General features: G+C 44.4%; 1 protein-coding gene and 1 long non-coding RNA gene across 5 annotated transcripts; one reads left to right on the top strand and one right to left on the bottom strand.

Annotated features, from left to right (window-relative positions):
• The first annotated feature begins 26,608 nt into the window (after positions 1–26,608).
• On the top strand, positions 26,609–49,337 carry LOC115172195 (RNA transcription, translation and transport factor protein-like). 4 transcript variants are annotated; one of them, XM_029729359.1, is made up of 9 exons: positions 26,609–26,773; positions 27,337–27,461; positions 28,422–28,521; positions 29,139–29,216; positions 35,693–35,781; positions 36,028–36,096; positions 36,718–36,766; positions 37,006–37,089; positions 48,709–49,337. In XM_029729359.1, the coding sequence occupies exons 1-9, from the start codon at positions 26,713–26,715 to the stop codon at positions 48,861–48,863; spliced, it is 810 nt and encodes a 269-aa protein (XP_029585219.1). In that variant the 5' UTR covers positions 26,609–26,712; the 3' UTR covers positions 48,864–49,337. The 4 variants fall into 4 exon arrangements, with proteins under 4 accessions (XP_029585219.1, XP_029585218.1, XP_029585222.1 ...); XM_029729358.1 differs by having other exon boundaries at positions 29,130–29,216; XM_029729362.1 differs by lacking the exon at positions 37,006–37,089.
• LOC115172196 (uncharacterized) lies at positions 46,284–53,311 on the bottom strand. The gene is made up of 3 exons (XR_003871401.1): positions 53,156–53,311; positions 52,861–52,973; positions 46,284–46,450 (listed from the first exon to the last, which is right to left on the bottom strand). It is a non-coding gene; the product is annotated as an uncharacterized LOC115172196 (long non-coding RNA).
• Between the last annotated feature and the right edge of the window lie 18,778 nt (positions 53,312–72,089).

Raw genomic sequence — 72,089 nt, 5'->3', positions numbered from 1 at the left:
GCAGGTATGTGTATACTCATCTTCTTTATTATAAGGAAAGAAGGCAAACCCAAAATAAACATGTATACAAAAAGAAACACACCGACAATAAACAGTCCTGTAAGGCTTGCCGCTATACACGGAACAATCTCCCACAAATGACAAACAAAAACACACCCTAATATATGGGACTCTCAATCAAAGGCAAATAGACAACACCTGCCTTCAACTGAGAGTCCCAACCCCAATTAACCAAACATAGAAACAGACACACTAGACTAAACATAGAATACATGAAAATCAACCAGTGCCCAAAAACCCCGGAATACTTAAATCAAATGCCCTTCTAGAAAAACACCACCCTGAACCACATAAAACAAATACCCTCTGCCACGTCCTGACCAAACTACAATAACAATTAACCCTTATACTGGCCAGGACGTGACACTTTGGTCTTGTGTGATTGCTTAAATTAATATTTCTTAATAGGCAGCGATCCAAATGCTGTGATTTATTAAATACAGTATATCGTACAAAATCAAGTATTTCCATATCTGGAAGATTTTTCCATTTGACTTATTCGGTCATTTGGAACTTAAGTCAAATGGTTTGATACATTTTTATTCCTGCACATTAATAAACATGGCATTTTGCGTCTCTCTCGGCCCGTGCTGTAAAGGCTGAGAAAGAAAAAGTGTAGAGCCTCGCCATTTTCCAGTCTGCAAGCCAAAAAGAGAGAGTCATTGGAGATCTCCCTATGAATTAATGGAAAGAATAACATCTCACAGCTGTCCATCAACAGACACAGATGTCTAATTTATGATGAACAAAGTACCCTTTTGCCTTTCGTTTCTCCTGCGTCGAGCTGGGATGGGACTTCGTCAAGTTCTGGATGTCTAGACAAAGAGATGGAAGGAGGAACACCTACTGCCTTTCCTCTCACTGACTCCAGGGAATGCAACTTTATCCATGTTTCCCCCCCTTTTCTTTCTTCTTCTTCATTAGATTTCCGCTGTCCTTTATCTGTGTAATGAGCTCAGGTTTTGACCTCAAACCTGCCGTTCCGATGCCGGATTGTCTCCTCCGGTTGGATTGAGAGAACCTGGAAGGGCCTGAGCTGCTGGTCTATATCTGTAAATGAGAATGTGTTCTCAGTCAACTTACCTGGTAAAATAACGGTAAAATAAAAATAAATAAAAAATATCAGGAATCAAGGTAAGACCCAGATGCAGACTGTCGAAGTAACACTGTTTATTGTAGCAACAGGGGCAGGCAAAGACAGGTCAAGGCAGGCAGGGGTCGAAAATCCAGGTTAAGGCAAAGGTACAGGATGGCAGGCGGACTCAGGGACAGGCAGGGTTCAGTAATCCAGAGGTGGAGCAAAGGTACAGGATGGCAGGCGGGCTCAGGGTCAGGCAGAGTGGTCAGGCGGGCAGGTACAGGGTCAGGACCGGCAAAGGTCAAAACCGGGAGGACTAGCAAAGAGAGGCTGGGAAACGATAGGAGCTGACAGGAAAAACGCTGGTAAGCTTGAACGAACAAGACGAACGGGCAACAAAGGGGAAAAATTGGGAAGATGGGTGACACCTGGAGGGCGACACCTGGAGACGAGCACATGGACAGATGAAACAGATCAGGGCGTGACAGTCTGGAAAAGACCCGAGTGGTTTTTCTATTTGACAAGTGAGATAGTTCATGAAAACACAGGATCTGGTGGCAGACGGCAGTGTGATACTCTTGTAAGTGATGCCCTTTGTGATTAATCCCTTTAGTTCTCCTAGCAAGCTTTATCCGTAAGGGATACTGACTGACTGGCTGCAAGAGGGACATCAAAGAACACCTTTTCACATAGTTAATTTCCTACTAGCTCAGTAGTAAGGCAAAGTGAACATATAGGCCTGAAAGCAACACAAGATCCAAAAGCAATTATTTTCATCACAGATCACCTTTACTCATACTGTAGGTTCCAAAAGGACATTTTAAGGGGCACAGGGCAAAGATTGTGTGACCTTACTAACAATGTTACTGGATGTATCATCAACACATCTGTTGAAGTCACGGAAGCACATCAGTAAGCTAGGTGAAGAGGTGGGTGTACAGCAGCTGAAGGAAATCATATACACACAACAGTCAGTCAAATATACTGTACATGCTTGAGATAAGGCTATGACTCCAGGGGTTTATTTCCATAGCATACTGGGTCATTTTCTCAGGACATGTTATCTATATCCAATACACAGTCAATAGATACTATATGAAGGAGAATGTGTGGACTGAGAGGCAGCATTCGTCTCAATAAGTCCAACTGTATTTTGAAGATGTAATCAAGTCTGATATTTGGGCTTAAATTCATTCCAAACATTCCCTTCATCATATAGCTGGACTATACACAAATAATATAAGTGTGATACCAGTGATAACAAAGGAGAAAATATCCTTAGGCTATGGCCACATTCAGACGCATGAACACAGACGTCATTGTCTGTTTTTGTTCTTTCAAAAGTGCAACTCAAGTCAACTACTTTCAGATGGGTTTGTCCGTCAAAAGACGGACCGTTTGTGCATATTTTGTCAGACAATCATCAACGGATGACTCCCACTGAAAAAGCATTGGCTCCATCCAAAATTCTCTGACATTAAATCCCAATATGCCGACAGTCTTAATTATACAGCACAATAGGTTAATGTGGTTTAAATCAAGTACATTCTTAGTACTGTATCTAGCTCATTCCAGCAATAACACATCAAGCTGAATTGGACAACTCCATCCCATAAAGACAACAGCAAATCTCTGTCACGTCCTGACCAGTAGAGGGGGTAGTTGGGTCAGGACGTGGCAGAAGGGAGTGTGTAATAAAAAGATTAGTATTCACATACCTGCTGCGCCTTGGTCTTCTCTCCATGACAACTGTTGTTACAGAACCACCCACCAAACCAGGACCAAGCAGCAGAAGAGGAGGAAGCCACAGGAGAGAAAAAAGGAGGAATGGACCTGGCAAGACGAGAGACAATTCTGGGAGGACAAGTTAAGGGAGCTAAGGGAACCCGAGAGGCAGCCCCAAGATTTTTTTGGGGGGGGGGCACACGGGTAGTTTGGCCAGGCCAGGGAAGAGCCGTAAGCCAGCTACCCGTGACTACAGGGAGGTGCGTATGAGGTGGAGGGCGCCATGTTACGCTGAGGTACGCACCATCTCGCCGATACGGACGCACAGCCCAGTCCGCCCGGTACCAGCCCCACGCATCAGGAGTCTGGTGCGTCGGCCCAGCCTCGCCAGTCAACAGTCACCAGAGCTGCCCGCCAGTCAACAGTCAGAGCTGCCCGCCAGTCAACCATCACCAGAGCTGCCCGCCAGTCAACAGTCGTCAGAGCTGTCCGCCAGTCAACAGTCGTCAGAGCTGCCCGCCAGTCAACAGTCGTCGGAGCTGCCCGCCAGTCAACAGTCGTCGGAGCTGCCCGCCAGTCAACAGTCGTCGGAGCTGCCCGCCAGTCAACAGTCGCCGGAGTGGTCAGACTGCGCTGAACTGCCGGAGTGGCCAGACTGCGCTGAACTGCCGGAGTGGCCAGACTGCGCTGAACTGCCGGAGTGGCCAGACTGCCCTGTACTGCCAGAGTGGCCAGACTGCCCTGTTCTGCCAGAGTGGCCAGACTGCCCTGTTCTGCCAGAGTGGCCAGACTGCCCTGTTCTGCCAGAGTGGCCAGACTGCCCTGTTCTGCCAGAGTGGCCAGACTGCCCTGTTCTGCCAGAGTGGCCAGACTGCCCTGTTCTGCCAGAGTGGCCAGACTGCCCTGTTCTGCCAGAGTGGCCAGACTGCCCTGTTCTGCCAGAGTGGCCAGACTGCCCTGTTCTGCCAGAGGTGCCCGCCTGCCCTGATCGGCCTGTCCGGTCCAGCCCGAGTGGTCCTCCTGCCCTCCGGTCCAGCCCGAGTGGCCCTCCTGCCCTCCGGTCCAGCCCGAGTGGCTTTCCTGCCCTCCGGTCCAGCCCGAGTGGCCCTTCTGCCCTCCGGTCCAGGCCGAGTGGCCCTCCTGCCCTCCGGTCCAGCCCGAGTGGCTTTCCTGCCCTCCGGCCCAGCCCGAGTGGCCGTCCTGCCTTCCGGCCCAGCCCGAGTGGCCGTCCTGCCTTCCGGCCCAGCCCGAGTGGCCCTCCTGCCTTCCGGCCCGGCCCGAGTGGCCCTCCTGCCCTCCGGCCCGGCCCGAGTGGCCCTCCTGCCCTCCGGCCCGGCCCGAGTGGCCCTCCTGCCCTCCGGCCCGGCCCGAGTGGCCCTCCTGCCCTCCGGCCCGGCCCGAGTGGCCCTCCTGCCCTCCGGCCCGGCCCGAGTGGCCCTCCTGCCCGGCCCGAGTGGCCCTCCTGCCCTCCGGCCCGGCCCGAGTGGCCCTCCTGCCTTCCGGCCCGGCCCGAGTGGCCCTCCTGCCTTCCGGCCCGGCCCGAGTGGCCCTCCTGCCTTCCGGCCCGGCCCGAGTGGCCCTCCTGCCTTCCGGCCCAGCCCGAGTGGCCCTCCTGCCTTCCGGCCCAGCCCGAGTGGCCCGCATGCCTTCCGGCCCAGCCCGAGTGGCCCGCATGCCTTCCGGCCCAGCCCGAGTGGCCCGCATGCCTTCCGGCCCAGCCCGAGTGGCCCGCATGCCTTCCGGCCCAGGCCGAGTGGCCCGCATGTCTTCCGACCCAGCCAGAGTAGTCCGTCTGCCAGGGTCAGCCCGAGTGGCCCGTCTGCCCGGCGCAGCTATCGGCGCCAACAAAGTGGGCGACGCCGAAGGTGGAGCGAGGTCCACGTCCTGCACCTGAACCACCTCCAGGATAGGTGGGTTGGGGAGGGAGGGTGTAGCACAGTGCCGTCAGTGACGGCAGCCACCCTCCCTTCCCTCCCTTATTGTTTAGGTGTTAAATTTTGTTGGGGATTTTCTTGTTTTCCTTTTTTTTAGGTGCATCCCGGCGTCTGCACCTTGAGGGGGGGGTACTGTCACGTCCTGACCAGTAGAGGGGGTAGTTGGGTCAGGACGTGGCAGAAGGGAGTGTGTGTTTGTTATTGTTTCATTGATTTTGGCCGTGTGACTTCCAATCAAGCACAGCTGTAGAGGGTTGTGGTTGATTGGGAGTCACACATAAGGTGCCTACTTTGCCTTGTGGGGTTGTGGGTGGTTGTTTTTTGCACTGCTTTTATAGCCTGCAGAACTGTCACTGGTGTCACCCTTTTGTGTTGTTCCTGTGGATGCTCTACTCCTTTTGTTTTGGTAATAAAAAGATGAGTATTCACATACCTGCTGCGCCTTGGTCTTCTCTCCATGACAACTGTTGTTACAATCTCTCCATTTAGGAGGTAAGAGGGCTGTAAAATGAAGTGGAGTCTGTTTCCACAAAGATACAATGTACAGTACTTACTTGTAAGGTACAGTGGTGACTGTAAAACTAAATTATATTATATATATATATTATTATATACTATTTGACCAAGAAGGAGAGTGATGGAGTGCTGCATCAGATAACCTGGCCTCCACAATCACCCGACCTCAACCCAATTGAGATGGTTTGGGATGAGTTGGACCACAGAGTAAAGGAAAAGCAGCCAACAAGCGCTCAGGATATGTGGGAACTCCTTCAAGACTGTTGGAAAAGCATTCCAGGTGAAGCTGGTTGAGAGCATGCCAAGAGTGTGCAAAGCTGTCATCAAGGCAAAGGGTGGCTACTTTGAAGAATCTAAATATATAAAATATATTTAGATTTGTTGAACACTTTTTGGATTACTACATGATTCCATGTGTCATTTCATAGTTTTGAGGTCTTCCCTATTACTCTACACTGTAGAAAATAAACTCAACAAAAAAAGAAATGTCCTCTCACTGTCAACTGCGTTTATTATCAGCAAACTTAACATGTATAAATATTTGTATGAACATAACAAGATTCAACAACAGACATAAACTGAACAAGTTCCACAGACATGTGACGAACAGAAATTTAATAATGTGTCCCTAAACAAAGGGGGGGGGGTCAAAATCAAAAGTAACAGTCAGTATCTGGTGTAGCCACCAGCTGCATTAAGTATTGCAGTGTATCTCCTCCTCATGAATTGCACCAGATTTGCCAGTTCTTGCTGTGAGATGTTACCCCACTCTTCCACCAAGGCACCTGCAAGTTCAAAGACATTTCTGGGGGGAATGACCCTAGCCCTCACCCTCCGATCCAACAGGTCCCAGATGTGCTCAATGGGATTGAGATCCGGGCTCTTCGCTGGCCATGGCAGAACACGGGCATTCCTGTCTTGAAGGAAATCATGCACAGAACGAGCAGTAGGGCTGGTAGCATTGTCATGCTGGAGGGTCATGTCAGGATGAGCCTGCAGGAAGGGTACCACATGAGGGAGGAGGATGTCTTCCCTGTAATGCACAGCATTGAGATTGCCTGCAATGACAACAAGCTCAGTCCGATGATGCTGTGACACACCGCCCCAGACCATGACGGACCCTCCACCTCCAAATTGCTCCAGAGTACAGGCCTCGGTGTAACGCTCATTCCTTCGATGACAAACGCGAATCCGACCATCCCCCTGGTGAGACAAAATCGCGACTCGTCAGTGAAGAGCACTTTTTCCCAGTCCTGACTGGTCCAGCGACAGTGGGTTTGTGCCCATAGGCGGCATTGTTGCCGTCGATGTCTGGTGAGGACCTGTCTTACAACAGGCCTACAAGCCCTCAGTCCAGCCTCTCTCAGGATATTGAGGACAGTCTGAGCACTGATGTTGGGATTGTGCATTCCTGGTGTAACTCGGGCAGTTGTTGTTGCCATGCTGTACCTGTCACTGTACCTGTACCTGTCAGGTGTGATGTTCGGATGTACCAATCCTGTGCAGGTGTTGTTACACGTGGTCTGTCACTGCGAGGACGATCAGCTGTCCATCCTGTCTCCCTGTAGCTCTGTCTTAGGCGTCTCACAGTACGGACATTGCAATTTATTGCCCTGGCCACATCGGCAGTCCTCATGCCTCCTTGCAGCATGCCTAAGGCACGTTCATGCAGATGAGCAGGGACCCTGGGCAACTTTCTTTTGGTGTTTTTCAGAGTCAGTAGAAAGTTTTCATAACTGTGACCTTCATTTCCTACTGTCTGTAAGCTGTTCCACAGGTGCATGTTCATTAATTGTTTATGGTTCATTGAACAAGCATGGGAAACAGTGTTTAAACCCTTCACAATGAAGACCTGTGAAGTTATTTTGATTTTTATGAATTATCTTTGAACAACAGGGTCCTGAAAAATTATTTTGCTGAATTTAGTAAAAGTAAAGAACAACCCTTGAATGATTAGGTGTGTCCAAACTTTTGACTGGTACTGTATATATATTATTTTTTGATGTTGCCTGTTTTGCATGTTATTTGGCGTTAATATGTGTCACATATCAGTTTGCAAACAATGTAAAAAAATATATAAATCTTTGCGTTAATAAAGTCGCAAACAAACATTTTTTGCTTTCTTGAGTAAAGCAGCTGCAAAATGCAGGTGTTTCAGCCTAGCTCAGTGCTTTCTGTGGTGGTGGGGCAGAAACTATGGAGTGTAAGGGATGGTAATGTTCTCTAATTGTGCCGTGATTGGCTCTGTGTTCTGTCAGTCATGGGGTCACCGCAAAATCTATGGGAAGAGCTCGAAAATTCAAGCCCCTTGGGTGCTGCCATAGAGTTAAGTTGGAAGTGCCCATCCATGAAGGCTCAAGGTCATTGGCCACAGAGAAAATGAAGTCAAATCACATTATATCTACAGTAGCTTTGATTGGACTGATCATGTCAACATCATACTTTCAAAATCTTAGCTAGCAAGCTAGCGGTCATCATCATGAATCATGTCGACAATCTAATGGCAAATCATTTTCAATCATTGTCATATGAAGATAAATTATGAAGATAAATTATAGATGAAACATTTCAGTGCCACTGAACATGAACATTACACAACAAGTTGGAAATCGCAAATTCAACAATGAGTGGTTTGGAAGGAATCAATGGCTAACTGCAAGTATTGCAACGCAATCGTCAGCCTGCTCTTCATTGGTGGATGTGTGGTCCAAGTCTGGGTTTAAGGGTCTCTTTTGGGCACCGTTTGACACCGTTATAGTTCAATTAATGTATTGTTTAGTGGCTTTGCTGGCATGCATATAAATATGTGTTTTTTTTGCCCCACCAATATTTACATGCTAAATTCGCCACTGGTAAAGTACCACTGCATTGGACGACTCCATCCCACAAAGATGTAATAGGGCTGTAAAATGAAGCCATTGCTAATGCCATATAGATTCCAGATACTCGAAGGTCAACTACCTGTCTTTACAATTGAGTAATTGTGTAGACCAGTCGTGTAAAGTACTTAAGTAAAAATACTTTTACTTGTACTTTACTATTTTTGACAAGTTTTACTTCACTACATTCCTAAAGAAAATTGTTATTTTTACTCCATACATTTTCCCTGACACCCAAAATGTTGAATACTTAGCAGGATTATCACGTTTTAGGGAAGACCCAGATGCAAACAGTGTCGAAGTAACAAAAGTTTATTACTAGAACAGGTGGCAGGCAAAACGACAGGTCAAGGGGAGGCAGAGGTCAGTAATCCAGATCAGAGTCCAAAAGGTACAGAACGGCAGGCAGTCTCAGGGAAGGCAGAGGTAAATAATCCAGTGTGGTACAGGGTACAGTCGTGGCCAAAAGTATTGAGAATGACACAAATATTAATATTCACAAAGTCTGCTGCCTCAGTTTGTATGATGGCAATTTGCATATACTCCAGAATGTTATGAAGAGTGATCAGATGAATTGCAAAGTCCCTCTTTGCCATGCAAATGAACTGAATCTCCAAAAAACATTTCCACTGCATTTCAGCCCTGCCACAAAAGGACCAGCTGACATCATGTAAGTGATTCTCTCATTAACACAGGTGTGAGTGTTGACGAGGACAAGGCTGGAGATCACTCTGTCATCAAAACATCAATATTTTGAGTCCATGGCCAGGAAACTCCTCAGACCTTAATCCCATTGAGAACTTGTGGTCAATCCTCAAGAGGCGGGTGGACAAACAAAAAAAACACAAATTCTAACAAACTTCAAGCATTGATTATGCAAGAATGGGCTGCTATCAGTCAGGATGTGGCCCAGAAGTTAATTGACAGCATGCCAGGGCAGATTGCAGAGGTCTTTAAAAAGAAGGGTCAACACTGCAAATATTGACTCTTTGCATCAACTTCATGTAATTGTCAATAAAAGCCTTTGACATTTATGAAATGCTTATAAATATACTTCAATATTCCATAGTAACATCTGACAAAAATATCTAAAGACACTGAAGCAGCAACCTTTGTGGAAATTAATATTTGTGTCATTCTCAAAACCTTTGGCCACGACTGTACATGATGGCAGGCAGGCTCAGGGCAGGCAGAAAGGTCAAAACAAGGAAACCTAGAAAACAGGAACTTTAGAAAAGACAGGAGCAAGGGAGCAAAACTACCGGTAGGCTTGACGGACAAAACAAACTGGCAACAGACAAACAGAGAACACAGGTATAAATACACAGGGGATAATGAGGGGAGATGGGAGACACCTGATGGGGGTGGAGACAAGCACAAAGACAGGTGAAACAGATCAGGGTGTGACAAGAACAGGAAAATGGTCACATACTTATCCAGAGAACATCCCTGGTCATTCCTACTGCCTCTGATCTGGCAGACTCACTAAACACATGATTCATTTGTAAATTATGTCTGAGTGTTGGAGCGTGACCCTGGCTATCCGTAAATAAATAAAAACAAGAAAATGGTGCCGTCTGGTTTGCTTAATATAAGGAATTTGAAATGATTCATACTTTTACTTGTATTTTTCATACTTAAGTATACTTTAGCAATTACATTTACTTTTAATACTTAAATATATTTAAAACCAAATACTTTTAGACTTTTACTCAAGTAGGATTTCACTTGGTGAATTTCACTTTTACTTGATTCATTTTCTATTATTAAGGTAGCTTTACTTTTACTCAAGTATGACAATTGGGTACTTTTTCCACAGCTGGTGTAGACATGTAGTACACATACCAAGTAATTGTCCTGTAGTTATTAGGTATGTATGTCAGAGGCGTGTATTCATGGACTCACTTGATACATTTTTTTTGTGTAGTTTAGAGTAATTATCGAGGTTAGCTAGCCAGGTTAGCTAGTGTTAGCTAGCTACATAGTTGCCTTGTAAGGTGTAGCACTGAAACTATTGTCTTTGTCATAGTTTGTCATAGTTTGATAATTGTGTAGTTTAGAGTAATTATCGAGGTTAGCTGGCCAGCTATTTTCGTCCCCCGCGACGCCATTTCCAAACCTAGCCAACTATTACCGATGAGCAGCATTGTAGAAACTAAATACATTACAATGGAACGTCTTGATTAGTGTTATGTTAGCTAGCTACATAGCTGCCTTTGTATCATGATAAGGTGTAGCATTGATACTATCGAGGTTACCTAGCCAGCTACACTTTCAAACAAAGTCAACAACGCAGCCACTGCTAGCTAGCCTACTTCACCAGTCAGCAGTACTGTATCATTTTAATCATTTTAGTCAAAAATATTTTTGCAACGTAAGCTAACTTTCTGAACATCTGAGACGTGTAGTCCACTTGTCATTCCAATCTCCTTTGCATTAGCGTAGCCTCTTCTGTAGCCTGTCAACTATGTGTCTGTCTATCCCCTCTGCACAGGCCATACAAACGCTTCACACCGCGTGGCCAATGCCACTCTAACCTGGTAGTCCCAGCGCGCACGACCCACGTGGAGTTCCAGGTCTCCGGCAGCCTCTGGAACTGCCGGTCTGCGGCCAACAAGGCAGTGTTAATCTCAGCCTATGCTACCCTCCAGTCCCTCGACTTCTTGGCGCTGACGGAAACATGGATTACCACAGCTAACACTGCTACTCCTACTGCTCTCTCCTCGTCTGCCCACGTGTTCTCGCATACCCCAAGAGCATCTGGCCAGCGGGGTGGTGGCACTGGAATCCTCATCTCTCCCAAGTGGACTTTCTCTCTTTCTCCCCTGACCCATCTGTCTATCGCCTCCTTTGAATTCCATGCTGTCACAGTTACCAGCCCTTTCAAGCTTAACATCTTTATCATTTATCGCCCTCCAGGTTCCCTTGGAGAGTTCATCAATGAGCTTGACGCCTTGATAAGTTCCTTTCCTGAGGATGGCTCACCTCTCACAGTTCTGGGTGACTTTAACCTCCCCACGTCTACCTTTGACTCATTCCTCTCTGCCTCCTTCTTTCCACTCCTCTCCTCTTTTGACCTCACCCTCTCACCTTTCCCCACTACTCACAAGGCAGGCAATACGCTTGACCTCATCAACTCCCCTCCAAGTCTCCGACCACTACCTTGTATCCTTTTCCCTCTCGCTCTCATCCAACACTTCTCACTCTGCCCCTACTCGGATGGTATTGCGCCGTCCCAACCTTCGCTCTCTCTCTCCCGCTACTCTCTCCTCTTCCATCCTATCATCTCTTCCCTCTGCTCAAACCTTCTCCAACCTATCTCCTGATTCTGCCTCCTCAACCCTCCTCTCCTCCCTTTCTGCATCCTTTGACTCGCTATGTCCCCTATCCTCCAGGCCGGCTCGGTCCTCCCCTCCTGCTCCGTGGCTCGCCTCCCTGTGGACCTGGCATCCTTTCACTCCCTCCTCTCTACATTTTCCTCTTCTGTCGCTGCTGCTAAAGCCACTTTCTACCACTCTAAATTCCAAGCATCTGCCTCTAACCCTAGGAAGCTCTTTGCCACCTTCTCCCCCCTGAATCCTCCTCCCCCTCCCCCCTCCTCCCTCTCTGCGGATGACTTCGTCAACCATTTTGAAAAGAAGGTCGACGACATCCGATCCTCGTTTGCTAAGTCAAACGACACCGCTGGTCCTGCTCACACTGCCCTACCCTGTGCTTTGACCTCTTTCTCCCCTCTCTCTCCAGATGAAATCTCGCGTCTTGTGACGGCCGGCCGCCCAACAACCTGCCCGCTTGACCCTATCCACTCCTCTCTTCTCCAGACCATTTCCGGAGACCTTCTCCCTTACCTCACCTCGCTCATCAACTCATCCTTGACCGCTGGCTACGTCCCTTCCATCTTCAAGAGAGCAAGAGTTGCACCCCTTCTGAAAAAACCTACACTCGATCCCTCCGATGTCAACAACTACAGACCAGTATCCCTTCTTTCTTTTCTCTCCAAAACTCTTGAACGTGCCGTCCTTGGCCAACTCTCCTGCTATCTCTCTCAGAATGACCTTCTTGATCCAAATCAGTCAGGTTTCAAGACTGGTCATTCAACTGAGACTTCTCTTCTCTGTGTCACGGAGGCTCTCCGCACTGCTAAAGCTAACTCTCTCTCCTCTGCTCTCATCCTTCTAGACCTATCTGCTGCCTTTGATACTGTGAACCATCAGATCCTCCTCTCCACCCTCTCCGAGTTGGGCATCTCCAGCGCGGCCCACGCTTGGATTGCGTCCTACCTGACAGGTCGCTCCTACCAGGTGGCGTGGCGAGAATCTGTCTCCGCACCACGTGCTCTCACCACTGGTGTCCCCCAGGGCTCTGTTCTAGGCCCTCTCCTATTCTCGCTATACACCAAGTCACTTGGCTCTGTCATATCCTCACATGGTCTCTCCTATCATTGCTATGCAGACGACACACAATTAATCTTCTCCTTTCCCCCTTCTGATAACCAGGTGGCGAATCGCATCTCTGCATGTCTGGCAGACATATCAGTGTGGATGACGGATCACCACCTCAAGCTGAACCTCGGCAAGACGGAGCTGCTCTTCCTCCCGGGGAAGGACTGCCTGTTCCATGATCTCGCCATCACGGTTGACAACTCCATTGTGTCCTCCTCCCAGAGTGCTAAGAACCTTGGCATGACCCTGGACAACACCCTGTCGTTCTCCACTAACATCAAGGCGGTGACCCGATCCTGTAGGTTCATGCTCTACAACATTCGCAGAGTACGACCCTGCCTCACACAGGAAGTGGCGCAGGTCCTAATCCAGGCACTTGTCATCTCCCGTCTGGATTACTGCATCTCGCTGTTGGCTGGGCTCCCTGCCTGTGCCATTAAACCCCTACAACTCATCCAGAACGCCGCAGCCCGTCTGGTGGTCAACCTTCCCAAGTTCTCTCACGTCACCCCGCTCCTCCGCTCTCTCCACTGGCTTCCAGTTGAAGCTCGCATCCGCTACAAGACCATGGTGCTTGCCTACGGAGCTGTGAGGGGAACGGCACCTCCGTACTTTCAGGCTCTGATCAGGCCCTACACCCAAACAAGGGCACTGCATTCATCCACCTCTGGCCTGCTCGCCTCCCTACCTCTGAGGAAGCACAGTTCCCGCTCAGCCCAGTCAAAACTGTTCGCTGCTCTGGCACCCCAATGGTGGAACAAGCTCCCTCACGACGCCAGGACAGCGGAGTCAATCACCACCTTCCGGAGACACCTGAACCCCCACCTCTTTAAGGAATACCTAGGATAGCATAAAGTAATCCTTCTAACCCCCCCCCCCCCCTTAAAAGATTCAGATGCACTATTGTAAAATGGTTGTTCCACTGGATATCATAAGGTGAATGCACCAACTTGTAAGTTGCTCTGGATAAGAGCGTCTGCTAAATGACTTAAATGTAAATGTAATTGTAAATAATAATAGCCAATCTTGCACACTCGCACGCACACACACATAGAAATCAGAACCATAAACAGCCACATCATATTTAGCTTACATTGATTGGACTAGATTGTTTTTGGTATCTTTTAGGTGTCAGTGTATTGGACTAAGCATAGGTGATTTGATGAAATGTTGAAGTTAAAATGGTGCTGGAATAGTGGAGACAGATCCTGTTTCTTTGTGACTTGCAGTAACTCTCCATGGTTCAAAATCAATCGTTGTTTAGTTGGAAACATTTAATGTCGGAAACATTAACTTGCTTGACCATGCTGTAGGTGTCAGAACCGTCTCTAACGTGTAGGAGGGGTGAAGTCAGGCGCAGGAGACAAAACTACGTGAAACACACGTTTAATGAATAAGTCCAACAATGCCAAAAAACCAAGGCAGGGTACAAAACTCAAAACGACAGGATGGAATCCTAAATTAGTTGGGACGCAGCTCAGCAGACGCTCATGCCTAAAATACAGCACAGTGGAGCAGAATCAAATCCCCAACCTACGAAGGACGACACAAATTAATCCCGCACAACACCAAACCAAAGACAGACAGACTAAATAACCCCACTAATGACCTAACCCAAAACAGGTCCTAACCTAAAACAGAAAAGGAGATCGGTGGCAGCTAGTAGGCCGGCGACGACGACCGCCGAGCGCCGTCCGAACGGGGAGAGGCGCCACCTTCTGTGGACGTTGTGACAGTACCCCCCCCCCCCCCCCCCCCCCGACGCACTGCTCCCGCAGCGCACTGATGCCGGCCTCAAGGACGACCCGGAGGACGAGGTGCAGGGCGATCCGGATGGAGGCTGTGGAATTCCCGCAACAGTGATGGATCCAAGATGTCCTCTACCGGTACCCAGCACCTCTCCTCCGGACCGTACCCCTCCCAGTCCACGAGGTACTGCAGGCCCCCTACCAGACGCCTGGAGTCCAAGATGGACCGGACTGTGTACGCCGGGGCCCCCCCGATGTCCAGGTGGGGCGGAGGGACCTTCTGCACCTCAGCGTCCTGCAGTGGACCAGCTACCACTGGCCTGAGGAGAGACACATGAAACGAGGGGTTAATGCGGTAATACGAAGGGAGCTGTAACCTATAACAAACCTTGTTTATTTTCCTCAGGACTTTGAACGGCCCCACAAATCGCGGACCCAACTTCCGGCAGGGCAGGCGGAGGGGCAGGTTCCAGGTCGAGAGCCAGACCCTGTCCCCTGGGGCAAACACGGGGGCCTCACTGCGGCGGCGGTCAGCGGTCTCCTTGTGTCGCTCCACAGCCCATTTCAGAGATTCCTGGATGGCTTTCCAGGTCTCCTTAGAGCGCTGTGCCCAGTCCTCCACCGCAGGAGCCTCCGTCTGGCTCTGATGCCATGGCACCAGGACCGGCTGGTAACCCAACACCACCTGAAAGGGCGACAGGTTCGTAGAGGAGTGGCGAAGAGAGTTCTGCGCCATCTCGGCCCATGGCACGAACCTCACCCACTCTCCCGGCCGGTCCTGGCAATAAGACCTCAGAAACCTGCCCACATCCTGGTTAAGTCTCTCCACCTGCCCATTACTCTCGGGTGAAAACCTGAAGTCAAACTGACCGAAACCCCCAGTCGCTCCATAAATGCCCTCCACACCCGGGACGTGAACTGGGGACCTCGATCAGAGACTATGTCCTCAGGCACCCCGTAGCGCCGGAAGACATGGGTAAACAGGGACTCCGCGGTCTGTAGGGCCGTAAGAAGACCGGGCAAAGCGAGTAGATGGCAAAACTGCACTACACACTCCTGCCACCATCATTATGCACACCTGCTTCCCTCGTCACGTGCATCAGCGATTCATTGGACTCACCTGGACTCAATCACCTGTGTTATTATGGTTTTATTACTGTTTTGACGCTGTTCCTGACCTGTTCCTTGTCTGTGCAATTTTAAATGTTCACTCTCCGTACCTGCTTCTCTACTCCAGCGTCGGTTCTTTGAACTCTATTTCAATGAGACCACACGTACTAGTCACACTTGAACTCTCACGCCCAACTAGGCGAGGTAGGCTACTGAAGTAGAAGCAGTGAAGTGACTCTCTGAATGATGCAAAAAATGTGCTTTTAATACAATAGGTTGACTAATGCATATAAAGTGGAAAGAGGACCGTTTCCAAATAATCTGTCGAACCCCCCAAAAAATGTAATCCCAAAGTCATCTGTCTGACCGCCCACTCCCAGCCACAGCATAAAAAAAATCTGACCACGCAGCAAGAATGCAGCCTTCTAGTGCAGTCAGTACACAACACTATGCTCATCATGTCTTAGCCGGATCAAATGGTGACAGGGTTCCCAGCAGGGTCAGACAGCCAGGGAAGGCCAGTCTACGGATCTCAGGTGAATTTTGGTCTCACAAGGGGTCTGAGGATCTCATCTCGGTACCTAATGGCAGTCAGGCTACCTCTGGTGAGCACATGGAGGGCTGTGCGGCCCCCCAAAGAAATGCCACCCTACACCATGACTGACCCACCGCCAAACCGGTCATGCTGGAGGATGTTGCAGGCAGCAGAACGTTCTCCATGGCGTCTCCAGACTCTGTCACATCTGTCACATGTGCTCAGTGTGAACCTGCTATCATCTGTGAAGAGCACAGGGCGCCAGTGGCGAATTTGCCAATCTTGGTGTTCTCTGGCAAATGCCAAACGTCCTGCACGGTGTTGGGCTGTAAGCACAACCCCCACCTGTGGACGTCGGGCCCTCATACCACCCTCACGGAGTCTGTTTCTGACCGTTTGAGCAGACACATGCACATTTGTGGCCTGCTGGAGGTCATTTTGCAGGGCTCTGGCAGTGCTCCTCCTGCTCCTCCTTGCACAAAGGCGGAGGTAGCGGTCCTGCTGCTGGGTTGTTGCCCTCCTACGGCCTCCTCTACGTCTCCTGATGTACTGGCCTGTCTCCTGGTAGCGCCTCCATGCTCTGGACACTACGCTGACAGACACAGCAAACCTTCTTGCCACAGCTCGCATTGATGTGCCATCCTGGATGAGCTGCACTACCTGAGCCACTTGTGTGGGTTGTAGACTCCATCTCATGGGGGGACTCGCGATTGGCGCAGCGGTGTAAGGCACTGCATCTCAGTGCTACAGACACCCTAGTTCAAATCCAGGCTGTATCACAACCGGCCGTGATTGGAAGTCCCATAGGGCAGCGCACATTTAGCCCAGCGTCGTCCGGGTTTGGCCGGTGTAAGCCGTCATTGTAAATAAGAATTTGTTCTTAACTGACTTGCCTAGTTAAATAAAGGATAACATATTTTTTTTAAATAGGTAGTCACCTGGAATGCATTTCAATTAACAGGTGTGACTTAAAAGTATATTTGTGGAATTTCTTTCCTTAATGCATTTGAGCCAATCAGTTGTAGGGATGCTATACAGAAGATAGCCTTATTTGGTAAAAGACCAAGTCCATATTATGGCAAGAACAGCTCAAATAAGCAAAGAAAAACAGCAGTCCATTATTACTTTAAGACATGAAGGTCAGTCCATACAGAACATTTCAATAACTTTGAAAGTTTCTTCAAGTGCGGTAGTGCTATCAAGCGCTATGATGAAACTGGCTCTCATGGGGACCACCACAGGAATGGAAGACCCAGAGTTACCTATGCTGCTGAGGATAAATTCATTAGAGTTGCCAGCCTCAGAATTTGCAGCCCAAATAAATGCTTCAGAGTTCAAGTAACAGACATATCTCAACATCAACTGCTCAGAGGAGATTGCATGAATCAGGCCTTCATGGTCAAATTGCTGCAAAGAAACCACTACTAAAAGACACCAATAAGAAGAGTCTTGCTTGGGCCAAGAAACACGAGCATTAGACTGGTGAAAATCTGTTTTGATTTTGATTTAACACTTTTTTGGTTACTACATGATTCCATATGTGTTATTTCTTTCACGGTTCAGGATAAGACCCAGATGCAGACAGTGTCGAAGTAACAAAAGTTTATTACTAGAACAGGGGGCAGGCAAAACAACAGGTCAAGGGCAGGCAGAGGTCAGTAATCCAGATCAGAGTCCATAAGGTACAGAACGGCAGGAAGTCTCGGGGTCAGGGCAGGCAGAAGTCAATAATCCAGGGTGGTGTGACAATGGTACAAAACGGCAGGCAGGCTCAGAGTCAGGGCAGGCAGAATGGTCAAAACCGGGAAAACTAGAAAACAGGAACTAGAAAAAGACAGGAGCAAGGGGAAATCCGCTGGTAGGCTTGACAAACAAAACAGAGAACAGACAAACAGAGAACACAGTTATAAATACACTGGATATAATGGGGAAGATGGGCAACACCTGGAGGGGGGTGGAGACAAGCACAAAGACAGGTGAAACAGATCAGGGTGTGACAATTTCATAGTTATCACTATTATTCTACAATGTAGAATGACTAAAATGACTAAAATGTAGAAAATACTAAACATTTTAAAAAAGAACTTGAATGAGTAGGTGTGTCAAAACCTTTGACTGGTACTGTATATACGTCAGAGGCAGACCCTGATCATAGTTAGAGGACACACTTCTTATAATCATTGGATCTTCCCAAACTCTGCTAAGATCAATCTGGATTCCTTAACTCACCACTTACTCTTGAATAACTCAGGACTGCATTAACATCTACAGTTGAAGTCGGAAGTTTACATACACCTTAGCCAAATACATTTAAACTCCGTTTTTCACAATTCCTGACATTTAATCCTAGTATAACTTCCCTGTCTTAGGTAGTCACCTCATACAAGTACTTGGGAGAATGGCTAGACGGTACACTGTCCTTCTCTCAGCACATATCAAAGCTGCAGGCTAAAGATAAATCTAGACTCGGTTTCCTCCATTGTAATCGCTCCTCTTTCACCCCAGCTGCCAAACTAACCCTGATTCAGATGACCATCCTACCCATGCTAGATTATGGAGACGTAATTTATAGATCGGCAGGTAAGAGTGCTCTCGAGCGGCTAGATATTCTTTACCATTCAGCCATCAGATTTGACACCAATGCTCCTTATAGGATACATCACTGCACTCTGTAATCTTCTGTAAACTGGTTATATCTGTACATCCGTCGCACGACCCACTGGTTGTTGCATATTTATAAAACCCTCTTAGGCCTCACTCCCCCCTATCTGAGATATCTACTGCAGCCCTCATCCTCCACATACAACACCAGTTCTGCCAGTCACATTCTGTTTAAGGTCCCCAAACACACATATCCCTGGGTCACTTGTCTTTTCAGTTCGCTGCAGCTAGCGACTGGAACGAGCAGCAGCAAACACTCAAATTGGACAGTTTTATCTAAATGTTTTTCATTAAAAGACTCAATCATGGACACTCTCACTGACAGTTGTGGCTGCTTTCCGTGATGTATTGTTGTCTCTACCTTCTTGCCCTTTGTGCTGTTGTCTGTGCACAACAATGTTTGTACCCTGTTTTGTGGTGCTACCATGTTGTGCTGCTGCCATGTTGTGTTGCTACCATGTCGTTGTCATATTGTGTTGCTGCCATGCTATGTTGTCGTCTTAGGTCTTTCATTATATAGTGTTGTGTTGTGTTGTCTCTTGTTGTGATGTGTGTTTTGTCCTATATTTTTATTTCATTCATTTTTATTTTTAATCCCAGCCCCCATCCCCGCAGGAGGCCTTTTGCCTTTTGGTAGGCCGTCATTGTAAATAAGAATTTATTCTTAACTGACTTGCCTAGTTAAATAAAGGTTAAATAAAAACATTTCAATAAATAAAAATACCTACAGTTAAGTTCTTTGTTAAAAACCTATTCTGTACCATGGGATGACCGGTTAACATCCCACATAATGCTTACATCGATAGACCCTTCATTAACTTCTAAAATGCTCTCTGCCACTTATGATTGCTTGCTGTCTGTTGATTGTGGCCTGTGGAATGTTGTCCCACACCTCTTCAATGGCTGAGTGAAGTTGCTGGATATTGGTGGGAACTGGAACCCGCTGTCGTATACGTTTTCCAGAGCATCCCAAACGAGCTCAATGGGTGACATGTCTGGTGAGTATGCAGGCCATGGAAGAACTGGGACATTTTCAGCTTCCAGGAATTGTGTATAGTAGGGGTGTTAACCCCGGTGTCCTGGATAAATTCCCAATCTGGCACTCATACCATCACGGCTGTCTAATCATCCCCAGCTTACAATTGGCTCATTCATCCCCCTCCTCTCCCCTGAAACTATTCCCCAGGTCGTTGCTGTAAATGAGAATGTGTTCTCAGTCAACTTACCTGGTAAAATAATGGTAAAATAAATAAATAAAAATAAATAGATACTTGCTACTAGGGGCCATACATTACCATGCTGAAACATGAGGTGATGGCGACCGATGAATGGCCTCATGATGGCCTCATGATCTCACCACGGTATCTCTGTGCATTCAAATTGCCATCAATAAAATGCAATTGTGTTTGTTTTCTGTAGCTTATGCCTGCCCATTCCATAACCTCACCGCCACCATGGGGCAGTCTGTTCACAAAGTTGACATCAGTAAATTGCTTGCCCACACGACTCCATACGTCTGCCATCTTCCCGGTACAGTTGAAACCAGGGTTAATCCGTGAGGAGCACACTTCTCCAGCATGCCAGTGGTCATCGAAGGTGATAATTTCACACTGAAGTCGGTTATGACGTCAAACTGCAGTCAGGTGAAGAACCTGGTGAGGATGACGAGCACGCAGATGAGCTCGTCAGTTTGTCAGAAACTGACTTCCCACAGGTGAAGAAGCCGGATGTGGAAGTCCTGGGCTGGCATGGTTACACGTGGTCTGTCGTAGTGAGGCCGGTTGGATGTACTGCCAAATTCTCTAAAACAACGTTGGAGGCAGCTTATGGTAGAGAAATGAACAGTACATTCTCTGGCTACAGCTCTGGTGGACATTTCTGCAGTCAGAATGCCAATTGATGGTCCCTCAAAACTTGAGACATCTCTGAAATTGTGTTGTGTGGCAAAACTGCACATTTTTAGAGTGGCCTTTTATTGTCCCCAGCACAAGGTGCACCTGTGTAATGATCATGCTGTTTCATCAGCTTCCTGATATGCCACACCTGTCAAGTAGATGGATTATCTTGGCAAAGGAGAAATACTCACTAACACGGATGCAAAAAAGTTGTGCACAAAATTTGAGAGAAATATGCTTTTTGTGTGTATGGAACATTTTAGGGATCTTTATTTCAGCCGATGAAACACTTTACATGTTGCATTTAGATTTTTGTTCAGTATATACAGTGCATTCGGAAAGTATTCAGACCCCTTGACGTTTTCCAAATGTTGTTACGTTACAGCCTGATTCTAAAATGGATAATTTTTTTCCTCATCAATCTACACACAAAACCCCATAATGACAAAGCAAAAACAGGTGGACTCCAGTCAATGTAGAAACATCTCAAAGATGATCAATGGAAACAGGACGCACATGAGCTCAATTTCGAGTCTCATAGCAAAGGGTCTGAATACTTATGTAAATAAGGTATTTCAGCTTTTAATTTTTAATAAATTAGTAAAAATGTCTAAAAACCTGTTTTGTTTTGTGATTATGGGTTATTGTGTGTAGATTGAAGAGGGAAAAAATTATTTAATCAATTATAGGATAAGGCTGTAACGAAACAAAATGTGGAGAAGGTCAAGGAGTCTGAATACTTTCCGAAGTCCAAAACTTATTTTGACATTATTAAGCTTGAAAAGCTGGTGAATGGCCATATTCAGCGTCTCCAGTATACCCAGATTCTGGTTCAGGGCCAACCAGTATATGTCATATGCAGCGGTTGTCAGGAAGTTTGAGGGAGTGAATGGTACTGAAGAGCCCATGGGGGTGGATAGGCCTTCACTGCAGGCATCAGGAATGCCCTCTCATCAGCAGGACCCGGAGATGTTGCATTTGAAGAAGGTGGACTTTTTTGTTGTTGTTGTTGTTGTTGTATTTTACCCCCTTTTTCTCCCCAATTTCGTGATATCCAATTACAATCATGTCTCATCTCTGCAACTCCCCTACGGGCTCGGGAGAGGTGAAGGTCGAGCCATGCGTCCTCTGAAACAGGACAAGCCAAACCACACTTCTTAACACCCGCCCGTTTAACCTGGATGCCAGCTGCACCAGGAAGCCAGCTGCTCCATTGTGTCGGAGGAAACACCGCCCAACTGACGACCAAAGTCAGCCTGCAGGAGCCCGGCCCTCCACAAGAAGTTGCTAGAGAGCGATGAGCAAAGTAAAGCCCCGCCGGCCAAACCCTCTCCTAACCCGGACGACGCTGGGCAGATTGTGTGCCCAATGGGACTCCCGGTCAATTTGTGGTTTAAATGGCAATAGTGGTCAATGGCACGGCTAAGGTGGAGAAAAGGTCCGGAAGAATGGAAGATATTGTGGATTTAAAAAAATGGTATTTATTTATTTCACCTTTATAGTTGAGAACAAGGTCTCACTTACAATTGTGACCTGGCCAAGATAAAGCAAAGCAGTGCAACACAAACAACAACACAGAGTTACACATGGAATAAACAAACATACAGTCAATAATACAATAGAAAAAGTCTATATACAGTGTGTGCAAATGAGGTAGGATAAGGGAGGTAAGGCAATTAATAGGCCATAGTGGCGAAATAATTACAATACAGCAATTAAACACTGGAGTGATAGATGTGCAGAAGATGAGTGTGCAAGTAGATATACTGGGGTGCAAAGGAGCAAAATAAATAAAGTAAATAACAGTATGGGGATGAGGTAGTTGGATGGGCTATTTACAGATGGGCTATGTACAGGTGCAGTGATCTGTGAGCTGCTCTGACAGAGAAAAGAGTCGGCCCGAAGATTGAACCTTGTGGCACCCCCATAGAGACTGCAAGAGGTCCGGACAACAGGCTCTCCGATTTGACACACTGAACTCTGTCTGAGAAGTAAATCAAATCAAATCACATCAAATGTTATTGGTCACATACACATGGTTAGCAGATGTTAATGCGAGTGTAGCGAAATGCTGGTGCTTCCAGTTCCGACAATGCAGTAATATCTAACAAGTAATCTAACAATTTCACAACAACTACCTTATACACACAAGAGTAAAGGAATGAATAGAAAATGTACATATAAATATATGGATGAGCGATGGCCGAACGGCATAAGCAAGATGCAGTAGATGGTATAGAGTACAGTGTATACATATGAGATGAGTAATGTAGGGTATGTAAACATTATATAAAGTGCCATTGTTTAAAGTGACTAGTGATACATTTATTACATCCAATTTTTAATTATTAAGTGGCTAGAGATTTGAGTCAGTATGTTGGCAGCAGCCGCTCAATGTTAGTGATGGCTGTTTAACAGTCTGATGGCCTTGAGATACAAGCTGTTTTTCAGTCTCTCGGTCCCAGCTTTAATGCACCTGTACTGACCTCGCCTTCTGGATGATGGCGGGGTGAACAGGCAGTGGCTCGGGTGGTTGTTGTCCTTGATGATCTTTTTGGCCTTCCTGTGACATTGGGTGGTCTAGGTGTCCTGGAGGGCAGGTAGTTTGCCCCCGGTGATGCGTTGTGCAGACCTCACTACCCTCTGGAGAGCCTTACGGTTGTAGGCGAAGCAGTTGCCGTACCAGGCGGTGATACAGCCCGACAGAATGCTCTCGATTGTGCATCTGTAAAAGTTTGTCAGTGTTTTTGGTGACAAACCAAATTTCTTCAGCCTCCTGAGGTTGAAAAGGCACTGTTGCGCTTTCTTCACCACTCTGTCTGTGTGGGCAGACCATTTCAGTTTGTCTGTGATGTGTACGCCAAGGAACTTAAAACTTTCCACATTCCCCACTACTGTCCCATCGATGTGGATAGGGGGGGGTGCTCCCTCTGCTGTTTCCTGAAGTCCACGATCATCTCCTTTGTTTTGTTGAGGTTGAGTGTGAGGTTATTTTCCTGACACGACACTCCGAGGGCCCTCACCTCTTCTCTGTAGGCTGTCTCGTCGTTGTTGGTAACCAAGCCTACCACTGTAGTGTCATCTGCAAACTTGATGATTGAGTTGGAGGAGTGCATGGCCACGCAGTCATGGGTGAACAGGGAGGACAGGAGAGGGCTGAGAACGCACCCTTGTGGGGCCCCAGTGCTGAGGATCAGCGGGTGGAGATGTTGTTTCCTACCATCACCACCTGGGGGCGTCCCTTCACAAAATCCAGGACCCAGTTGCACAGGGCGGGGTCGAGACCCAGGGTCTCGAGCTTAATGACAAGTTTGGAGGGTATTATGGTGTTAAATGCTGAGCTGTAGTCGATGAACAGCATTCTTACATAGGTATTCCTCTTGTCCAGATGGGTTAGGGAAGTGTGCAGTGTGATTGTGATTGTGTCATCTGTGGACCGATTGGGGCGGTAAGCAAATTGGTGTGGGTCTAGGGTGTCAGGTAGGGTGGAGGTGATATGATGCTTGACTAGTCTCACAAAGCACTTCATGATGACGGAAGTGAGTGCTACGGGGCGATAGTCATGATTGCCTAGCGGAGGGAATAGCTACACTGTTTGTATTCGGTCATGTTTCCGGTTGCCTTGCCCTGATTAAAAGCAGTGGTTCGCACTTTCAGTTTTGCGCGAATGCTGTCATCAATCCACGGTTTCTGGTTGGGGAAGGTTTTAATAGTCACCATGGGTACAGCATCACCGATGAATTTGCTAATAAACTCGCTCACCAAATCAGCGTATACATCAATGACGTTGTTCGATGCTTTCCGGAACATTTCCCAGTCCACGTGATCGAAGCAATCTTGAAGCGTGGAATCAGATTGGTCAGACCAGCATTGAACAGACCTGAGGACGGGCGTTTCCTGTTTTAGTTTCTGTCTATAGGTTGGGAGCAACAAAATGGAGTCGAGGACGGGCGTTTCCTGTTTTAGTTTCTGTCTATAGGCTGGGAGCAACAAAATGGAGTTGAGGACAGATTTGTCGAAAAGAGGGCGAGAGAGGGCTTTGTATGCGTCGCGGAAGTTAGAGTAACAAGGATCCAGGACTTTGCCTGCCTGGGTCGCGCATTCGATATGCTGATAAAATTTAGGGAGCCTTGTTTTCAGATTAGCCTTGTTAAAATCCCCAGCTACAATAAATGCAGCCTCGGGATATGTGGTTTCCAGTTTACATAGAGTCCGATGAAGTTCTGTCAGGGCCGTCGAGGTGTATGCTTGGGGGCAGGGGATATACACAACTGTGATTATAATTGAAGAGAATTCTCTTGGTAGATAATGCTGTCGGCATTTGATTGTAAGAAATTCTATGTCAGGTGAACAAAAGGTATTTAGTTCCTGTATGTTGTTATGATCACACCACGACTCGTTAATCATAAGGCCCTTCTACTCACCAGAGAGATGTTTGTTTCTGTCGGCGCGATGCGTGAAGAAACCAGGTGGCTGTACCGACTCTGATAACGTATTCTGAGTGAGCCATGTTTCCATGAAGCAGAGAATGTTGCAATCTCTGATGTCTCTCTGGAAGGCAACCCTTGCTCGGAATTTGTCTACCTTGTTGTCAAGAGACTGGACATTGGCAAGTAGTATACTCGGGAGCGGTGGGCGATGTGCCTGTCTACCGAGCCTGACCAGAAGACTGCTCCAACTGCCCCTTCTGCGGCGCCGTTGTTTTGACTGCCTCGCCTGGTTCACCAGTAGTTGACGAACCAGTTGAGACAGTCATTTGAGAAACCAAGGCTGTTGAGTCTGCCGATAAAAGAATGTGGTGATTGACAGAGTCGAAAGACTTGGCAAGGTCGATGAATACAGCTGCACAGTATTGTCTCTTATCGATGGCGGTTATGATATCGTTTAGGACCTTGAGCGTGGCTGAGGTGCACCCATGACCAGCTCAGAAACCAGATTGCATAGCTGAGAAGTTACAGTGGATTTCGAAATGGTCGGTGATCTGTTTGTTAACTTGGCTTTCGAAGACCTTAGAAAGGCAGGGTAGGATAGATATAGGTCTGTAGCAGTTTGGATCTAGAGTGTCTCACCCTTTGAAGAGGGGGATGACTGCGGCAGCTTTCCAATCTTTGGGGATCTCAGACGATACGAAGGAGAGGTTGACCAGGCTAGTAATAGGGGTTTCAACAATTTCAGCGGCTCATTTTAGAAAGAGAAGGACCAGATTGTCTGTGTAGGGGTCCAGATTTTGCAGCTCTTTCAGAACATCAGCTATCTGGATTTGGGTGAAGGAGAAATGAGGGAGGCTTGGGCGAGTTGCTGTGGGGGGTGCAGTGCTGTTGACCGGGGTAGGGGTAGCCAGGTGGAAAGCATGGCCAGCCGTAGAAAAATGCTTATTGAAATTCTCAATTATTGTGGATTTATCAGTGGTGACAGTGTTTCTTAGCCTCAGTGCAGCGGGCAGCTGGGAGGAGGTGCTCTTATTCTCCATGGACTTTACAGTGTCTTAAAACTTTTGGGAGTTTGTGCTACAGGATGCAAATTTCTGTTTGAAAAAGCTAGCCTTAGCTTTCCTAACTCCCTGTGTATATTGGTTCCTAACTTCTGTGAAAAGTTGCATATCGCGGGGTCTATTCGATGCTAATGTAGTGCGCCACAGGATGTTTTTGTGCTGGTCAAGGGCAGTCAAGTCTGGAGAGAACCAAGGGCTATATCTGTTCCTGGTTCTACATTTTTTGAATGGGGCATGCTTATTTAAGATGGTGAGGAAAGCACTTTTAAAGAATAACCAGGCATCCTCTACTGACGGAATGAGGTCAATATCCTTCCAGGATGCAGCAGAGCGGTTCCATTTTACGGCAAAGGATTTACTTGAGCTACTGGCACAAGCAGTACCACCATCTTATACCCGGGAGCCCGTGGGGGTATGGAATATGTTTTAGTTTGTGTGGATTAAGCAACCCCACCGCCTTTTCTTTATTGTTTTACCCCTGTACAGTTGGTGGCGGTAATGCACCATAAACACTTGATGCCAATCGCCGTTAAACCCCACAGAAGAAGAAGTCTGCAGGTTTAGCCACAGTAGAAGAGGTGTCTCGCTAAAAGTTTCTCTAACGTTAGTTATAAAGCTAGCTAGAACAACTTGTCAACATGTTTCGAAGGAAACTGACAGCGTTGGATTACCATAACCCCTCTGGGTTTGACTGTAAAGGTAGCTACAAAAGCACGATAAACGAGTTATCTGCTAATGAATGACGTGCATTTTCAGAGCTAGCCATGGCCATGCTCAAATATGTTAGTTAGCATCTACCTTTTAACTAACAAGCTCTTACTCCGTCTAATACATTTCAATACAGCCACACCTGTAATATGTAACCTGTAATATACTTTGTTTATATTGGCTGGGTTTATGTCATTACAAATGATTAACCTGTGATTCGTATTAGGTGGTCAGGTTTTGTACTTTTGTGCGTTAGCTCAGGTAACGTTAGCTAATTACCTAGCTTTTTGGGAGCTTACTAACAGTGCCAAACAGGCAGTGGAGGCCGAGAACGTAACTAGGTTAGGGGTGGCATCGGAAATTGATACCGTATCTATGCCTTGTTTCTCTGTATTGTGACTAGTCGTATGTGCATTTCAGCCGGTTGTATATACAAACTATAATTTCATATTAAAGGAAAATCTACTACCACTGGCACATTTGTGCAGGTCAGTTAGCTTTGCAGAGTGCATCTAACTATGTCACTGACTTAGCTAATATTCTGTTTTGCACAGATGAGACAGAGTTCAGGAATTTCATTGTGTGGCTGGAGGACCAGAAAATCAGACACTACAAAATTGAAGACCGGGGCAACCTGAGGAATATCCCCAGCTCGGGATGGCCCAAGTCCTTTGAGCAGGTGAGCAGCAAGGCTAGTTACAGTTACTATACTGGAATCAACCCTTGGGTCATATTACATCCAAGTAACACGACATGGATTGTGTTCAGTAGGGTGCCCTGTAGCAATAAGTTTTGCGATGTATCTGTGTCCTTTCATATTGGAGAAGTTTATGTAGTATCTCCATGTGTTACAACATTTTCTCCTTACTGAACCATGGTGGGGCTCTTTTCCCACTTTATCACCATATCAATTATCAATGTGTTCTCTCAGCCCCTTCCCTAACTGTTTACATCATGAGCAAAACATTCAAGCCAGTTCAGTTGTCGAATGTTGCAGATCGAAATACCATGAATAGAACTGACAATAATTAGTTGTTCGAAATGTTGGAGAGGTGTGTGTGTTCTACATTAGCCTACATCTATCTGAACATTCCAAAACGTTGTGTCCTGTTCAACGTGCCCCAAGATCAGTCAGTAGGCCTAAAAATTCTTAAATGCTCATAGTAAGCCGATTTACCACCCTCATCACTGGTCTCCATAGCTGTGATGCTCTCTTCTTCATTGGATAACCTCCATTGGGGTTGTGAAGTTACCATCCCTGTTCCCTGACCGGGAAGCGCCCTCTGTCCCCGAATCCTCGCTTCCAACTGACATTTTTGAGAGAGAGGCAAGGGGAGGATGGGACGAGGAAAGACTATTGAGACATAGCCCCTGTCAGCGCTTGTTTTAGTTTTTCCAGTGCATAACATTTTTCTACGGTGTGCGCTGATGAATACACCCCTGGGCCCAAGTGCTCTGAAAAAAAGAGCTACCAGGGGACAGCTAGTAACAACATTCCGATGGATGTGAACCACTGAAGAAGAGTGTATCACAGCTATGATCTCAGGCACCTCGTATACACGGTACACCTATTCAGGAGGGCACACTGGGGCAAGTTTTCTCCCTACGGAACATGAGCCTGACTCTGTTTCTTATGCAGTATCTTCAAGATGTGAATTGCCCATTCACTGTCGAAGAGAGACAGGAGTCAGTGGACTGGTTGCTGGGTCTAGCCGTTCGGTTGGAATATGGGGACAATGGTACAGTATTTTCTCTTTTGCTTTATTGAAAAAAATGTTACCATATGATTTGGTGCCCATTGTGTGTACTTGGGCTACTTGTTGTGGCATATTACTACTTTAACTATTGTAGTCCATTGAAGATGACAATACAGTACATTTTCAACCAACCTTTACTTGGAGATACCGTGTAGCAGGGGTATTCAACTCTTACCCAATGAGGTCCAGAGCCTGCTAGTTTTCTGTTCTACCTGATAATTAATTGCATCCACCTGGTGTGCCAGGTCTAAATCAGTCCCAACGTTTTTTTTATTTTATTTTTTTAAGGCAGTGGAACTGGCTTCGAGGTCCTGAGTTGAGTTTGAGGGCTGTACTGTAAAGTATTGTTGTGGGGATGGTGGTGATCATGCGTTCTTTAGCCACTAGATGGCAGCATTGTCTTAACAGTGGCATCTTGGGCTGTTCTACCATAGGGGATAATCTAGTTGTGGTTCCACCCTCTCTTGCCATACACTGTATTGTCATTGTTCAGGAATATTAAATATGAGCTTATACACTACTAAAGCAAGTCTTTGTTAGTGGGGGGCATGGACTAAGTGGTCACTGTCTGGATGTTGTGTGTCCTACTGGCTCCCCAGTTGAGAAGTACAAGAATTGCCCCCAAGCCACAGCCACCGAGGCGGAGAAACCCTCAGATCCCCTCATCCATCTGGACAGTGAGCATAACCACTCCTTCCTCTAAATGTCTATCCCCTCTCTCCCCTTACCTCTACTCCTCTCTCATCCTCTTTACTCCTTTCTCTGTCCCTGATGTTCTGTGATAGAATCGTTTGATTGTAGAAACCAGTGAACAACGTAGTACTAAAGTGGGTTAGCTCAACCGTGTCTGGGCCAGACCACCAGACTTATTAGACACTCTAATGTACTTGTCCTCTTGCTCAGTTGTGCATCAGGGCTTCCCACTCCTCTTTCTATTCTGGTTAGTGCCAGTTTGCGCTGTTCTGTGAAGGCAGTAGTACACAGCGTTGTACGAGATCTTCAGTTTCTTGGCAATTTCTCGCATGGAATAGCCTTCATTTCTCAGAACAAGAATAGACTAATGAGTTTCAGAAGAAAATTACTTGTTTCTGGCCATTTTGAGCCTGTAATCGAACCCTCAAATGCTGATGCTCCAGATACTCAACTAGTCTGTAGAATGCAGTTGTATTGCTTCTTTAATCAGAACAGCAGTTTTCAGCTGTGCTAACTTAATTGCAAAAGGGTTTTCTAATGATCAATTAGCCTTTTAAAATGATAAACTTGGATTAGCTAACACAACGTGCCATTGGAACACAGGAGTGATGGTTGCTGATAATGGGCCTATGTAGATATTCCATTACATTGTTAATGTTGTACAATAGTCATTTACAACATTAACAATGTCTACACTGCACTGTGTTTCTGATCAATTTTGTTATTTTAATGGACAAAAAATGTGATTTTCTTTCAGAAACAAGGACATTTCTAAGTTACTCAACTTTTGAACAGTAGTTTGTATGTATATATGTAATGTAATGTGTGTGTGTGTGGTACCAGTCAAAAGTTTGGACACACCTACACATTCAAGAGTTACTCTATTTTTTATATTTTCTACATTGTAGAATAATAGTGAAGACATCAAAACTATGAAATAACACATATGGAATCATGTAGTAACCAAAAATGTGTTAAACAAATCAAAATGTTATATTTGAGTGTTCAAAGTAGCCACCCTTTGCCTTGATGACAGCTTTTTACACTCTTGGCATTCTATCAACCAGCTTCATGAGCTTGTCACCTGGAATGCATTTCAATTAACAGGTGTGCCTTGTTAAAAGTATATTTGTGGAATTTCTTTCCTTAATGTGTTTGAGCCAATCAGTTGTAGGGGTGGTATACAGAAGATAGCCCTATTTGGTAAAATACCAAGTCCACATTATGGCAAGAACAGCTCAAATAAGCAAATGGAAACGACAGTCCATCATTACTTTAAGACATGACGGTCAGTCAATCTGGAAAATTGTGAGGAAACTGGCTCTCATGAGGACCGCCACAGGAAAGGAAGACCCAGAGTTACCTCTGCTGCAGAGGAAAAGTTAATTAGAGTTAACTGCACCTCAGATTGCAGCCCAAATAAATGCTTCTCAGAGTTCAAGCAACAGACACATCTCAACATCAACTGTTCAGAGGAGACTGCGTAAATCAGGCCTTCATGGTCGAATTGCTAAAAATAAGCCACTACTAAAGGACACCAATAGTAAGAAGACTTGCTTGGGCCAAGAAACACGAGCGATGGTCATTAGACCGATGGAAATCTGTCCTTTGGTCTGAGTCCAAATTTGAGATTTTTGGTTCCAACCGCCGTGTCTTTGTAAGACGTGGAGTAGGTGAACGGACGATCTCCGCATGTGTGGTTCCCACCGTGAAGCATGGAGGTGATGTGGGTTGCACATTTTGGGGAATATTCAGAGGTGGAAACTTTCCATGGGAATTAACGGAAATATATGGAAATTTATATTAATACAATTTAAATGTAAATTATTTTTTTGAATTGGATATATTTACCATATTATATGGAGACAGAAACATATACCTTTTACCTTATCATAAGTAGACATAATTGAAAATGATTAAATCCTTCCAATAGAAAAAAACCAAACAATTTAGTTACGAATTGAACTTTAATTAAATGAGTTGACTTCACATGGGATGATTTCACTGAACAACAACATACATTTGTAAAATGATAGTCTAGAAATTAAAGCTTTGGTTGTCTTCCTCTCAGGCTTCCATGTCTTCTCCCTGGACCTTCTCAATGTCCACCTCCTGAACATCAGACTCTGAGGCCTCATCTTCACTGTCACTTTCCAACCTTGTTGAGGATGGTGCGTTGTCAGGCTGAAAAAGCCTCAAATTTGCTCGGATGTCCACCAATTTTGCAATCCTTGTATTGGACAGCCTGTTGCATGCTTTGGTGTGGGTGTTCCCAAACAAGTACCAGTTGCTCTCTGAGGTGGCTGATGTTGGTGGGATTTGGAGGATGATGGAGGCAATAGGGGAAAGAGCCTCAGATCCACGAAGTCTCTTCCACCAGGTGGCTGATGAGATATGTTGGCATGACTGCCATATTGCATATCCATCCCAAAGCCCTTGCTTGGAAGTGTACTTCGCCAGACTGCCAAGAACCTTGCCCTCATCCGGGCCAAGGTGGCAAGACACGGTAGTGATGACACCATAGGCCTTGTTGATCTCTGCACCAGACAGGATGCTCTTGCCAGCATACTTGGGGTCCAACATGTATGCTGCGGCGTCTATGGGCTTCAGGCAGAAGTCTAAACGCTTTTGGGTGCATTTTAGAACTGCAGTTTCCTCTGCTTGGAGCAACAGTGAAGTGGGCAGGGCAGTACGTATTTCTTCTCTTACATCCTCAAGCAGAGTCTGAACATCAGACAGGATGGCATTGTCTCCCTCAATCCGTGCAATGGCTACTGCTATAGGTTTCAGGCTGCTTACCACTCTCTTCCAAAATACATCATCCAGGAGGATCCTCTTGATGGGGCTGTCCATATCGGCAGACTGTGATATGGCCATTTCTTGGAGAGACTCTTTACCCTCCAGGAGACTGTCACACATGATGACACCACCCTAACGGGTGTTGCTGTGCAGCTTCAAGCTTCTTCTCACTTAGCTTGGCGAAGTAGATTGCTGCTATAACTTCATGACCCTTCACCTACCTAACCATTTCCTTGGCTCTCTTGTAGAGTGTATCCATTGTTTTCAGTGCCATGATGTCCTTGAGGAGCAGATTCAATGCATGAGCAGCACAGCCAATGGGTGTGATGTGAGGACTCCTCCACTTTAGACCAAGCCGCTTTCATGTTCGCAGCATTGTCTGTCACCGGTGCAAATACCTTCTGTGGTCCAAGGTCATTGACTGCCTTCAGCTCATCTGCAATGTAGAGACCGGTGTGTCTGTGTCTGTGCTCTTGTAGAATACTGGTTGAAGGCTGGAGATGTAGTTAATTATTCCTTGCCCTCGAACATTCGACCACCCATCAGAGATGATTGCAATACAGTCTGCTTTCTCTATGATTTGCTTGACCTTCACTTGAACTCTGTTGAACTCTTCATCCAACCAAATGAGTAGATAAAGCATGTCTGGTTGGAGAGGTGTAAGCTGGGCGAAGAACATTCAGAAATCTCTTCCAATACACATTGCCTGTGAGCATCAGAGGTGAACCAGTTGTATACACAACTCTAGCAAGACATTCATCAGCATTCCTCTGACTTCGTCCCTTCATTGAGTCAAAAAAACAAATGATTCCAGGAGGACCATGATCTGTTGCTATTGATAAGGTGTCAGATTTATCATTTTCACCTCGAATAGAAGTAGAGGGACTTGTCAGAGGTTGCTTGTTGTGAGCGCTGAGGAAACTTTATGCACTTGGTCAGATGATTCTTCATCTTTGTTGCATTCTTGACACATGATGATTGGACACAGTATTTGCAAATGTACACAGCTTTTCCTTCTACAGATAGTGCCTGTGGCATTTTCCTGTAAAGATTAGGAAAACATTTGAGAAAAAACTAATGCAATTCCATGTACAGATAAATAGTTAAGCAGTTAGATTAAACCACTCCTTTCTAAGATAAATGTTTTAAAATGAAACAGGTGAATTAACACTCCTCAGTTAGCAGGCTTAAGCAAGCTAAAATCACATGGTAGCAAAAATTAACTAGCAGAAATTGTTAACAAGTTAGAAATGATTTAAACACACTTTGCTAAAGGCTACTATTTACTAGTTAACAAAAAATTATGTATGTCACATAAAATACATTCATTGTAATAAAAAATTACCAGAAAGCATGTACAGTTAGTTTGCATTTAACTTACACCTTAGCCAAATACATTTAAACTCAGTGTTACACAATTCCTGACATTTCATCCTAGTAAAAATTCCATGTTTTAGGTCTGTTAGGATCACCACTTTATTTTAAGAATGTGAAATATCAGAATAATAGTAGAGTGATTTTTTTTCCCAGCTTTTATTTCTTTCAACACATTCCCAGTGGGTCAGAAGTTTACATACACTCAATTAGTATTTGGTTGAATTGCCTTTAAATTGTTTAATGTGGGTCAAACGTTTTGGGTAGCCTTCCCACAAGCTTCCCACAATAAGTTGAGGGAATTTTGACCCATTCCTCCTGACAGAGCTGGTGTAACTGAGTCAGTTTTTTAGGCCTCCTTGCTCGCACACGCTTTTTCAGTTCTGCCCACAAATTTTCTATAGGATTGAGGTCAAGGCTTTGTGATGGCCACTCCAATACCTTGACTTTGTTGTCCTTAAGCCAAATATGCTTGGGGTCATTGTCCATTTGGAAGACCCAACTTCCTGACTGGTGTCTTGAAATGTTGGTTCAATATATCCACACAATTTTCCTTGCTAATGATGCCATCTATTTTGTGAAGTGCACCAGTCCCTCCTGTAGCAAAGCACCCCCACAACATGATGCTGCCACCCCCGTGCTTCACGGTTGGGATGGTGTTCTTCGGCTTGCAAGCCTCCCCCTTTTTCCTCCAAAGCATGACGATGGTCATTATGGCCAAACAGTTATTTTTGTTTCATCAGACCAGAGGAAATTTCTCCAAAAAGTATGATCTTTGTCCCCATGTGCAGTACAAACCGTAGTCTGGCTTTTTTATGGCGGCTTTGGAGCAGTGGCTTCTTCCTTGCTGAGCAGCCTTTCAGGTTATGTCGATATAGGACGCGTTTTACTGTAGATATAGATACTTTTGTACCGGTTTCCTTCAGCAACTTCAAAAGGTCTTTTGCTGCTGTTCTGGGATGTATTTGCACTTTTCGCACCAAAGTACGTTCATCTCTAGGAGACAGAACGCGTCTCCTTCCTGAGAGGTATGATGGCTGCGTGGTCCCATGGTGTTTAGACTTGCGTACTATTGTTTGTACAGATGAACGTGGTACCTTCAGGCATTTGGAAATTGCTCCCAAGGATGAACCAGACTTGTGGAGGTCTAAAATTTTGTTTCTGAGGTCTTGGCTGATTTCTTTTGATTTTTCCCATGATGTCAAGCAAAGAGGCACTGAGTTTGAAAGTAGGCCTTGAAATACATCCACAGGTACACCTCCAATTGACTCAAATGGTGTCAATTAGCCTATCAGAAGCTTCTAAAGCCATGACATCATTTTCTGTAATTTCTGTAAGTTTAAAGGCACAGCCAACTTAGTGTATGTAAACTTCTGACCCACTGGAATTGTGAATAAGTGAAATAATCTGTCTGTAAACAATTGTTGGAAAAATGACTTGTCATGCACAAAGTAGATGTCCTAACCGACTTGCCCAAACTATAGTTTGTTAACAAGAAATTTGTGGAGTGGTTGAAAAATTAGTTTTATGACTCTAACCTAAGTGTATGTAAACTTCCAACTTCAACTGTAGTCCTTGGCTCAGACAGTGTAGTAGTGTGGGCTCAATAGCGTCTCATTAGTGTGCAAGATCTTGAGAATCAGCTGTAAATGAGATGGAAGAATGCACTGTGCATGCAGAGGGGTTCAATTCTGTTGAATTTAGGATATGCCACAAGACCTAGAATTATGTATATATCACAAAAAAAGATTCACTGTTATTAGCTAACTTTTTTTTTTAATGAATTTAAGCAAAATTCCCAGGCTTAACTTCCCATGGAAAATTTCCAGAAGTTTACAGGAACATTTCCGACCCTTTGCAACCCTAGGTGCTTTGCTGGTGACACTGTCAGTGATTTATTTAGAATTCAAGGCTCACTTAACCAGCATGGCTACCACAGCATTCTGCAGCGATACTCCATCCCATCTGGTTTGCACTTAGTGGGACTATCATTTTGTTTTTCAACAGGACAATGACCCGACATACCTTATTTCGTAGTTTTGATGCTGTCTACAATGTAGAAAATAGTTAAAATAAATAAAAACCCTTGAATGAGTACGTGTGTACGAACTTTTGACGTGTGTGTGTAATTTATATATATATATATATATATATATATATTACACACCACGCGCACACATACAGAATCGCACCAACGGGGACAGTTGTGACTCCAGCTGACTTCATGAATGTAACTGAGTCAACAACCTCCATGTTGTGTTGACAATAAGTGTGTGTGCTCCTCAAGGCAGCAACCCAGACTTCAAGGCTGGTGTCTTAGGCCTTGCTAGCCTGCTGAAGATCCAGCGTCACGACGACTACCTAGTCATGCTGAAGGTGAGAACCAGCGGCAACCGAGCCCCATATCAGACATACTAATATCCTTTTCACACTACTGAGCCAAGCCTAGCTGTAGTGCATGGTCCTGGTTACTCACCCAAAATATCTGAGTCCGTACAGTTCAGATCGGCACTTTACTTTGAAAAGGGTCTTACTCATTTCTTATGAACAGGGTATAAATGACGAACCTGTGCTGATTTCAGATTTGATAACAATGGTGTGGTCATTTCCCTTGTCAAACAGGCTATAAGGATCCTTATCCAAGAGAGGCTGACCCCAGAAGCCATAGCTAAGGCCAGCCAGTCTAAAGAGGTGATTTACTTTTGAAGATTGAGTCTTTGACTGACGGAGATCCACCTACACATTTAGGCTTCATCAAAATGCGTTCTTTTGAAATGTGATCCAAAAGAGTACCCACAATATTTCAGACCTTGGTCCAAACAGTATTTGTTTTCATTTACGTTGAATTGAGCCTGCCTGGTGTGCCAGATGGACAGGTTTTGCACTGGGAAAGCTCAATTAAGCGCAGAGTGTATTTGAAAGAAAACAAATGTAATTTTATCCCAAGTCTGACACTTCTATTCTCTCAATCTGACATGATAATACATGGGAACTCTCAGCACAAGTTACTGCTCAGGGCTCGTATGTATCAAGCATCTGAGTACTGATTCAGGATCCGTTTTGCTTTTTGAATCGCGATGAATATGATCGAACGTGGACCTGATCCTAGATCAGCACTCCTACTCTGATATGCTTGATACATACGGCCCCACAGTATGATAGGTATGGCCTGTGTGCAGTGGTCTGGGGGGAGTCTAGGTGGTTATGGTATTTTAAGCGGCCGGACATACAGTATATTGGCACTTAATGTGTCCCGATTTGGTTTTTATTGCCGTGATGTATTTCTTCCTGTTTTTGCCTTGTCTCCTCAAGGGTCTCCCTGTGGCCTTGGACAAGCACATCCTCGGCTTTGATACCGGAGGTGAGTGCTCGCAGTCGAGTTTTTGAAGTAATGCACACAAACTCATTTTTAAACAATGTGCATCCTTAATTTCCTCATAAATGGACTTTGACTAAATTACCTTTTTAAACACTTAATTCTCCCATCTTCTTGTGCCCAAGGCAATTATAATCATCTAAATTGTCTCCAAACATGCTGTCCTATTGATATGATAGACATGGCATTTATCTTGACTGTACTGGTGATGTAATACTCTGTAGGATTGCTTGGGGGGGTATGGCCATCACATTGTGTCAAGATCTGTTCCAGACCAGTTGGAGACAAATCTGCGCAAAGGAAACAAGGCATGGAACGTGTCATTGTGGAGACTACAGTGGTTCTTCCTGTAAAAGTTGCAGCACACCTTGCGGGCTGCCGCAGAATTCTGTGGCACATTATTTAACCTCTCTGGGGTATGTGGGATGCTAGCGTATACCACATACCACACTCGCCAACAGCCAGTGAAATAGCAGAGCGCCAAATTCAAAACAACAAAAATCTCATAATTCAAATCTCTCACACATACAAGTATTATACACCATTTTAAAGATAAACTTTTCGTTAATCCAACCACAGTGTCCGATTAAAAAAAAAAAAAAAAAAAAAAAGGGCTTTACGGCGAAAGCATACCATTAGATTATGTTAGGACAGCACCTAGACAAGAAAAACCACACAGCCATTTTCCAAGCAAGGAGAGGCGTCACAAAACCAGAAATACAGCTAAAATTAATCACTAACCTTTGACGATCTTCTTCAGATGACACTCCCAGGACTCAATGTTACACAATACATGTATGTTTTGCTCGATAAAGTTCATATTTATATCCAAAAACCCATTTTACATTGGCATGTAATGTTCAGAAATGTTTTGCCTCCAAAACTACTGGTGAATGAGCTCATCAACTTACAGAAATACTCATCATAAACGTTGATAAAATATACAACTGTTATGCATAGAATTAAAGAAACTTCTCCTTAATGCAACCGCTGTGTCAGATTTCAAAAAAGCTTTACGGCGAAAGCACACCTTGCAATAATCTGAGTACAGCGCTCAGTCACCAAAACAAGCCATACAGATACCCGCCATGTTGTGGAGTCAACAGAAGTCAGAAATAGCATAAATATTCACTTACCTTTGATCTTCATCGGAATGCACTCCCAGGAATTCCAGTTCCACAATAAATGTTTGTTTTGTTTCGATAAAGTCCATATTTATGTCCAAATACCTCCTTTTTGTTCGCACGTTCAGTTCACTATTCCAAATGCAGAAGTCCAGACGAAAAGTCAAAAAAGTTGCATTACAGTTTGTAGAAACATGTCAAACGATGTATAGAATCAATCTTTAAGATGTTTTTATCATAAATCTACAATAATATTCCAACCGGACAATTCCTTTGTCTTCAGAAATGAAAAGGAACTGAGTTGGCTCTCACGGCCGCACGCACGCTGTCAGACACCTGATTCCAATAGCTCTTATTCTCTCCCCATTCACAGTAGAAGCCTGAAACAACATTCTAAAGACTGTTGACATCTAGTGGAAGCTTTAGGAAGTGCAATATGACCCCACAGACACTGTATATTGGATAGGCAATCAGTTGAAAAACTACAAACCTCAGATTTCCCACTTCCTGGTTGGATTTTTCTCAGGTTTTCGCCTGCCATATGAGTTCTGTTATACTCACAGACATCATTCAAACAGTTTTAGAAACTTCAGAGTGTTTTCTATCCAAATCTAATATGCATATTCTTGCTTTTGGGCCTGAGTAGCAGACAGTTTACACTAGACGCGCTTTTCATCCGGACTCGAAAATACTGCCCCCTACCCCAAAGAAGTTAAGTGTCAGCCATTGTTGCATTAATGCTAGTTAGTGCTAATTTGACCACCAGAGGGCATCTTTGAGAAGCATTTGACAGTCTTTAACCTCTCTAGGGTATGTGGGACGAAATCGTCCCACCTACTCAACAGCCAGTGGAATCCCGTGGCGCGTTATTCAAATACCTTAGAAATGCTATTACTTCAATTTCTCAAACATATGACTATTTTACACCATTTTAGAGACAAGACTATCGTTAATCTAACCACACTGTCCGATTTCCAAAAGGCTTTACAACGAAAGCAAAACATTAGATTATGTCAGCAGAGTACCCAGCCAGAAATAATCAGACACCCATTTTTCAAGCTAGCATATAATGTCACATAAACCCAAACCACAGCTAAATGCATCACTAACCTTTGATGATCTTCATCAGATGACACCCCTAGGACATTATGTTATACAATACATGCATGTTTTGTTCAATCAAGTTCATATTTATATCAAAAAACAGCTTTTTACATTAGCATGTGACGTTCAGAACTAGCATTCCCATCGAACACTTCCGGTGAATTTACTAAATTACTCACGATAAACGTTCACAAAAAACAGAATTATAGATACAGAACTCCTTTATGCAATCGCTATGTCCGATTTTAAAATAGCTTTTCGGCAATAGCACATTTTGCAATATTCTGAGTAGATAGCCCAGCCATCATGGCTAGCTATTTTGAACCCCACCAAGTTTGGCCCTCACCAAACTCTGATTTACTATTAGAAAATTTGATTACCTTTGCTGTTCTTCGTCAGAATGCACTCCCAAGACTTCTACTTCAATAACAAATGTTGGTTTGGTTCAAAATAATCCATAGTTATGTTCAAATATCCTCTGTTTTGTTCGTGCGTTCAAGACACTATACGAAGGGTGACGCGCCCGACGCGTTTCGTGACAAAAAATGTCTAAATATTCCATTACCGTACTTCGAAGCATGTCAACCGCTGTTTAAAATCAATTTTTATGCGATTTTTCTCGTAAAAAAGCGATAATATTCCAACCGGGAAACCCTGTTTATGTTCAAAGACAGAGAAAATAAAAACATGGTGTCGCCTCGTGCACGCGCCTCAGTCTCATTGTCCTCTGATCGACCACTATCCAAATGCGCTAATGTTTTTCAGCCAGGGGCTCCAAAGACATCATTCACCGGTTTGCCGCCTTCTGAGAGCCTATGGGAGCCGTAGGAAGTGTCACGTTACAGCAGAGATCCTCAGTTTTCAATAAAGAGAGTGTAGAAGCCCAAGAAATGGTCAGACAGGCCACTTCCTGTAAGGAATCTTCTCAGGTTTTTGCCTGCATATGAGTTCTGTTATACTCAGACACCATTCAAACAGTTTTAGAAACTTTAGGGTGTTTTCTATCCAAAGCCAATAATTATATGCATATTCTAGTTTCTGGGCAGTAGTAATAACCAGAGTAAATCCGGTACGTTTTTTTTATCCGGCCGTGCAAATACTGCCCCCTACCCTAGAGAGGTTAATATTGGCTGTACTAGAGAATTTAAAACCTTTTTTGTAAGAACATAGTATATGGGATTGATGTTAAGAAATTTAGCTTAATTTGCTTAATATTATGGTGTTTCTATTCCAAGAAAAATGAAACGTTAGAAAAATATGGCGCTGTACAACGTGATTGGTCGGGAGTAGGCTACAATACTAACATTTCCACACCCTCTTTGTAGTCTAACCAATACCAAAACAGAGATTCAGTGAAAATAAAAATCGAATTGATTTATCGAGACCATGCTTGTTGCAGAGCAGCACGAAACGGTGCTGAAATAGTTGACCACACGCGGCTACAATGTCACAAATAATTGAACACACAATTCTTAATTCTGAGAAGGATAATGGGAGGTGATCTGCATTAAACTGACATTCTTATTGCTATATTCCATGAGTTCGATTTTCGATCCTCTTTTTCTCTCTTACTCATTCACACGCTGTCTTGACCTCTGAATGCTCGGCTATGAAAAGACAACCGACATTTTACTCCTAAGGTGCTGACCGGTTGCCCCCCCCCTATAAGCACTGTTTATATTATTTGACCCTGCTGGTCATCTATGAATGTTTGAACAGCTTGAAAAAAGATCTAGCCTTCATGGCCGTACAGTTGGTAGAGCACGGTGTTTGCAACGCCAGCATGGTGTGTGCAACGCCCGGGTTGTGGGTTCGATTCCCACGGGGGGCAAAAAAAGAAATGCATGAAATGTATGTATTCACTACTGTAAGTCGCTCTGGATAAGAGCGTCTGCTAAATGACTAAAATGTAAAATGTAAAAATATGTACTCTTATCTCCAACCAGTTCGGATTTAAGTATAACTTTTGTATGACTGACGCCTTTGGTGAGAGGTCTAATGCTTTAATATTTGATAATTTCTTTCCTCTGAATTCATGTTCATTATATAAATAGGACCTTGTGCACCTTGATATTGGGGGTGCGCCATGCGGCCGTGCCTAACGGGGAAAGGGGGGATGGAGCCGGTCGGGTGCAACCCAGGCGACATGAGATGCAGGGGTCCGAACTCGGGCGAGAAATGAAACAACCCTCCCGGCACAGAACCCTGCTCTGAGGGAAGGGAGAAGCGGGCGTGGGCCCCCTACCCAGTCCTCAGTCATTGATACTCCCACTGTTTGACCGTGCTTCATTGGTCTGTTTCGCTTGATGGCCCTCGATCTGCACTTGTTAGATGGCCCTCCGACCTGCAATCGTTTTCTACGGTTATATATGTGTTCCCTTTCTTGTAGTGTATCTTATTGCCCGTTTTACAATTGTCCTGGGCTTATAGATCGAGTCAATCCTTCATTAGATGAACCGCAACATGTCGGCTAAAGCGATTATTTTTATTTAATTTTATTGAACCTTTTATTTTCGGTGTCTTGCGAAGGTATTCACCCCCTTGGCATTTTTCCTATTTTGTTGTCTTACAACCTGGAATTAAAATATATTTTTTTGAGGGGGGTTTGTATCATTTGATTTAGACAACATGCCTACCACTTTCAAGATGCAAAATAATTATTATTGTATAACAAACAAGAAATAAGACACAAAAAACAGAACTTGAGCGTGCATAGCTATTCTCCCCCCGAAGTCAATACTTTGTAGAGACACCTTTTGCAGCAATTACAGCTGCAAGTCTCTTGGGGTATGTCTCTATAAGCTTGGCGCATCTAGCCACTTGGATTTTTGCCTATTCTTCAAGGCAAAACTGCTCTAGCTTCTTCAAGTTGGATGGGTTCTGTTGGTGTACGGCAATCTGTAGGTCATACCACAGATTCTCAATTGGAATGAGGTTTGGGCCTTGACTAGGCCATTCCACGACATTTAAATGTTTCCCCTTAAACCACTCAAGTGTTGCTTTAGCAGTATGCCTAGGGTCATTGTCCTGCTGGAAGGTGAACCTCGGTTGCATTCTCAAATCTCTGGAAGACAAACAGGTTTCCCTCAAGAATTTCCCTGTATTTAGAGCGATCCATCATTCCTTCAATTCTGACCAGTTTCCCAGTCCCTACTGATGAAAAACATCTGCACAGCATGATGCTGCCACCACCATGCTTCACTATGGGGATTGTATTCTCGGGGTGATGAGGTGTTGGGTTTGCGCCAGACATAGCGTTTTCCTTGATGACCAAAAAGCTCAATTTTAGTCTCATCTGACCAGAGTACCTTCTTTTGGGAGTCTCCCACATGCCTTTTGGCGAACACCAAACACGTTTGCTTATTTTTGTTCTTTAAGCAATGGCTTTTTTCTGGACACTTCCGTAAAGCTCAGCTCTGTGGAGTGTACGGCTTAAAGTGGTCCTATGGACAGATTCTCCACTGTGGAGCTTTGCAGCTCCTGCAGGGTTATCTTTGGGTTCTTTGTTACCTCTCTGATTGATTAATGCCCTCCTTGCCTGGTCTGTGAGTTTTGGTGGGCAGCCCTCTCTTGGGAGGTTTGTTGTGGTGCCATATTCTTTAAATTTTTTAATAATGGATTTAATGGTGCTCCGTGGGATGTTCAAAGTTTCTGATATTTTTTTATAACCCAACCCTGATCTGTACTTCTCCACAACTTTGTCCGTGACCTGTTTGGAGCGTTCCATGGTCTTCATGGTGCCGCTTGCTTGGTGGTGCCCTTTGCATTTACATTTAAGTCATTTAGCAGACGCTCTTATCCAGAGCGACTTACAAATTGGTGCATTCACCTTATGATATCCAGTGGAACAACCACTTTACAATAGTGCATCTAAATCGTTTAGGGGGTGGGGGGGGTTAGAAGGATTACTTTATCCTATCCCAGGTATTCCTTAAAGAGGTGGGGTTTCAGGTGTCTCCGGAAGGTGGTGATTGACTCCGCTGTCCTGGCGTCGTGAGGGAGCTTGTTCCACCATTGGGGTGCCAGAGCAGCGAACAGTTTGGACTGGGCTGAGCGGGAACCGTGCTTCCTCAGAGGTAGGGGGGCCAGCAGGCCAGAGGTGGATGAACGCAGTGCCCTTGTTTGGGTGTAGGGCCTGATCAGAGCCTGAAGGTATGGAGGTGCCGTTCTCCTCACAGCTCCGTAGACAAGCACCATGGTCTTGTAGCGGATGCGAGCTTCAACTGGAAGCCAGTGGAGAGAGCGGAGGAGCGGGGTGACGTGAGAGAACTTGGGAAGGTTGAACACCAGACGGGCTGCGGCGTTCTGGATGAGTTGTAGGGGTTTAATGGCACAGGCAGGAAGCCCAGCCAAAAGCGAGTTGCAGTAATCCAGACGGGAGATGACAAGTGCCTGGATTAGGACCTGCGTCGCTTCCTGTGTGAGGCAGGGTCGTACTCTGCGAATGTTGTAGAGCATGAACCGACAGGATCGGGTCACCGCCTTGATGTTAGTGGAGAACGACAGGGTGTTGTCCAGGATCACGCCAAGGTTCTTAGCACTCTGGGAGGAGGACACAAGGGAGTTGTCAACCGTGATGGCGAGATCATGGAACGGGCAGTCCTTCCCCGGGAGGAAGAGCAGCTCCGTCTTGCCGAGATTCAGCTTGAGGTGGTGATCCGTCATCCACACTGATATGTCTGCCAGACATGCAGAGATGCGATTCGCCGCCTGGTTATCAGAAGGGGGAAAGGAGAAGATTAATTGTGTGTCGTCTGCATAGCAATGATAGGAGAGACCATGTGAGGATATGACAGAGCCAAGTGACTTGGTGTATAGCGAGAATAGGAGAGGGCCTAGAACAGAGCCCTGGGGGACACCAGTGGTGAGAGCGCGTGGTGCGGAGACAGATTCTTGCCACGCCACCTGGTAGGAGCGACCTGTCAGGTAGGACGCAATCCAAGCGTGGGCCGCGCCGGAGTCATAAGACGTGAGATTTCATCTGGAGAGAGAGGAGAGAAAGAGGTCAAAGCACAGGGTAGGGCAGTGTGAGCAGGACCAGCGGTGTCGTTTGACTTAGCAAACGAGGATCGGATATCGTCAACCTTCTTTTCAAAATGGTTGACGAAGTCATCCGCAGAGAGGGAGGAGGGGGGGGGAGGATTCAGGAGGGAGGAGAAGGTAGCAAAGAGCTTCCTAGGGTTAGAGGCAGATGCTTGGATTTTAGAGTGGTAGAAAGTGGCTTTAGCAGCAGAGACAGAAGAGGAGAATGTAGAGAGGAGGGAGTGAAAGGATGCCAGGTCTGCAGGGAGGCGAGTTTTCCTCCATTTCCGCTCGGCTGCCCGGAGCCCTGTTCTGTGAGCTCGCAGTGAGTCGTCGAGCCACGGAGCAGGAGGGGAGGCCCGAGCCGGCCTGGAGGATAGGGGACAGAGAAAATCAAAGGATGCAGGAAGGGAGGAGAGGAGGGTTGAGGAGGCAGAATCAGGAGATAGGTTGGAGAAGGTTTGAGCAGAGGGAAGAGATGATAGGATGGAAGAGGAGAGAGTAGCGGGAGAGAGAGAGCGAAGGTTGGGACGGCGCAATACCATCCGAGTAGGGGCAGAGTGAGAAGTGTTGGATGAGAGCGAGAGGGAAAAGGATACAAGGTAGGGGTCGGAGATTTGGAGGGGAGTTGCAATGAGATTAGTGGAAGAACAGCATCTAGTAAACATGAGGTCAAGCGTATTGCCTGCCTTGTGAGTAGGGGGGGAAGGTGAGAGGGTGAGGTCAAAAGAGGAGAGGAGTGGAAAGAAGGAGGCAGAGAGGAATGAGTCAAAGGTAGACGTGGGGAGGTTAAAGTCACCCAGAACTGTGAGAGGTGAGCCATCCTCAGGAAAGGAACTTATCAAGGCGTCAAGCTCATTGATGAACTCTCCAAGGGAACCTGGAGGGCGATAAATGATATGGATGTTAAGCTTGAAAGGGCTGGTAACTGTGACAGCATGGAATTCAAATGAGGAGATAGACAGATGGGTCAGGGGAGAAAGAGAGAATGTCCACTTGGGAGAGATGAGGATTCCAGTGCCACCACCCCGCTGGCTCGATGCTCTAGGGGTATGCGAGAATACGTGGGCAGACGAGGAGAGAGCAGTAGGAGTAGCAGTGTTATCTGTGGTAATCCATGTTTCCGTCAGCGCCAGGAAGTCTAGGGACTGGAGGGTAGCATAGGCTGAGATGAACTCAGCCTTGTTGGCTGCAGACCGGCAGTTCCAGAGGCTGCCGGAGACCTGGAACTCCACGTGGGTCGTGCGCGCTGGGACCACCAGGTTAGAGTGGCAGCGGCCACGCGGTGTGAAGCGTTTGTATGGCCTGTGCATAGGGGAGAGAACAGGGATAGACAGACACATAGTTGACAAGCTACAGAAGTGTTGTTTCTTGTATTATTGTCTCTTGTGTCTTTAGAGAACTGTTTCACTTTGATATCCTTTTTCTTCTGTCCTGATTTTCTCTTTCTTTTCTTCTGTTAACTAGATATTCTTTGTTATTCTTCGTTAGCTAGCTAGCTTCTTCCAAAAGAGTCCCTAGCAACTGCTTAGCAACTGGTAAACAAAACTTTGCTTAGTGGTGTTGCAGACTCTGGGGCCTTTCAGAGCAGGTGTGTATATATACTGAGATCCTGAGACAGATCATGTGACCCTTAGATTGCACACAGGTGGACTTTAACTAATTGTGACTTATGAAGGTAATTGGTTGCACCAGATCTTATTTAGGGGGTGAATACATATGCATGCACCACTTTTCTGTTTTTTAATTGTTTAAAAAAAATTGAAACAAGCTTTTATTTCACTTCACCAATTTGGACTATTTTGTGTATGTCCGTTACATGAAATCCAAATAAAAATCTATTTAAATTACAGGTTGTAATGCAAGAAAATAGAAAAAACGTGAAGGGGGATGAATAGCCACTGTAACGAGGCATGTCAGTTAAGAACAAACTCTTATTTACAATGACAGCCAAACCCGGACGACGCTGGGCCAATTGTGAGCCGCTCTATGGGACTCCCTATCACGGCCGGCTGTGATACACCCTGGATTCGAACTAGGGACTGTAGTGATGCCAATTGCACTGAGATGCAGTGCCTTAGACCGCTGCGCCACTCGGGAGCCATGACATAAAAATAATGTTTTTCAGAACATTAACCATGTGTGTTCTCTTGTTTTGCACTGTTCTGTAGTTTCGACCCAATGATTCGTCTGACAAACAAATAACTTTGCGTCCTTCAGGCCCAGACATGGATCAAAGCTGGTGAGAGTACTTTTTTATCATTATTTTATTGACGAAAGCATAAAGATGTTGATGAAGAAGCCAAATTTGCCTCGGGATCCATCCTAGTTGGTGAGTCATGAGTTTTTTCGGTGTGGCCCTTTGTCCTGCCCTTTGTCCACTGATTTCAACGAATGGTTGTCGGCATCGTTGTATGCTCTGCAAAAACACATTCACATTTTTAGTACACAATTATCGATTTTATTACACAATATGCCTACACATTGATAGGCTATATAATTTATTTTTTAAAGAAAATGCACTGAAACCGATATAACTCTTTAGTTTTGGTGATCCTCTCAGCTCCGGCTCATTTTCAAGTCCTCTGCCACCTGGGTTTGCATTGCAAATGAGGGCATAAACTGGGTCCAGACGCCAGCAGAGTAAGTAGTAAAATAAAGGTTAAATAAAAGATCTAAACACCTATGGTAGACCTGCAGTATATCTAAAAATATACATGTAGTTCTCCTGATTTAAACCCGATCGAACTTGTTTGGGATCAACTGAAAACATTTAATCCGTAACGATACAATTCTCCCCCGACCCTCCTCCTTGTCAAGAGTCTATTGTCCTGCTAATAGTCCCATAATGGGTGGATGGATGAATTAGTCGTTTACCATTCTCGGACTGGAAACGTTGTTTGCAGAGTTCACGATCTCATTTTGAAGTCCTTGTTTAAAAAATAACAATATTTTGGAGATTGTTTTCAAATAACCGAAAGTGAGCAGTTGTAATCTGAAAAAAGTGGAAAAGGCCGTTCTTGAACATGGGGTGAGACAATAGGCCCTTTTAATTTTGCCTGGCTTGCCATTCCAAATAAAATGGAATGTTTTTTGCTCATACAATTTAAACAGGTCGCTCTCTGCCAATGCCGCCTGGCAATCAACCAAAAATACAGCATCTACCATCCAGCGAGACTATTCAAGCCATCAACTCACTGATGGTTGATGAGCGATCGGCAAAGGCAATCTGAAATCTGCGTGCTGCAAAACCAGTCCGGATTTAAGTATAATTTTTGTATGACTGATGCCTTTAGTGATGGGTCTAATGTTTTAATATTTAATAATTTCAGCCCTCCGAATTCTTATTCATTATATAAATAGGCCCATGTGCACCTTCATTAGATGAACCGCAACATGTCAGCTAAAGCGATTTAATTCATGAATGCATAAAATCAACCAATGTCAGCCTTTAAATGCTTTATTATCCAAATGTTTAAAGTGCGTGTGGGTGACACGGGAAATTGCGTCAATTCATAAACTATGTGCCATCGCAAATCTCTTCCCAACTATTTTGCAATCTATATGGCTCTCCGCCAATAGTTACATTTAGAGGATTGGAGGATTATAAATTAATATCTATGGGGCATTTTTCATTAGGGCAAATCTGGAAAATGACATGCGCAAGAGACTGGTAATATTTTTCCTTTTAGAGACCATAATACATGGTGTCCAGGTCAAGATATCCAAAACATTTCTTTATTAAAGACTATCGGAAAGAATGTTGGTACTTGTTTATTTTGATCCAAAGCCATGAATGAAATGAGTGAGTCACTCAGCTTTATGTAGGTGCCGAGGCTCTGACTGCGCCATCAACTTGATTATTTAGCAGACATCACTTGCTTATATTCAGTCAACACATTTCTTAAGAATATCATGGAATATAACTGAACATTTTCGTTTTTCTTAGAATAAAAACCTTAGTGTAACAACAGTTTCAGTAAGCAATATGCTACATTGCAGTTACAGCTTCTTCTGACCAAATAGAAACAAAAGTGTATTTTTTTTCAGGTGTGTGTGCAGGACAGAGGAATATCAATTCTTACACTATTGTTCTAAATTCAATCACCTTCATCCTCATCATTCAGTTAATTGAAATTCAATTTTGAAGTCATGCACAATTATCAGTTTATATCGCCCGTTCATTGTCAGGTAGAGACACATTAAGCTTTGGGACCCAAAAGCATAATCAGTGCTCTAACTCCCACTTGCGGTGGTCTGGAGCAATGGAAGCAGTGACGCAGGGTAACGCACTAAACCACAAATGACCTCTAAATCCTGAAGGCATAATGTCAACTTTTAATTGAGGAACCACTAGTGTGTCATTTCCCCCCGAACCACTTTGTTTGAAGTGGCCTGTCATGTCAACATATCAGGCTATGTCAGCGGTTGTGCCTTCTTGAGAAGGATGTATGGAAGTGTTTTGATGGATCACTACAAAGATGCAATATGGCTTTATTAAACCCCTTATTTTGGTAGAAGATATCATGGGGGAAACAAAAGCACAATTACATGCATCCTACTTCATACATGTGGTCCTACATAACTGTGGCCTCAGTCGCTGATCACCGACTGAGCATAATCTGATGCTTCCTCTGGAACATGGCTTCTAACGGTGTGTGCCTCCTTTCTCTGCAGACGCCACCCTGAACGAAGCGGCTCAGATCCTACGTCTGCTCCACATCGAGGAACTACGAGACCTGCAGACCCGGATCAATGAGGCCATCGTAGCCGTCCAGGCCGTAATCGCAGACCCGAAGACAGACCACCGCCTGGGCAAGGTTGGCAGATGACCTGGCCTGCCTGACCCCTTCACCTCTGCCTTTAACCCCCAACATACAGTCTGTGAAAAAGAAGTACCACACAAACTATACATGGATATTGGTCCAAGACCTTGTCCTTATTTTATTTTAGTCCCCCAACAACTAGGACTAAGCCTTTTGAGTTTATTTTTTAATTTTTTGTGAAGGATTTGGGACGGTTGGAATGAAATGGACTAGTTTTTTTGTTTTTGAGAAAGAAATGCATTTGTGGCATGAGTGTTGGAATGAGAATGTATGAAATACATTGGGGGGGAAAGAAACTTTGGTTTGTGTTCATAAGAAATGGGAAGTGCTATCAGATTCTGTGCAGAAATTACCCTTGAGTTGGAGATTGAATGTCAGGAATTACATCTTAGGAAAGATAAAGGATTAAAAAACTGGTAGAACAAATATTTGGCGACCATGTGGTGAAATACAAAACGATTAGTGCACAGAATACTCAAATACTGCATTGCTGTGTGTTCATTCAATACACATGGACAGGTATAACTGGACTTAAGGGTCAAAGATCTAGTTTTATTTATTATTTTTTTATAGAAAGCCAAAGTATGAAATGAGGTAAAACAAATTTACAAAACTTTATTTGCGGGGGAGGGAAGTCACAGTTGATGTTTGGAAATGTACTTTGTTGGTGGTTGGTGAAATCCTTGCTTTGTCGCAAGTGTCCTTCATTCGACGCCTCTGTAGAAGTCTGACAGAAGGGTTCTCACAGGGGAAAGCACTTCAAGACTCGCCCGAAATAGCACCATAAAACGATCCTCTATCATTAGTCTCCCTGCATCAGATAACTACATTAGGTCACAGGACAGTGAACATCCTTGACAACTACACCACACTCGGCTATCATCTGTCACAGAACAAACATTACTTTCCAAACGTGTTATCTTTGACCTCCATAAATACCAGGGGAGAATGACTGCCCCCTCTCATTGAAGCCACCGAAATTCAAGGCCAACTGCGGGACTGAAGACATTGTTAGCAGAAAACAGGATCCCCATTATCGTGAATGGAAATCTTTAGAGGTCAAAAATCAAGGACAATTCTGGTACCAATAATTGCTTCTAATACACCAGCTGTATGTCCTTGAATCGATTATCAAAAAATATGCGCACACGGAGGATAATTTAGTTGCTAATGGCAGCCTGCAGTATCCCAGTCAGCCTTGAACTTGAGTTACTCAATGAGATGGGGCAACACTGAGCTAGCCTGCAACCTAATTTCCTGGAGTTGCTCAAACTGCGCATGTCTCCGTGAGACGCCATCTTAACTGACTGCATTTTTCTTCAATGCTCTATTGAGTCTTCATATAGGAATGAATGGTACCACGTGATCAATGGCTTTGTCCAATCATATAATGCAAGACTGAGCTCATAGGGCTCTTGCCACGAGGTTTCTATGGCTTTGAAGTGCTTTGATGTCTCGGCGAAGACCGGTCACATTTCGTCACCTGGGTCTTTAGTACAGTGATTTGGCAGCAGTTGCCTTCTACTTGAGGAACTTGCTAGTTCACAGGTTGTATGCACAGCCTCGGTCATTTGGCGTCTTTTTGTTTGTTGCAGGTGTCCGCTCTGATACGTAACATCAAAATTAAGTATGGCCCCCAGTACAATGCATTCAGAAAGTATTCCTACCCCTTGACCTTTTCCACATTGTGTTATGTTACAACCTTATTCTAAAATGGATTAAATAGTTTTTTCCCCCTCAAATCTACACAACACCCCATAATGACAAAGCAAAAACAGGTTTTTAGAAATGTATTAAAAATCAAAAACTGGAATATTACATTTACATAAGTATTTAGACCTTTTACTCAGTACTTTCTTGAAGCACCTTTGGCAGCGATTACAGCCTTGTATGACGTTACAAGCTTGGCACAGGATTTGGGGAGTCTCCCATTCTCTGCAGATCCTCTCGGGCTCTGTCAGATTTCTCCAGAGATGTTCCATCGGGTTCAAGTCCGGGCTCTGGCTGTGCCACTCAAGGACATTCAGAGAGACTCCCGAAGCCACCCCTGCGTTGTCCTGTTGGAAGGTGAACCTTCGCCCCAGTCTGAGGTCCTGAGCGCTCTGGAGCAGGTTTTCATCAAGGATCTTTCTGTACTTTACTCCGTTCATTTTTCCCTCGATCCTGACTAGTTTCCCAGTCCCTGCCGCTGAATAACATCCCCACAGCATGATGCTACCATCACCATGCTTCACCGTAGGGATGGTGCCAGGTTTCTTCCAGATGTGACACTTGGCATTCAGGCCAAAGAGTTCAATCTTGGTTTCATCAGACCAGAGAATGTTGTTTCTCATGGTCTGAGAGTCTTTAGGTGCCTTTTGGCAAACTCCAAGCAGGCCGTCATGTGCCTTTTTTACTGAGGAGTGTATTCCGTATGGCCACTACCATGAAGGCCTGATTGGTGGAGTGCTGCAGATATGGTTGTCCTTCTAGAAGGTTCTCCAGTCTCCACAGAGGAATTCTGTCAGTGTGACCATTGGGTACATCTCCCTGACCAAGGCCCTTCTCCCCTGATTGCTCAGTTCCAGGAAGAGTCTTGGTGGTTCCAAACTTCTTCCATTTACTATGATGGAGGCCACTGTGTTCTTTGGGACCTTCAATGCTGCAGAAATGCTTTGGTACTCTTCCCCAGATCTGTGCCTCGACACATTCCTGTCTTGGAGTTCTACGGACAATTCCTTCAACCTCATGGCTTGTTTTTTTGACGTGCACTGTCAACTGTGGGACCTTATAGACAGGTGTGTGCCTTTCCAAATCATGTCCAATCAATTGAATTTACCACAGGTGGACTCCAATCAAGTTGTAGAAACATCACAAGGATGATCAATTGAAACACGATGCACCTGAGCTCAATTTCGAGTCTCATCGCAAAGGGTCTGAATACTTATGTAAGTAAGGTATTTGCAAATGTTTCTAAACCTGTTTTCGCTTTGTCATTGAGGTATTGTCTAGATTACATTTTTTTAAATCAATTTTAGAGTAAGGGGAAGGGGTCTGAATACTTTCCGAATGCACTGTATTGAGGCTCCCTGCTTTCGCACAAGCTAAATCTGCAAAAGAAAATAGCCTTTCAGGCTACACAGACTGCTTTTATCCTACATCACCCTCAAAAGTCATGTGTCGTGGAAATTCAGTACTGAGAGAGACTTGGTCATTTCTTCAAACAATCATCTTTATTTAATATCGATTAATTATTGCAATAATGAGACCGTTAGGCTGAGAGTCTAGCCTTTATTGAAGATGCATAGTCAGTCATTTCTAACCTTCCCATAAGCCACCTTGGTTATCTACACAGGATGGTATTTTACTTACTTTCCCAGATGCCAGGAAGATGAGACAATGAGGCATTGTTCTTAACTCTTCCAAGCTCTCTGCCTATAGACTGCTAGCTTTTAGGTTTTTATCACCAACACAAATCAATTGTCAGCTTCAAGCTATCTCTAGTAGAACCCATGTCCTCAACAACAGGTGCTAGAGTGGAGACCATAAAACACAGCATTAGCAGGACAGAAATATCTTACTGTTCGTTAAGTAAATAATTGTTACATTGCCAACAAATAAGGTGAATACATAATTTCTCTCTCACATAAGCCATACAGTCCAATTCAAGTTGGAGAGTTCATCTGATTTATTTCCACCAAAACCACTGGCGACAGTGAATGCTATTGCTATCACTCCCATGTGAGGGTTAAGGGTAATATTGACGGCATTCCAGATTGGCTTTTTTTGCAGGCACGCTCAACAGATGATTAGATCTCACAACGTCTAAGGAAGTGTCTTGTTACCAATTCATATAGAAAACTTCTGAGATGCGTAGCACGACTGCAAAAAAGAACCTGGAACGTCACCAAACATGAGTCAAGATTAGTTTGTGTGCGTGGATAATGATGTTTCTGTAGAGTGAGGCCGCTTGATGTACAAGTTCACCCCCTGGACAGGACGCTAGAAAGATGTACAGTATTACCTTATAGACAGTGGGTGGTTGCTATGGTGATGCCGTACAGGTGAGACCTCTGGTCAGGTAGGTACTCGTCTGTGAACTGGCTGCTGTCCCGATTCAGAGCAATGACTCCGTCCCTATAAACACCACAGAGAAAAAAACAAATCAACTCAACTACCATCACACTGAACATAATTTACAGGGTTTGCACTTTTTGGGACTATGATCTTGGTTCCGTTGCACCCAGCAACCTCAAATGCAGCTTAAGTATCTGACAGAAAACAAATTCTATTTGTAACCAGATGTGTCCCTGTCTTACCTCCTCCAGTCTTTGAAGTAGAAGTGGATGGCATAAAACACCATACTGAAGGGGTAGTTCAAGTTGCTGTGGATCACCCTTCTACCCGTCCCATCAGACGCAATGCACTCCAAACGCTTGGTCCCTGAGAGCGAGAAAGAGAGGGTGTGTATTTGAGAGAGGGAAAGGAAGAGATGTTATAGGTTTCATTTGATTGATAACAGTATAAGTTCCTTTCTTAGTATGTAGAGTAGTATCCAGACTGTATGCATCTGAACTGTGTACCACCTCTTTGACTGCTCCAGAACGACTTGGCCCCATCCCCACTTCTTACAGTACTGAAAAGTGACAGCGGCACATTTTTTGAATAGCTTACCATACATTTAATAGCTTACCATTTTAGTATCATAAAATGGCCATTATTACAGTATAGGTATAGCTGAACTTTATAATGAGAATAGGAAAAACCAAAAAAACTAGGATACATAGAGAGAGACTTGTATGACAGAGACATAGCAACTTGAGCCTTGAGCTAATGAAAGGGCCCCTAAACCATGATCTGTTTAGAATTTTTCCCTTATGATGAAGATGAGGATTTGGGGAGAGAAAGCTGGTTGTAGTTATATTCCTTCAGACCCCTTAAGTGTGGTTCTTTACACTCCAAGCTCCTAGAGGAGGCAGGGGATTCATACCTGCGTCCACGCAGCACACTTGTCTCGTGGCTGTGTCAAAGGTCAAGGCATTGGGCAGGCCGATTCCGTCTTTCACCAGCACCTTCCTGCTGTGGCCGTCCACTGAGGAGCTCTCAATCTTCGGGGCCTCCCTGTTCCAGTCGGTCCATTACAGGGTCCTAGAGAGAGACCACACACAGTTAGAAAGGAGACAGGGCAATCATGGTGGTGTTGATGGTGGCTCAGTTGGTTCGGAAATGGTGTAAGTGTAACTGGTGGGAATCGAACCTGGGTCTCCCGCTCTCCAACCCAACGTTTTAACCAAGTCCAAGAAGACATCCTTGAGATCAAAGGGAGACATTTTGGGTTATAACTCAAATCAATTTGCATTTGTTATATGCTTTGTAAACAACAAGTGAAATGCTTACTTATGGGCCCTTCCCAACAACTCTCCAGCAGGGGGTGCAACCTAATCACGAGCGTGATTCCAAATCCCCTTCTCTACACACCAAGGTTATGGGTTCAATTCCCGCATACTGTTCATATGCGTGTTAAAAGTTTCTACTTTCTACCTAAATTACCATATTAAAATTTTAACCATGAGAAAAACCTGTCCACGCTTAAATGTATTGTCATTGTAAATACCTACAGTGGGCTGTGTTCAATCTGCGTTGCGGAAACTCAGCATACAGCGTAATTGAAATGTAAAGGCAATGTTCATGGTAAGAATGCATTCACGGTAAACGCTGCATATGTCAGCTCAATCGGAAATTACCTTTGAATTTCTAGCGTGGAATCTGTAATGCTTCAGCTTTATATTGCGTCAAAGAAGTTCACATTTCTCTGCTTATGAAAAAACTATTTTCAGAGCTGATGGAGGAATTAAGTAATGTGCTGGAGGATAAAAAGACAGACAACACAACTGTCAAAAAGAAGGAAGACCTGGGCTGTTTTGTGCGACAGATTAAATGGATCAACAGGGATTACAGAGAAGAGGGACACAAATCAGATGAAGGCGTGCTGTAAAAATAAACAATAAAATTGAAAGCCTAGAAGAATGCCTCCGTTTAAGGGAATTGATCCTCTCTCACAGAAGATATTCAATATTATTCCTCAGCAGTTTGCCCCTCTCCTTATCCCCTATGATTACGACGGACAACTCAACCCACCAATAGTAAGCATAAATAACTGATAAACATCAATGACTATAATGGACGTTAAAACTAACATTAATGCTACTTCATTACAATGTTACCGTTAGCAGTCTCGCTACAGCATGTTGCATAATGTCATAATTTGTACCAAGGCTGGGCAGATCATAAATCCCAATTAAATTGCTGTACAAAATGGGCATGTAAGTAGCCTACTAATAATGAGTTATCTTTCCTTTCCTTTCCTTTAGTTGAGCCGACACCCTGTGTGGTGGAGAAACAGCAGTGCCTGGATCTTACACCGGAGTTGGCACCAGCAGCAAAAACACCAGAGAGGCCAAGTAAATGCCCCATAGCTGACATGAACCAGCTCATACTGATGTTTTGAAGCTAGAGCTGTAAGGTCCTGTATTTATTTTCTTAGTCAACCTTGTGTTCTGGTTCATTGTGTTCTTGAACGTAGCCCTGTTTCTTTGTGTTCTTGAACGTAGCCCTGTCTTTAATTTTTGTTCATTGATTTCACCTGTGTTAGTTACTCACCTGGTCTCATCAGCTCCTTATTTAGTTCAGTTCAATCTGTTTGTGCCTTTGTGAGGTATTGTTCATTTTGACTCTACTAAGCCTTTTCCTAGCTCGGTTGTGAGAACCAGTGATAGCCTTCAGTCCTAGGTTTGATTCACCTGCCTGTTTGCCTACCTGTGTATGACCATTGCCTGCCTGTGACCATGATTCCTGCCTTCTGCGAAGGTGAAATAAATACCTGCCGCGCTCTACACGTGAATCTACTGTACACCTTTTTCTCCCTGAGTATTCATTACAGGAGTGAGAGAAATCTACTGCAGATTGAGGTCCAGAATTTACAGAAAGAGCTACTGCAAATTCAGAAACAGAAACTCCATCAGGGAAACAAATACCCACTGTGTAAAGAATGGTAATCTTTTTATTTATTTAATAAATGCTTTCCCAAGCAATTTGTTGTCCTCTAGTCTTGTCCCCACTCTTGTGTTCTGGTGCTTCCAGTGCCACCCTGTATGGTATTGAGAATAACAATGTCTTAATAATACATTTGAATACAGAAAGCCTAATTAAGAATTGTACGTGTCTATCAAAATATAATATTGCTTTTTACGTTACCGATTTTACATTATACACACCTTAGGCTGCAAAATGGTTCTCAAAGGTTCTCACAGCATTTCCATTTGCATTGGAAGCATATTACACTTGGCCATCTTCTCCATTCTCCTCAGGTAGGTCCTCCTAAGCCTCCTCAGGTTGCTTGTCTCTTGCCAAAGCTATACAGAACTGCCACTTCAATAATGATTGTCAGTGTGGTGTCCATCTTCGTGCGGAGCCCCACATAGGCAAGGGAATCTTTTTTTCCACACTCCACAAACTCTCTATGAGACCTCTTGCCAGTATATGAGAGATGGCGTATTCTCTCTCGCAACAAAATCTCACACTCAATTTGTGACTATAGACAGGACTGGCAAAAAGTGCTCTTCACTGACGAGTCGTGGTTTTGTCTCACCAGGGGTGATGATCAGATTCGCGTTTATCGTCGAAGGAATGAGCATTACACTGAGACCTGTGCTCTGGAGCGGGATCGATTTGGAGGTGGAGGGTCCGTCATGGTCTGGGGCGGTGTGTCACAGCGTCATTGGACTGAGCTTGTTGTCATTGCAGGCAATCTCAATTCTGTGCGTTACAGGGAAGACATCCTCCTCCCTCATGTGGTACCCTTCCTGCAGGCTCATCCCTGACATGACCCTCCAGCATGACAATGGCACCAGCCAAGCTGCTCGTTCTGTGCGTGAGTTCCTGCAAGACAGGAATGTCAGTGTTCTGCCATGGCCAGCGAAAAGCCCGGATCTCAATCCCATTGAGCACGTCTGGGACCTGTTGGATCGGAGGGTGAGGGCTAGGGCCATTCCCCCAAGAAATGTCCGGGAACTTGCAGGTGCCTTGGTGGAAGAGTGGGGTAACATCTCACAGCAAGAACTGGCAAATCTGGTGCAGACATGCAGTGCAGTACTTAATACTGACTGTTACTTTTGATTTTGACCACCCCTTTGTTCAGGGACACATTATTACATTTATGTTAGTCACATGTCTGTGGAACTTGTTCAGTTTGTGTCTCAGTTGTTGAATCTTATGTTCATACAAATATTTACACATGTTAAGTTTGCTGAAAATAAACGCAGTTGACAGTGAGAGGACGTTTATTTTTTTGCTGTGTTTACTAAGGCTATTGTAAGAAGGCATATGCCAGCATTGTAGGCCTTCTGCCCAGAAGCCTACTAGGCTTTCATGGCCACGGCCGTTAGAGTTCTCTTTGCCACGTATGAGCCCTGGTTAGAGTCCCTGAGTCACGTCCAGCTCACGTCTAGTTATGTGATCTAGTTGTGGGAAGCATTCTGTTTTTCAACATTGTGCTGGGTTTAATTAGATAGATATATCTAGTGAACAATGGATAAGCAACAATGCGCGTGACGGATAGAAGTAGTCACTACAGGTGTGATCAAGCCTTACATCAAGGTTGCCTGAAGCTGAATGGAAAGTGCTATGCCCTGACCAGTTAGTTATTCAGTTAGTTATTCAAAATCCTCTGTGACTGTCAATTTGCATAAGTTAACTTACCAGTGTGGACCCAAAACAAACACATTCTACACATTTACAAACTACCTGTTTAAAGTGTTATTACAGCCATCGTGTTATTTTGTTACTGAAGCTTATATATCTAATAACATCATTTGGGTGGACAAATAATGTGTTATGCAGCAAAACACAACTATCCTTTTTTTAGGATGCAAACCAGTAACATGAATCACTGTTGATCCATCCTCTTCTGATCTAATGAGATGGATGTAGGATTTTCTACGACCTAGAATCGAGGCCTTTCCCATTCATGAAGGACGAAGCTAGGCCCCTCTTGGATCTCATTGGCGAAGACTGAACTAAAGTTAGGGGTTATATGTCAGACTCTCCTATACCACTTGCCCAACATGTTATACCCCATAGGTTGTAAATAAACCATTTTTAAGGTGATATAACTTGTATCATTGTTATATGGCTGTGAAACCCATAGCCGAATGGCTTCAGACTGAGCATTTTTCACTGGAAATTGCTGCTGACATTGAACATAGCTTAGGGTTAGGGTAATTCATTCATTCATTTCAGGATCTCCTATACCCCTATTCCCAACATTTGATATCCCATAGGTTGTAAATAAACCCTTTTTAAGGTGATATAACTGGTATCATTATTATAGGACTGTGAAACCCATTGCCGAATGGCTTCAGACTGAGCTTTACTCACCATTTATTTACGGAGAGCAATTTCCATTTTATAACAGGTAGTGTTCCATTTATTTACAGTAGTGGGTTTATTAATTATTGCTTTCTTCAGTGTATTACAGAATATGTATAAAAATGCCAAATATACCAAAAGCTAAATCAAGCAGAGATTTACAACTATTTAACCATGTTAATCATTATCGAAACATGACACTTGCATACAAATATTTTATAAAAAATAATTCAAAGTAAAGTCAAGAGTTGGCTATAACATGAGTACAAACAAAGTGTGTGTATGCGTGTGTATTATAATTTCCCATCATAAAAACGTATCCCCATTTCCCAATCAAATTCCTTCATCAATACCCCAACAAACAAAAAAATCTGTATTTTTTCTTCAATCTGGCAACCCTCATAAAATTCAACATAGCCTTGTATAAAATGCATTATGAAAGAAATGGTGTAATGTACACGAAATATGAAATGCATTATGAAGGCCTACTGTTGCCTATACGAAAAAGTGCACCAGTATCCCAAAGTTTAAGTGAAAACAAGCATAGAAAACAGTATTGTCATTAATAAATTAAAAAACAAGGTAAGGCCACTATTATATACAAATTCTTTCGTGGACAACCTGGTTGATTAATGAAGTTGCACAAAAACATTGTCTTTTCCTACGAATTAAATCACACACGTGTATTTTCACTCGATTTAAGCCCCACAAAAAATGCACAAAATCTGCTGAAATACTTTGAGTACATATTTGCACAACTTGAGTGTGAGATTGTGTTGTGCCTCTTCAGGTGTCTGGGGGTTTAAAAGCGGTACCCACGACAGGCATATCCATTGTCACCTAGTAGGTGGCCCCCCTTGCACACAAATGACTATTGTCAAAGATTCTGCTGTCATGGGTGGATCCTGGCCATCTAGCTACGATGTTGGTGAGCTTACCTTTGTCATCGCAGACTGCCTGCACGTTGATTGAGCAGTAACCTTTTCCGATTACGGAATAGTTCTCCATTCTCACCACCAGGGTTGGGAATAGGAATGTGTGTACAGTCTATTGCCCCTAGTACACCTGGGAATATAGCTCTCCTGTAAAATCCAGCTGCTGTTTCCTCTGTAGGATTGAACCTTATGTACTGATTCTTCAGACCGGCAATAGCACTGGACACTCTGGCTACAATCCTGCAGACGGTTGACTTGTGGAGTCCAAAAAGGTCCCCTTCCACCATCGGGAAATATCCAGTTGTGTAGGGCCACTAGGAGCTGACGTAGTGGGGGTACAGCCTTGTTCCTATCACTCCCATGCTTAATGGTTGGTCCAACTTTTCTTTCCAGTTGCATTACAGTGCTTGGAGAAGCATTATCTCCTTGAAAACTCATCATTATCATAATAGAAAAATGAATTTTGCTTCTTTGGACGTTAGAAGTTAATTCGAGATTCCTTCTTAATTCACTCGATAACGTTATGGAAAAAGTGTTTTTTAGCTAAATGTGGCAACTCCTTTTGCTAGTTTTCAGGTCTTGTGGGTGGGTTTTGAATAGTCATTGGGCTAGAAATGTTTTCTAGATCTGGCAACCCTTCGACCAAGTGACCTCTCACATCTGATCATCCTGTGCCCTCTATTTGTCAGGCAGTTCAGAAGTGGGAGGGGTTCACCGACACAGCTGATATAACCTACAGCCCTCAAACACAACTCTGGACCATGAAGCCAGTTCCACTGCGTCGTTTTTTCATTGTTCCCCTCTAATCAGGGACTGATTTAGACCTGGGACATCATGTGGGTGCGATTTATTGTCAGGTAGAACAGAAAACCAGCAGGCTCTGGACCTTGTAGGGTAAGAGTTGAATACCTGACCAAGAGGATTTAGGGAGAAGGGGGGAGAGGGATGAAGTTAGTTAGGGAGACTGTTATTGAAAAAAGTAGGTAGTTAAAGAGAGAGTGTTCAACAGGAATCTGTGTGTGTGTGTAGCCTCACCTGGTGTCCACACTGAGTGGCTGCTCATTACTTTATTCTGAAAAACATGCATAGACAAACAATATAGCGTAGTAACATGAATATAAACTATTCTCCATGGTAGGTCCTTTTGTCTATTCTTTGAAGATGGAAGGAGGCACACTTATACATCTGAGCCTGCTTACTGCTCAACACAATCCATCCATCAGATTGATACACAAGTGTTTGGATTGTAGGGTGTCTAACTGTTCTACATTTTTTAAGTATGGGTGACTCTTAAAAGAGCCTGTTTTGTTTTTGAGCAGGCATCAGCCTTACCTGACCAGGCTCTCAGAGAGTAGAAATCAAACAGAGAGAAACTGGGAATTGAATAACTGCAGTTGACATAGCAGGTATGTTTACATAAGATCCATCCACCTCATGAATGAATTATAGCTTTTCTATCTTTATTCTGAATCAGCTAACCACTGGAAGAAATAATCTGGGAAACTACTTGGATACTACAGCAGTTGAGGTGGATGGTGCTGTATTGTTAACTGTCCAACAAAGCTGAACACCAGTGTAGTTACCCTAAACATCCACAGGGGTGGAAAAGAAAGATATTGAATTCATATAAAACAGCACACCTCATGGTATTTGGAATGCTGTCCTTACAGCAAATCCTAAATATCTGGATGTTTTTTCTCATCATGTTCTATCTCTAGTCTATTATGTGTATGGGTGTGTGCATGTATGCAAAACTAAGGAGATATGGACAGCTGGGAAGTACAGATCATAAAAGTAGTAGGAAAAAAATAACAGATTGACTGCTCTCCGTATGTTCTCTGTAAAATTTTCGGAAGACCTCATCCCAGTGGGACCCAAGCCATGATTAAAGGGTCAGTCTGTGATTGGTGCATACATTTTTAGAATGAATTATATATTTTAGCCATTGATTCTTGAAGAATATAACGTGAGTTTAGGCTGGGGTTCATTTCGATCTACGCTAGATCTGCTTAATAGCGCACTTGACATTTAAAGATAATTTAAATTCTGTGAATGCGGTCTCCGCGAACGCAGGAACATTGCTTTTAAAAGGTCCATAGCCAAAAAGGGGCAATAGGATTGAAGTGGTTCCCAGCATTATACAAGCAGACATTGCCATTGGCTGCATGGAGTCGCATTAAGAGAAATCCCATGCAGCTTTGTTTACAAATTCGAACACTGGAATGTGAGATGTAATCTACACCTCTATTAATCCTCATTATTTTGTTTAATGATTATTCAACTTGAGTAATTATTTATATCTAGCCTACACTTTCTCATTCTGAACTTCTAACATGAGTGGGGTGGGATGGTTTCCAGGCAGTCACAAGAGCAGCTGCTTACCTATTTGAAGTCTCCAAGGCAGTAAAAACCGCCAATGTGGGTGCCTGTTATCACCAGTTAACGCTTGAAATGAATGACTCTATGCCTTAGTGTAATTGTCGTGCCCCAGCAAACCCAAACTATGAGCTTATTGCACACCATTGTTTGCAAACAATGTAATTGTAAACAAACACTGTATAGCTTCAAAACATAGGTAAAACTATCATTTTGAGCTCATGGATGGTCAGTCCTTGCATTCCTTACAAAAAAGATTGCAGTTTTGAAAGTGCAGTAACTGCAGTTGACGTGGCATTTTGGATGCAGTGATTTCAGAAAAACTGCAGTGTACTGTAGTTGAACTGCAGTTGTACTGCACTGTAACTGCATACATTGCAAAATTACTGCAGTAAAAAAAGGTATTTTGGACGCAGTATTTTCAGTTATACAACAGTGTACTGCAGTTATACTGCAATCTTTTTTTGTAAGGGATCCACAGCTAGGGCTGTTGGGGTGTTACCACCACACCAGCTGTCATGAGTCATGACTGCAGTAAAATTCCACGTGACCTTTGAGTCATGGTAATCTCCTGTTATGCACTCTGGACATGCTTTGGTAGTATTATTATTATGATTTTTTATTTATTTCACCTTTATTTAACTAGTCAAGTCAGTTAAGAAAAAATTCTTATTTAGAATGAAGGCCTACCGGGGAACAGTCTTGTTCAGGGGCAGATCAACAGATTTTTACCTTGTCAGCTCAGGGGTTCAATCCAGCAACTTTTCAGCTACAGGCCCAACGCTCTAACCACTAGGCTACCTGCCGCCCCAACTTGCTAATGACCATCAGGTCCTAATGGCCTGGTACCCGGGGCTCTATTGTCCCTCTAACCACTCTGACACCAATGCAAATGCAATCAAAAATCACATCAAACACTTACCATGAAAACAGTATGCTGCTTTTAAAACTCACCTCACTATGATGCTCAATTGGACAAAAGTTCAACACCAGGTTGAAACTGAGTGTAAAACATGGTCATTGTGGATGTTGTTTCAAAGCCTAACACAATCAAATGTATTTTATAAAGCCCTTCTTACATCAGCTGATGTCACAAAGCGCTGTACAGAAACCCAGCCTAAAACCCCAAACAGCAAGCAATGCAGGTGTAGAAGCACGGTGGCTAGGAAAAACTCCCTAGAAAGGCCGGAACCTAGGAAGAAACCTAGAGAGGAACCAGGCTATGAGGGGTGGCCAGTCCTCTTCTGCCTGTGCTGGGTGGAGATTATAACAGAACATGGCCAAGATGTTCAAATGTTCATAGATGACCAGCAGGGTCAGATAATAATAATCACAGTGGTTGTAGAGGGTGCAACAGGTCAGCACCTCAGGTCAGTTGGCTTTTCATAGCCGATCATTCAGAGTATCTTTACCGCACCTGCTGTGCACCTCCATAGCCACAGGCAGTTGAAACTGGAGCAGCAGCATGACCAGGTGGACTGGGGACAGCAAGGAGTCACCAGGCCAGGTAGTCCTGAAGCATGGTCCTAAGGCTCAGGTCCTCCGAGAGAAAGAGAAAGAGAGAGAGAGAATTAGAGAGAGCGAATTAGAGAGAGCATACTTAAATTCACACAGGACACCGGATAAGACAGGAGAAATACTCCAGATATAACAGGCTGACCCTAGCCCCCCGACACAAACTATTGCAACATAAATACTGGAGGCTGAGACAGGAGGGGTCGGGAGACACTGTGGCCCCGTCTGATGATACCCCCGGACAGGGCCAAACAGGCAGGGTATAACCCCACCCACTTTGCCAAAGCACAGCCCCCACACCACTAGAGGGATATCATCAAACACCAACTTACTATCCTGAGACAAGGCCGAGTATAGCCCACGAAGATCTCCCCCACGGCACGCACCCAAGGGGGGCGCCAACCCGGACAAGAAAATCACGTCAGTGACTCAACCCACTCAAGTGACGCACCCCTCCTAGGGACGGCATGGAAGAGCACCAGTAAGCCAGTGACTCAGGCCCTATAATAGGGTTTGAGGCAGAGGATCCCAGTGGAGAGAGGGGAACCGGACAGGCAGAGACAGGAAGGGCGGTTCGTTGGTCCAGTGCCTTTCCATTCACCTTCACACTCCTGGGCCAGACTACACTCAATCATAGGACCTACTGAAGAGATGAGTCTTCAATAAAGACTTAAAGGTCAAGACCGTGTCTGCGTCTCTCACATGGATAGGCAGACCATTCCATAAAAAATTTAACTCTATAGGAGAAAGCCCTGCCTCCAGCTGTTTGCTTAGAAATTGTAGGGACAGTAAGGAGGCCTGCGTCTTGTGTCCGTAGCGTACGTGTAGGTATGTACGGCAGGACCAAATCGGAAAGATAGGTAGGAGCAAGCCCATGTAATGCTTTGTAGGTTAGCAGTAAAACCTTGAAATCAGCCCTAGCCTTAACAGGAAGCCAGTGTAGAGAGGCTAGCACTGGAGTAATATAATCAAATTATTATTTTTTGGTTCTAGTCAAGATTCTAGCAGCTGTATTTAGCACCAATTGAAGTTTATTTAGTGCTTTATCCGGGTAGCCAGAAAGTAGAGCATTGCAGTAGTCTAACCTAGAAGTGAAAATCATGGATACATTTTTCTACAAAGAAATGGACAGCTTTCTAAGGTGATGATTAATTCAAAACACCTATACACATATTAGAGCTCTTGCATACGCATAGACTTATGAGCCCAAGCCCCCCGAAACAAATATATAAAAATTATGATTGTGCCTTATACAATACATAGCCCACCACATATTATACAGGCAGAAAAACATAAAACAAAACCGAATTAAGATGTCTTTGGTACATAATTGGTCTCTAGCCTATACTCCAAAATGTATCAAATTTGAGTAATCGCCTTTGATTGTTGACTGTATTATTATGCATACTGGACGGACTGGTTACCTTACGCTATGCTCCCACATTTCTATCGATGAGTCTCGGAGAGAACGTATAGCCCTAGGCGATGCTGTTGGTTCATTGGTTGTGCAGGGCGGCTTACAGTTAGCCTACAACTACAGTGAATTTGTATTTGATTTTGAATTTTTTATATTTTCATGATAATTGGGTGGCACATTACCTTTAGCTACACAGAATATCTCACAACCATGTGTTTCATCTCCTCCTCACGCTCCTTCTTTATTGCTTTCTCGAGCATGCAGAGTGGCTGTCAACAGTTTAGTTAAATGTTTAATTGCGAGAACATGTTACTATTGATGTTACCAAACAGATTTCACATGGTTTCACAATTTTAGCACTGGGTAGCTGCAGGAACAGGGTTGGAGAGCCCATGGCATACAGTTTTGGCGAAATAGGGCATCAGCTGTCGCGCAGCGAAAGCAAGCTCCTCAAACAGTGTTTGTTTGAGTGGAGTGAAATAAGTGTTCTTATATTTATTTCTCAGCTGTTCATATTAAGCACAGCTCCGCTATAAAACCGAAGTAGCCTACCAGGCATCATTAAAAAACGGGACCGGTGGGAAAGCAGGCGGCCTCCATTCACTATTCAAGTGTATACAGATTACATGTCTTTTTCCCCTGCTACTGTTCCTGCCCATTTGATAATGAGCCAGTCGAAATGTAAACTAATTTCACATAGTAAAATGACAAGATTCAATTGAGAATAGTCTGATGGGTGAAAATATGATCATTTGATGAAAGCTGTGCAGCTTGAGGCAAGGAACAGAGCGCAAGCTTTTTTTGTGTAACGTGTATGTTAAGAATCGGGAAGCAAGTACAGGGAGTGAATTTGATAAATACATGAATGAATGAAACATAAGAAACACAAGTAGCGTACAGTCAAGAAACACAGAAACAGAAACAATCATTCCTGGGGAAAGAACCAAAGGGAGTGACAGATATAGGGGAGGTAATCAGGAAGGTGACGGAGTCCAGGTGAGTCTCATGAAGCGCAGGTGCGCGTAACGATGGTGGCAGGTGTGCGTAATAAAGAATACACTGGCGACGTAGAGGGGAAGCAGGTGTAACCATGATATTTTGTGACTTTCTCAAAATCATCAATAGTCGCATCATGCAGCCCATATATGTTTTAATTTCTAAAGCATTCTGTTTGTATCATTCACAACTAAAGTTAACAAATGAATCTAAATCTAGCATATAAGACCTGTTTCAAATGATGACTTTTATGCTCAACATAGCCACTTCATATGCGCACTTGCTCCGGAATGGGAAAAACATCCTATTTTAGTCAGCTACGGTCAATTATATTCTTCTTACTATAAAATCATATAATGTAACATAATGGCACGGGACTTAAAAGCATATCTTATCAGCTAAATTAACAAACCTACAGTCGATGGCATGGAGCATAGCCAGATAACTTGCAATTGGCCAACTCATATTCTGAAAACATTTTCTTCATATCATAATGTTTCTTTAGACCTGACTAAAATAAATGATGGATTTTTTTGTGTATGTAGATGTTCCAAAGACCCGCATCAGCGGCTTGTATGCAGCTTGTATGCATGGAGGCCTGGAGATGCTAAACATGTTTATGTTAATTAACAGTAAATTACCGTGAGATAGGCATACTTTTGCATGACAATAACCGGCTGACAAAATGTCATGACCATCACAGCCCTATCCAATATTCTGTCTGAAATTAAGAGTGCTTACATTTGTCCAGCCCCATCCCTCTGCTGTTTAGAAAAACAAGGACGGGTTGCCTGCTTTGTTGTTTTTCGAATCCCAGATTGCCCCTTCAATAAGATACTCAATGTGAAAGTTCTGACATTGTAGGGGCCCTGAGGTAAACATACTGCTATAGACCATGACAACATATAACCCCTCAACAGCAACATTCATTTCACATTTTAGTTGAGAGAAGAATCGTTCAACATATCCATAACTACTGAGTCAGAGTTCCCTTTCAGTTAGTCAATTTCGGTACAACATACTATGATGTTTGGCCTGACAATGCCAATGAAATCTGCGCCTTCCGCAGGTGATAAGCGTGAGGCTCAGATTAATTCCTTCAATTATTCCTCTCTTCATCTCTGTGTGAACATGAACCATTCACGCTACTACAACAAACAATTGGATAATGAGACTGTCTTACATTGCACCAACTGAACCGTCCCATTGTGGTAGAGCATGCTCACCCCCTGGACATTCTGTACTGAAGGTTGTACTTGGTCTCTTACATTTTCTAATCACAAACAATTAGTTATTCTTCAATTTGCTGGTGCAATAAGTAAGATGGCTTCGAAAACGACAGAGGGTGGAGATCATGCCCCCAGTCATGCAGTTTTAGTATTTCTCCGAAAGATACTCAGATCTATGTGTAGTCTCGGCATGGAACACGCTCAGGCGGCCCTCGTGTGTGAGCATTGCCACATAAGATTGGAATATGCAATGGCGACTTTCCTTTCCCGGATGGTGGAGGTGCAGGAAGCGGAAATGGAGACGGATTGGGTGGTCCCACCATGGTGATCCGGTCCTACATGGACTTTCAAGACTGGGCTAGCTAAATGAGTGCTGCATAGCATGCTAGCCAGGTTGGGTAACTTGCAGAGGCGAGATAGCTATTACTAGCTACTCCTGCCTCCCCACGGTGTAGTTGCTGGGGTAGCTCTCTTTTTCGATATGCATAGTGTTAGGTCACTTGGCTATTCTAAATGGGCCATGCTGTGGTCAAAGAGGCTAGCTAACCAAGCTTATGCTAAAAAGCCTCCTGGCTAATGTCAGCCAGCATGCTTAACTTCCGGCGAGTGATACTTACTAGTTTTCCCTCTGCGTTATGTAACCCCATTCCTATTTCCAGTTCATGGAGTTGGAGGGAGTTTGCCTGCACCTCCAATGAAGAAGCAGCCCCCCGAGCACTTGGTTGGGGTAACCCCTGGAGCGGTGGTCCTTGGCACGGGTCTGAGTGACCAATACGCCTCTCCGCAAAAACATTACTGTGACAAACAACAGTGCTCCCATTGTTTGGCAAACAGGATACTACATCAGCCATTGCCGGAGACCCCTTCATGCATGCTATACAGTCTCACGGAAGCACAGCGTACGTTGGAAGCTTGTCCATGTTTAATGCTGCCCCCTCTGTTACCCCACATTCCACAGTGTTCAAGGGGTATATCAATCTTCCAGAGTGAGAGTGACCAGTTTGGTCACTGTCTTCAAGGGTGCGCCCCTCCCACATAGGTGTCTTATTACTGGGATTCATTGATGATTACTGTCTGCAGCTCACTAGTCCCTATGAGGTGTCTAGTGATACAGGTTATGGGCATAGCCACAGGAAGTAGGGGTGCTGAGGGTGCTGCAGCACCCCATAATAAAAAAAACTGTATGCTCCTTTATTAACGGAGAGGAGACAAATACTCGTCAGCAGAGCGGAGAAAAATCTCTGCTGCATCCCCACCCCAAAACATCTTCTTGCGGCCATGGTTATGGGCTCTTTCGTGATTAGTTGTTGCTAGCGGAGTCGAGGGAATGAGCAGGGTAGGACACGACCACGCTATTATCCCACACATGGTTCATATGAGCCCCCCGAAATGAGCTGTCTGTCTCCAGCACAATGCTTTTCATTCCTGGGAATTTGATTAAATTACGAATCACCTCTATCTGTTACAACAGAAGGGGTCCGTTTTTCCCAGCTAGGTTACAATGCTCTTTGCGCCAGTACATATGACCGGTTGGTAAGGTAATCTCCATAACTCCCTGGGTCTATTTTTTTATTGGTGCGGTCCAGCGCTGGGTGCTGGAACGCATCTTACCGCCTAAACAGATTGAGGCTCGTTATGACAACAGTACCTCCAAGTGGCATGTACCCAGAGTAGGCCAGTCTGTAAGCAAACCTTAGCACACTCAACCAAGTTCCACAGTGCTCACGGGTGTTAAAAGTGTGTCTTCCGTATGTGAGTTTGATGAAAAGTGTTCCTTCTCCATGTTCAGACACACAGTTGTCAAGAGTGGTTGAAATGGAAGAAGAACCTATCTCTTCCAGTCCACTCCCAGGGAGTCTCGCTGTCTGCTCCGACCAATGGCGCGCAATGCTTAGTGTCACCCTGGATCATGCGAACAGTGACGTCAGGGTACAGGCTAACATTTGTTGTTCGTCACCCACGCTTCTCCAGTATCATCACGTCGACTGTTCCTGAGGCCTCTGTGCCCGTTTTGAGGGAGGAAATATCCTCCGTCTCCAGAAACAGGCAATCCAAGTGGTTCCTATGTCAAAGCTCTGGGACTGCTGGTACAGACAGTATTCCTGGTTACGAAAAGGCACGGGACTGACAATATGTCAGTGGTGGTGTGCGTCAAAAGAAAGAGTATCTGCCTGTCTCTCTCAAATCAAATTGTTATTTGTCACTTGCGCCGAATACAACAGGTGTAGACCTTACAGTGAAATGCTTACTTACAAGCCATTAACCAACAATGCAGTTTTAAGAAAATACCCCCCAAAAAATTAAGAGTTAAAATAAAAAATAACAAAGAGCAGCAGTAAATAACAATAGCGGTGCTATATACAGGGGGTACTGATACAGAGTCTATGTGCGGGGGCACCGGTATTGAGGTAATATGTACATGTAGGTAGAGTTATTAATCAGGACAACAGTCTCCAGCTGTGCTAACATAATTGCAAAAGGGTTTTCTAATGATTAATTCGTCTTTTAAAAAGATAAACTTGGATTAGCTAACACAAGGTGCCATTGGAACACAGGAGTGATGGTTGCTGATAATGGGCCTCTGTACGCCTATGTAGATATTCCATAAAATATTCTGCTGTTTCCAGCTACAATAGTAATTTACTACATTAACAATGTCTACACTGTATTTATGATCAATTTGATGTTATTTTAAATGGACAAAACAAATGTGCTTTTCTTTCAAAAACAATACAATTTCTAATTGACCCAAAACTTTTGAACGGTAGTGTATATATTCTTAATTCCATTCCTTTACTTAGATTTGTGTATGTTAGGTATTTGTTGTGAAATTGTTAGATATTACTTTTTAGATATTGCTGCACTGTCAGAACTAGATGCACAAGCATTTCGTTACACCCGCAATAACATGTGCTAAACACACGTATGTTATTTTATGCTGTAGCGTTAAGATTTCCCTTCACTGGAACTAAGGGGCCTAGCACGAACCATGAAAAACAGCCACAGACCGTTATTCCTCCTCCACCAAACTTGACAGTTGGCTCTACACATTCGAGCAGCTGGCGTTTTCCTGGCATCCACCAAACCCAGATTCATCCGTTTGACTGCCAGAGGGTGAATCGTGATTCATCACTCCAGAGAATGTGTTTCCAATGCTCCAGAGTTCAATGGAGGTGAGCTTTACACCACTCCACCCGACGCTTGGCATTGTGCATGGTGATCTTAGGCTTGTGTTCGGCTGCTCGGCCATGGAAACCCATTTCATGACGCTCCAGACGAACAGTTATTGTGCTGACGTTGTTTCCAGACCGGGGCAGTTTGGAACTCGGTAGTGAGTGTTGCAAACTAGGAAAGACAATTTTTAAGCACTACGCGCTTCAGCACTCGACGGTCCCATTCTGTGAGCTTGTGTGGCATACCACTTTGCGGCTGAGCCGTTGTTGCTCCTAGACGTTTCCACTTCACAATAACAGCACTTACAGTTGACCAGAACAGCTCTAGCAGGGCAGAAATTTTATGAACTGACTTGTTGGAAAGGTGGCATCCTATGACGGTGCCATGTTGAAAGTCACTGAGCTCTTCAGTAAGGCCCTTCTACTGCCAGTATTTGGAGATTGCATGGCTGTGTGCTCTATTTTATACACCCTGAACTAGCCGAATCCACGAATTTGAAGTGGTGTCTACATACTTTTTTGATAGTGTACTTGTGCTTCGGCGAGTTGGACATCACCACACACTTTTGCGAGGTTTTATTGTTTGGATGTCACTGCTCCCAGTCTAGCCCACAGCGTGCTTATGGTTGGGTAGGGGAAAGTCACTAGTCAGTTTGCAATACCCAGACTGTCACATCTGGCAGGGTCAGGTCTGGGTGGTCTGCCATGGGCCGTTTCATTTAGTATCTGTTGGGGTCGTCTTGGGGCGTGATTATATTTCCCTATAGTATGTTGTACTGAAGTTGACTGACTCAAAGGGAAAGTGACTATAACTACTGTTCCCTGAAGGAGGGAAATGAGGTACAACACCTGTTTGGCCCCACACCGATTGTTCCTGTGCTCAGCGAAGAGCGGTGAATCTGGAATGAATCTGAGCCTCACGCTTATCACCTGTGGGAGACGGGGCTTCCAGCAAGGCACAGATTTCATTGGCCTTGTCAGGTGTGATTGTAGATCCTTCAACCGAAATCATGAGAGTGTGACTCCCCATAGTATGTTGTACCCTCTTTCCCTCCTTCAGGGAACAGTAGTTATAGTCATAACGTTACGTTTTACACAGGCAGCCCATACAACCCCTATTTTCTATTTTGGCCCTTGTGTAGAGTTCGGTTCCCCTGATCACATTCTATGGGACCTTTTGAAAAAGATCACAGGTTTTTCACAAGTGCAGTTTTCTATAACACCAGGCCTTTTCAGTTAAAACCAGTAACCTGTTATGTTCATAAGGGCAAAGCGTTTTGAAATGAAAAACAAAAAGGAGCGTAACCAGGGTCGTGTTCAGTAGGGAAAACCATAGTGAAACCTTTTGAATCTGAAAACAAAAATTAGGGTTTCTTATTGGACAAGTCCAGGTAGTCCCTCCATGTTTCTGTCAGTTTTCTTTGGTTTGGGGCATAACAACGTTTCCGATGTACAAAAATGAACATCTTCCAGTGTTGCCACAAAACATGTTGAATGAACACGCGGTTCCTCTAGGTGCCTTTTTGTCTGTTACAATAAACATCCTGTTTGTTGATAAGAATCCAAAAATAAAAATGTTCTTGTCTTACCCAGACCATTTTAATTGAATAAGGCCATTTGTATTAATATGGGTTTTACATTTCCATTAAAATGCTTTCTATGGATTTTCTGCAAATCCAAATAAAATAACGACTTATGATTTATATGATCCATTTTGTTTCTCATTAGTGTGACAGTTTTATTTGGCTCTGACAATAATCTGCATTATTCACCATGGTAAGTGCCTTGAAATCGAATTACAGTGAAAGGGATGAGGGTAAATGTCCGGAATGCTTTCTGTTAAGGTATTAGCCTCCGTGTTGAAAGCCAGGGCAATGCAATGACCCTGTGTGAATTGTATCAGCACTAGCAATGAAACACTAAAAATTCTCATGACAAAAAACACCCACACATTGACAGCTTGTTTGTGCCGAGTCGAGAGACCGGCAGACAGGGTGACAGACAGAGATACAGACAGGCGGATGGGGAAGCAAGTGGGGAGGATGGAGAAGAAAACATTATCCATGTTACTAATCATAGGAGGATCCTTAACTGTCACAACCCTGACACCTCGTCAAGGAGACCATGTGTCTGTCCCCTCCAGTATAGACGTCACATCACAGATACATACATTTTAATCTAAGGCA

The sequence above is a fragment of the Salmo trutta genome, chromosome 33, assembly GCF_901001165.1.
Source record: "Salmo trutta chromosome 33, fSalTru1.1, whole genome shotgun sequence".
Lineage (NCBI taxonomy): Eukaryota > Metazoa > Chordata > Actinopteri > Salmoniformes > Salmonidae > Salmo > Salmo trutta.
The sequence above is the reverse complement of the archived record's forward strand: the minus strand, read 5'-3'. Positions and strand labels throughout refer to the sequence as shown.

Coding starts and splice junctions, on each gene's coding strand:
- LOC115172195 (XM_029729358.1), top strand. CDS start 26,713: ATGTTTCGAAGGAAACTGACAGCGTTGGATTACCATAACCCCTCTGGG. Junction 29,217..35,692: donor TCCCCTCATCCATCTGGACA/GTGAGCATAACC, acceptor GTGCTCCTCAAG/GCAGCAACCCAGACTTCAAG. Junction 35,782..36,027: donor ACTACCTAGTCATGCTGAAG/GTGAGAACCAGC, acceptor CTTGTCAAACAG/GCTATAAGGATCCTTATCCA.